This window comes from Helianthus annuus, chromosome 10 (assembly GCF_002127325.2).
Source record: "Helianthus annuus cultivar XRQ/B chromosome 10, HanXRQr2.0-SUNRISE, whole genome shotgun sequence".
Taxonomy (NCBI): domain Eukaryota; kingdom Viridiplantae; phylum Streptophyta; class Magnoliopsida; order Asterales; family Asteraceae; genus Helianthus; species Helianthus annuus.
In genome coordinates, this window is record NC_035442.2 from 32,253,467 (window position 1) to 32,325,555 (window position 72,089).

Sequence of the window (72,089 nt, forward strand, 5' to 3'; positions counted from 1 at the left end):
GGTTCACACCATTGTTCCTCATTGTAAGTATATGATGGATAAGGGTCGTAACTTTGTTCTCCATAATACTCATATGAGGTGGGTTGTTCACGCCATGGTTCCTCATAGTAAGTATATGAAGGTGGAGGTTCATATCTTGGTTCCTCAAAGTATGAGTATGAAGGCTCATACCTTGGTTCATCAAAATATGAGTATGAGGGAGAAGGTTCATACCTTGGGTCTTCATAGGATGTGTATGAAGTGGGCGGCTCGTACCTGGGCTCCTCATAGTAAGTGTATGAAGTGGATGGTTCAAAGAGGTCACAATATTGTACCGAATGAGGGTTACCACAAATGGTGCAACAGTCTTCCCTATAGTCATCCTCCTCATAGTGGTAGTTGTAATCTCCGGAGTATTGATCCGTAAGAATCACTCAGCAGACCACAACAGAGTCCCAATTACCACCGAAATCTATGACACACGAGCTTAGCATGTCTTCAAGGGTACGAATTGTTCGTTCAGTCTGACGTCGGTTTGGGGATGGAAAGCGGTACTTAGATTAAGAGTAGTACCGAGAGCAGATTGAAACGTTTCCCAAAGACGCGAGGTAAACAGACCATCACGGTCAGAGATGATGTCACGAGGCGTCCCGTGTCGACATATAATTCCGTCGGTGTAGATCCGTGCTAATCATTCTACCTTAAAGTCTTCTCGTATCGGCAGAAAATGAGCAGATTTAGTCAGACGATCAACGATAACCCAGATGCTATTGATGCTTGTGTAGCGTTATATGTTTTTATGTATATTTTTAGCCCTTTTTAACACTTTCGTCAAGTTTTAAATTTATAAAACATGATATTCTACTAACACTAAACACACATATAGGCAAGGGCACCCATCATGAGTGTAGTATAGCGTTGCTAAGATACCGAGGTCGTCCAAGGACACAAGAGCTTTTAGTACCGGTTTATCCTCAACATCTAATCAAATCAAAATTTTGGAAAAAGGTTTAAACATGAAAATAAAAACTAAAAATGCTGAAAATAAAAATAAAATAAAAATAGATAGACAAGATGAATCACTTGGATCTGACTCGCCTTTAGTGTAACCTTTGATGTTTTCCACACTTTTGCACTTTTTAAGAGATTATCTTAGTTATAGTAGTAGGCCCCTCTTTTGAACGTGACGTTACCCTCAACTCAGTAGTTTGAGTCAGCAAGGATACAATCCTAAAGGGTTGGATTATTGAAAGATAATTAATTAAGTTATTAATGCGTAAAGTGGTAGGCCCCTCCTTTGAAGGTGACGTTACCCTCGGCTAAGTGGTTTGAGTCAGCAGGGATACAATCCCAAGTAGTTGGGTTAATGTATTAATAGTAGTTTACATATGAGGGGATCAAGCCATTCGCACCCCCGCCATCCAATACCAGTGGGTATTGAAGGAGGTCCTAGTAAGCTTGACCCAGGTCCTTGCAGGATCTATACACTGAACAAGGCAAGATCCTTACTAAACCATTCTCTTAACCCCCGTCCAGGTAGCCAACATATCTCTATATAGACCGTAGAGATATGAATGGTGTATATCTTTTATTGTATATAGACAGTAAAATAATGCCAAGACACCACAGACAAATGATAAGGAAGTTTCACCTTCAACATAAGAAACTAGTTATTAAAGTCCTTAATACAAAACCAAATAAAAAGTGCGAAAAGATTAACAAAACAAAAGTATTACACTAAATGCTTGTCTTCACCAAGTGATGTAAGAGACTTAGGCAAACATGGCCTTTGATTGTCAAGAACTCTTACTATCAATCTTGGATCCCGAGACTACTACACACACTCTATGATGGATGATGGATGATGGTGGTGGATGTGGGTGTTGTGATGGTGGTGGAGTGTGGGTGAAGTGGGAGAGAGGTGGTTTGCCAAGGGATGCCTTTGAAGTGAACCAAGCACCCCTATTTAGAGTCTACACAGAAGCCCGGACACGACCCCGTGTCCATCCACTTTCTCTTTCTTCATTAATTGCAGTTTGTCTGCATTAGTTGACCACGCCTCCGTGTCCGCTGGGCATGGCCCCGTGTGCAGAAGCGTATCTGTACTATTAAGATTTGCTTGGATTCTGTGAATCTTAGCGTTGACCACGCCCGTGTGGAGCTGGGCACACCCCCATGTTGGGGAATAGAAGCTTCTATGCTTTTGTCTTTTTTGCAGACACTTGGGCACGCCCCCGTGTCTGCTGGGCACGGGGCGTGTTCAGCCTTCTGATGTCTTGTTTTTGCTTGGAAGATGCTGTTGAGGGGTCGGGCATGCCACGTTTATTCTTTTTCTTGTATTTATGTTAGATCTAGCTGTATTTTCGTTTCGTTTGTCCATTTGCGCTCATTTAATTCTGAAAATACAAAAGGAAGACAAAAGCACACTTTTTCCAACATTAGTACTAAAAAGGGTTAGTTTTATGCCTCATTTGATGTAATTTATATGTTGCATTTTACACACATCACTATCGTGACCTGGTGGCGTGCGGGGAAGTTTCGTTATAAAGTCCATAGCTATACTCTCCCACTTCCACATAGGGATCTTGGGTTGCACGAGCAAGCCAGAGGGTCTTTGTTGCTCGGCCTTGACTTTCGAACAAGTCAGGAACTTCGAAACATAGATAACGATATCCTTCTTCATTCCAGGCCACCAATACCGTAGACGAAGGTCATGGTACATCTTGTCGGCACCAGGATGAATGGAATATCGAGACTTGTGCGCTTCAGTCAACAATATCTCCCGAAGGTTATTGCGACTTGGAATCCAGATGCGATCGAGATAGTAGAGAATACCGTTCGATTTGCTTTTTCGTCGGCTTTCGGAACCAAGAATTCGTTCTTCCTTTAGTGTGCTCTCGGTGAAACGGGCATGTTGGGCGTCACGAATAAGGGCTTCGAGGTCGTGCTGGGCGCGAGTATTACGAATGCTATGCAAATAGCTTCGTCGGCTTAGAGCATCGGCAACGACATTTGCTTTGCCTGGGTGGTAACGAATCTCACAGTTGTAATCGTTAAGAAGTTCAACCCATCGGCGTTGGCGCATATTCAGTTCCTTTTGGTTTAGGATGTGTTGTAGGATCTTGTGGTCGGTGAAGACCGTACACTTGGTACCATAAAGGTAGTGTCGCCAAATCTTCAATGCAAAAACAACTGCACCAAGCTTGAGATCGTGGGTCGTATAGTTCTTCTCATGGATCTTGAGCTGATGAGATGCGTAAGCGATAACCTTGTCCCGTTGCATGAGTACACAACCGAGACCAAGGTTCGAGGCATCGCAGTAGACTACAAAGTCATCGTTTCCGTCGGGTAAAGCGAGAACAGGAGCATTGCAGAGCATATGCTTGACAGTTAGAAAGGCAGTCTCTTGTTCAGTTCCCCAAACAAAAGGCTTTTCTTTGTGCGTGAGAGAAGTAAGCGGCACAGCGATTTTCGAGAAATCAGCGATAAATGGGCGGTAGTAATCAGCCAATCCGAGGAACGAGCGAACTTCGGATGGAGATTTGGGTGTAACCCAACTCTTAACAGCTTCGATCTTCGTGGAGTCGACGTGAATGCCTTGACTATTGACAATGTGACCGAGGAATTGAACCTCCTCTAGCCAAAATTCACACTTGGAGAACTTGGCATAGAGTCGATTCCCTTGAAGTAGTTCGAGAACCAAACGTAGATGTTGCGTGTGTTCGGCTTTCGACTTGGAATAGATCAGGATATCATCGATAAACACGATGATGAAGTGGTCGAGATATGGTTTACACACGCGATTCATCAGATCTATGAAAACTGCGGGTGCGTTGGTTAGACCAAAGAGCATAACAATGAATTCATAGTGGCCGTATTGAGTTCGAAAAGCGGTTTTGGGTATATCCTCCTCTTGAATGCGTAACTGGTGATAGCCTGAGCGTAAATCAATCTTCGAGAAACACGTTACGCCTTGCAATTGATCAAACAAATCATCGATTCAGGGCAATGGATAGCGATTCTTGATAGTCAGCTTATTCAATTCCCTATAATCGATGCACATCCGAAATGATCCATCCTTCTTTTTGACAAAAAGGACAGGTGCGACCCAAGGAGAGGTTCTAGGGCGAATGAAGCCTTTGTCAAGCAATTCCTAGAGTTGACTCGAGAGTTCGCGCATTTCAGACGGAGCGAGTCAATAGGGAGCTTTAGCAACAGGATTCGCTCCAGGAATGAGATCAATAAGAAAGTCGATATCACGAGATGGCAGTAAACCGGGTAAGTCATCAGGAAATAGACGAGGAAAATCACGAACCATAGGCACCTTATCTATTGCCTTCTCTTTCTTTTCCTTCTCCGCTACTACGATGTGCGCCAAGAAAGTTTTGTATTCCTTACGGAGAAGCTTGCTTTCTTGGATACACGATATGAGGTTGAGACCTTTCGAAGGAGTTTTGCCATACACACAAAGTTGATCACCATTAGCGAGCGAGAAATGAATCATCTTATCAAAGCAAACGACTTCAGCACGATTTTCATGAAGAAAATCCATGCCTACTATGATATCAAAACTACCGAGCTGCTCGGAATATGATCGATAGGGAAGACGTGATTGTTGAGTTCAAGCATACAATCACGGATAATAGAACGAACAGTGACGGTTCTTCCAGTGGCAACTTCAACGTCAAACGTCGTAGGGAGATGGGTGCGTTTACGGTTAAGGAGCTTTTCGAATTCAAACGATACAAAACAGTTATCTGCTCCAGTATCAAACAAACACGAAGCATATATACCATTGACAAGGAACGTACCATTAACCACATTGTTGTTTGCTTGAGCCTGGCGGGTGTTGATGTTGAAAGCACGTCCGCGGGCTGCTGGCTGCTGCTGTTGATGTTGTTGCGGCTGCTGCTGTGGCTCTTGCTTCACCACTCTGTTTAGGCAGACATTTGCAAAGTGGTTGGGATCACCACATGAAAAAAGAGGCTCTTGCGTGAGTAGCGAGAGCAGGAGCTGCTTGTTAGCCCTGGGGAGCAGGAAGGAGAGCTGGTGGTGCAGGAGCTTGACCTTGAGCTGGAGCTTGGCGGGGACTAGTACGGTAGTTGGCAGTAAAGTGGTCGTACAGGTTGCAGTGAACACAGAATCGACACACGATTCCAACCGGGTGATGATAAGTACAAGTAGGGCAGAGCGGGTGTGGACCAGTATATGCACGCTTAGCTGGCGGTGCATTGGTCACTGGTGCCGCTACTTGGCGGTTTTGGGGTTGCGGTTGAGCAATGTTAGCTTGGAGCGAAGAGACGGTAACAGCACAATTCTTGCTACTGTTGTTGTTGTTGTTGTTGTTGTTGTTCTACCTGCGTTTGCAGCGAGAAGACTTGGAAGCTTGCGGTGCGGTTGCGGTTTCAGCGGTGGGAGCAGCGGTAACTTGGTGAAGATTCTTGGTGGCTTTATCGAAGTAACCATCCCGAACTCGCTTGTCATTAATCTCGGCAGCGAGCAGGATGGTTTCTTCAATAGTGGTTGTAGCTTGCACGAAGTCAGCAACACAATCCGGTAAAGCATGGATGTATTTCTTGATGGTTATCTTAGGGGTAGTAACTTGACCGGGACAAATGATACTCAGCTGCTTAAAGCGGGCAGTTAGACCAACGTTGTTGCCACCCTCTTGCTTGATATGCCAGAACTCGTCCTCCAGCTTCTTAAGCTCATGGGGAGGGCATAATTCTTTCATTATAAGATCCTTCAACTCATCCCAAGTAAGCCCATAGGCTGCATCGTTCCCACGTTTATTCCTTTCGGCAGTCAACCACTCCAGAGCCCTGGACTGGAAGACGCCAGTTGCGTTGACTGTACGTAGGTGATCGGGACATCCGCTCTGGCGTAGCGTGACTTCAATTGAGTCGAACCATTGAAACATAGCGCTTGGTCCGTCTCGCCCGTGAAGTCTTTTGGGCCACAGGCCTTAAACTGCTTGAAGCTGAAAGTACCTTTAGGCGAGTCAGTCCTTGATTCCTCAGAGGACTTGCTGGTGTTTTCATTAACCTCGCTGAAAATTTGCAGAATGACCTTAGCCATCTGCTTTGCGACTAGAGCAGCGATACGTTTGTCCTCATGGTTTCTGCGAGCAGCGCTGAAAGTGTGTGATCCAAATGACGACATTGTCTGCTGCAGACATCGTCACAGGACTCAGACACTATATATTCGAATCTCACCTCACAACATACTTAATACTACTAAAGCTCAGTAACACGTCTCATTATACAATCACGTAGGCACATAATCCACATAAGCACGCAAGCATAGAAGCAAGTAGTCCACATAAGCACAGAAGCACATATTCCATGTAAGCACATCTTCCACTATATTTTGCACGTATTCACCTACATATATTGCACGTATTCACCTTTCTTTCACAGCTGCGTAAAGCGATCGAGAGTAGCAAATGCGAGTAGCGAGTAGCGGTTGCAAGAGTTCCGCGATTTGTTAGCGTATTGAGGTAAATGTGTAGTGCGAGATGTGTGTGTTAATCAAAGCGAAAAGTGAATAAACCACCAAAATCGAAACACATAAGCATGTAAAAACCACATAAAACACATAAAAGTTTTTCCACATAAAATCGATAAATCACAAAGTCAGCGGGTTGTGAGCTCAGAATCGAAACACAAAAAAATCGAAAATAGATTGTCTCGGCTGATAGACGTCGACTACCCAAAGTGATTCGACTATTCTCAAAGACTTCGAGTACACACTTTGGGCTTCTGGACTGTGCTCTCGCCTCAATCTGGGCGAACGACACGCATCCTTCTAGTTACAGCGTGACTCGAGTCATTGGAGTCCGTCGAGACTTTGGTGAGTGTTTTGTAAAACCACAATAGAGTTTGAAACCAGTCGTTAAGATGCGGGTTTCACCCCTAACTTAACAACCTCGTTCCTGTGCGCGTAGTAAAACCATGAGATAGAGCTGAGGATGTTCCACTCTCTATTTTTTAGAGAATTTTGTCGAAGTATGGATTTCACTCATGATTCAACGCAAATTCTCATGTTTATAGAAAAATTTCACGTCGGGCGAGCGACTAAGTCGAGAGTTTGCAGTTTTCACACCTAATCTCGACCCAATCACTTGCTTACGTGAGTATTTTTGAAAATCGTGTGCGTTGCCAGCCTTAGGAAAGGCTGGTCTTGCACGAAGCTGTAGTATGCGAAGTCCGCGCAAGAGTGTAGTGTTTGGCGAGTTCAAGTGAGAATATCAAGTAAGCTCGTACAAAACCCCTACCAGGCATGCGCAAGCTGGTCTGTTGGTACTTAGACTATAGACTAGGTTGTTTTTAAGACATCGACCCGGACTAGGTCGAGTCTTGCCTAATTCCCTATAGTTATGGCTCTGATACCAATCTGTCACACCCCAACTGATGGCGGAAACATCGGGGTGAGGCACTGAGCGAAACAGATTGTCCAAGAGAAATCCATAACAACTAAATTACCGGATAATTAACATTATGTCCCATACCATAACTTATAAAATAAAGCAGTTATTACAGACATAGATATCCCAAAGACAAATCATAGTTTTGACAACTCAAAATATTAATTGTTTGTTTCTAGACATTCCTAGACTTGATTCCACACATCCAGCAAATAAAGCAAGCATCCTAAACACCTGTCACATACGTTAAAATACAAGTCAATACACATAGTGTAAAGGTGAGCATACAAGTTTAATAGTATAGTAGATAGCGAAAATCGGTTTATACATAACCAGCATGTAACATGTTGAAAAGAGAAGCTAGCAGGTTATCGACAATGAAATATGCACCAACATGACTGCGAGTTGTAGAATGTGCAACACATATCACCACTGTGACACGTGAAGAAATACCCTTAACAACCCATGTTCACGACAGGTGCTGAGTCCAAACTATAGTACTATCGTTGCTAAGGTGTCAGGCAACAATCACTGTGTAAACATAACATACAAGCATTTATCGAGTAACATGTATAACATGCAGTAACGGTTAGCGTTAAAAGTGTTTGCATTGTGTGATCGATGTGATTTGGGTAACGTATGTAACACCCAAGAGTGCGTAAAGCAAAAAGGGCTCGAGTATACTCACAGATTGTGTTAAATGAATAACATAGCCTTGGATTGGATTGAAGGGAGCGCTGGGAAGTTAGCCTGGTTACAGAACGATAGCATAAGCGATGAACAGTGCGTTGAACAGCGTGTCGGTGTGTTAAGTGACGAAGGGTCGTCCGATCGGATGACAATCCAGACGGATGGTCATCCGGATGGACGACCATTCGGTCGGACGGTCATTCGTCTGGGATGGATGTGTTTGTGAATGATGTGACTTTGAAGTTTTCGTTGTAGCATTTTCAAAATAAAGAAGTGTTTCTACAAATAGGTCATCCGGCAGGATGGTTATCGGACGGATGGCCGTCCGATCGGATGGCGGTTCACTGAAACTGATCTTCTTTACATTTTTTTTGGAAAATTGTTAAGTGTTGAAAAGTCACAAGTCATCCGGTCGGATTGTCATTCGATTGGATGGCAATCCGATCGGACGGCAGTCCGTTTGGTGACCTGTTCGTTGAGTACTTTGTAGAAAATGTTAAGTTTGAAAAAGTTTTGCGATGGAACTGAGACGTTATGACAACGTGTTAAACAATAGAACCCCATCAAGCCCAAGTCATCTGATCAGATGGGAATCACCCCGTTCGATCAGTTAACTATTCTTGACGGTACTTCATGTTCAACCCGTGAATCGGTCGTCTTTTCCGATAGAAATCCATTCTCAGTCCAACACTTCACTATAGAACGAGTAGAAGGCCTGAACGAGCTTGGATCCTACCGGCTTTTGAGTGAAAAGTGAGAATGTTGACGAAAAGTGTAAATCAGTTGGAAAATGTTTAGATTATGGCTGTGACAACCCGAGATTTCAAGGTCTTTCCTATACGCATCACTTGTTTCACAATTCATTTTATGTTGTATTCGTGCTTGATATTGGAATGATTAATGTATTATTAAGTTGGAGTGTTGCATGAAAACTTTAGTATTATGTAATGTTATAATTATGTTTAATCTTGATTGAGTAACACACTTGACGAAGAATAGGTCTTCGTCAAACCTCATCCCGACGAAGGTAGGTGACGACGAAGGTTAGGTGTTCGTCACAACCAAACTTCGTCGCACTCTCAGTTCTTCCCATCATCACTCTTGACGAAGTTTAATTCTTCGTCAAGAGGGTTGTTCACCGAAAGGTCCCTCGGCCCAGATTATACAAGGCCCAGAACATTATGCGTATAACTTCTTGTATCATAACTGGCAAAACGTAAACATCAAACCCTACAACTCTCTCTCTTTCTCTCCCTCCTATGCGATGGCGGTTTTGGGTTCTCACGACCTTCATCTCGAACAATCAAATCGTTTCAATACCTCGGTTAGTGCCCCATCGCTATTAGTTGTTACTATGTAATACTTGATGTTTTGATGGTTATCGCATGAACGATGATTATTAGCCAAGACTTTATATAGTGGTGATAAACAGATGTTGTCTTATGATTCGATCTGAATGTTTGGATCTTGATTAGTTGATAATGCTTGATAATAAGGAATCACTAAATCTATGTAAATTAACAGTTACGATGTGATATGATAGACTAGGGTTATGTGACTTATATGAAAGCTTCGTAAGAGCTTTGTAAACTACTGATGATATTGGTGATTGTGTTCACATAATAAACATAGTAACCAACTGGGTCATGATCGGTGACAGAGTAACTGTCTGAAACATTAGGGTTTAGGAAAACATGATGATCTGTGTAATGCAGCGACGAAGAAATACCCCGACGAAGAATCCAGGTCGACGAAGATCCTGAACCTTCGTCGACTGGCTTGTGACGAACCATAGGATACTTCGCCATGCCCATTATCGACGAAGTATGATTCTTCACCGTACTTAACTCCGACGAAGGATGGACCTTCGCCATGCCATGGACTGAACAGTAACAGTAACAGTTGGATACTTATGATTGATGGATACTTGTGTTTACAAATGCTATTTGTTGAATGATAACAATACGGACTAAGAATAAGAAATTTGACTTGTCTGGTGTGGTTAGAACATTAATCTGTTGTGTGTGATTGGTGATATTCACATGGGATGTGTACTCGTATGAGAATTGGGTACTTGATACATGTTATACAGTGATCCTTGTGATGAATGCAATCTATGTTAAATACGTGACTTAATTGATTGTGAAACTGATTTGATTGGTAACCACGGTAGGGTTTGGGTTGACCAACTTGGACGGGTAACTTAACATATCGAGCAAATCAAAGGTGAGTTCACTTCTCTTGAGCATGCGTCCTGGTGGGTGGGACAATCATTGGGTATTCCTGAGAGGAATAAGTCATTCGGGTAAAAACCGGAATGTTGGATAATACACTCAATTCCTATCACCATTAAGTCCCATCTTGTTTGTTACCTGAGAGGTAACGGGGTATTAGTTGATAGCGCTATTTAGGTTTGGCACCCTCACCCCGTACCTGAGAGGACCGGTGTGAACTAATGACCCAGTCATGACCAGTGGTTAGATAGAGGCATTGGGGAAGGGCAAAAATAATCTGGAGCCATCTTGTATGGTACTCGAGTTATTATCAACATTATTATCAATGAACTGAACTAAACACTTGGTAACTAACGTTTTCGTAAAACTATGAACTCACCAGTGTTGTCTGATACACTTGTTGCATGCTCGCAGGTCGTTAGGTACTATGCACAAGGAACTTGCTATTTGGATTTGCTAGAGTGGTCATGGGTCGCACTGCTTGGATATGCATGACTTGCTTATTGATTTTACATACATTTGGTTTTGAAACACTTAAACAATTAATTATTGTTTGCTTCCGCTGAACATGTTAAACTTGGATTATGTTTGTGGTTGTTTTATTATAATGAACGGAATCTTTGTTAAACATTTTGATATTAGTTCAATGTGATTAGTGGTTGGATCCTGGTATGTCACACGCCTAGCGGGGTTTCCGCATGTGGTATTTTGGGGGTGTGACAGTTTGGTATCAGAGCCACTGGTTATAGTGAACTAGGTTTTAAAACGTTTTTATAAAACCAGACTATAACCGAACAGCTTCAAAATCGACCATGACACTCAGCTCCAGATTGCAAGGTTCATCTCTTGTTTACTTATTGCGTAGCATATCTAGTGTACACTTATGTATGATGTTACATGTGATTTATGTAACACTTAGCACTACAGACTGAATTTATGTGCTACTTGCCTATGTCATGTGGTTGATAGAGTCACACTGCGACCTTCATCTAGACTTTCATGATTTATGTTTTGTGACGTCTTTTGTCTTGCTATTCGAATTTGAGGAACCTTTTAGCACGAGTTGAGAGGAGCTGAGATAAACATGCAAATTGCATTGTTATTATGGGTGCACACATAATAATAATGTGGGGTGCATGTGAGTCCCAGTGAGGCTTAACGAGTGTGAAAGGGGATTCCGCTCTGTTGTCTGATGTAAACTTAATAGTCTGTAGAAGTCATCGTGAGGTTTGACTCCTACTTTATCTCGACTCTTAACAGTTTCCCTTTTCTTATATAGAATCATGAGCGGACGAGGCCATGGGCGTGATCACATTGCGATGACTCAGGTCGAGTTGACAAACTTGATTAACGCACGTGTGGCTGAGGCTTTGGCAGCCTATCAAGCTAGTACGATATGTGCCAAATACTATTTATTCTTGTGTCGCGTACTCAACTCTTAGCCGCGTGCTGTATTCTCTTTCGTCCTTAGGTCAGCAAGCGAATCAAAATCAAAACAATCCACCTGCTTGCACGTTTAAGACGTTCAATGTGATTAGTGGCTGGATCCTGGTACGTTACACACCTAGCGGGGTTTCCGCATGTGGTATTTTGGGGGTGTGACAATGGCGAAATCAGTGTTTAAACATGTTGAAATCTCTTAAATCTGAGTTGTTCTTAGTGGAATGAGGTCACACTTTGAAGTTCATGAGAACCCATGATGACGTCACCCTAGAACAGCCCAAATCCACCGATTTCATGGTGAAAAGTTAAGATTTGATGGTGAAAATGATAACAAAGTGTGTATAGATCAAAGAAGTACAAGGTTTGAGGTGAAAACTTACAAGAATCGCGAGGAATCGAGAGAAAATAGGGCTGGAACGTGCTGGTCGGACGAGAGAGCTGTCACATCATGAACAGTGATGTGACAGGGGGTATTTATAGGTGAAGAGGAGTTAAGGCGGTGTGCAGTGATGGATCGAAGGGCAGTTCGATCGGATGGCCATCCGATCGGATGGTCATCCGGACGGATGACCATTCGATCGAATGGTCATTCGATCGGATGGTGGGTGCAAGTTGGTATTCGACTTTTTGTTTTGTGCGTTGAGCGTTGCGATGCGTTGCGAGTAAGTGATGCGATAGTATCAAACAATAGTTACACAAATAACCTAACTAGCATACATCATAAAAGTAAACCTTAACTTTCGAGTTTGCGATGAGATTACGTTGCGATAGAGTCGCGATTGCGTTTTCGATTAATCACCACAAAACAAATATAAATATGCATAGGTAACACATAATTAACACACACACGTAAAACAATATCCAGAACACATAATTCGAGTTGCGATGCGATATCGATGAGATAGCGGTAAGTCGATTAGCGATAAACTGCGATTATTACATTTACTCCACATAATACAACTAAAGTAACATAAAATAGAGTATCGATTACAAAGTCAAAGAGTACAGTCAATAATTAAGCAAGGAGTGATAGATCGCATTTAGCAATCTTTTCTTCCTTTGACTTTGACTTTGACTTGTACTTTGACTTCAAAGACGCGGGTTGTTACAACATCCTCCCATCATAAAAAGAAAAGGTAAGAAAAGGGTCGTGTATACACACACCCCTATAATCTTGTTTTAGCGACCATTCGATCTGGCAGTCTATGTAGTGTTCAGAACCATCGAATCGAACGGCTTCTGCTATCAAGGAAAACTGGTTTCAGTTTTCTTTTTACTTTTATATAAATCCCATTTCACACATTCGTGTTCGTCAATTGGACATCAATTGATGTTTATGTCCTAGTTTGGTGGTTTGTTTGAGTTTTCAACCCCCCTTTTCCTTCAATTTCCAGAACATTTTCCCCAAACGAACATTCTTGATATCAGAACATCTTTTAAGCAAGAATCTAGACTCAAGGACACCATACGCGACAAGTTGGTGGTTTTGGAGGGAAGAGATTCACAGTTACGAGATTTTAGTTAGGTTACAAATGGGTTGTATCGGTTATTCAGATATCTATTTGGTCATCTTTCCAAACTACAACACATGAATTTGTGGTTCCTAATTTGTAACATATCAGTACAAAGCCCCTGTGTTTACATGCAGTGTACAGTGTAAACTGGGATAATCGATAGATATAGTTCTCGAAGAATCTCGTTCCGTATTCTCTCCTTTTGCTAGTTCTCGAGGATGAAATAAGATCAACCTTAACGTAATGAAATAATGGTAACAACTACCAAGGGGATAATGGATATGGTAACAACTACCAATGGGATATGGATATGTTGCATAATTCATTTGGTTTCTGTTTGGCACCTTCAATCTCCGTTGCTTCATTAAAATTAACAAAGCGGTCTCGGCTGCATGAAGCTTTGCATTCTCTTTGATGTATGTTGCAAGTTAAATCCAAAATCAATGCATGTTGGTTAATTATAAGTATTGCATTTGCGTTAATGAGATGTTAAATGTTTTACTTGCAAATATAAATGTTTTACTTCAAATTTTCAACCTTAGTTTTCAACATAACATGCCTCATTTCATCTTTTTTACTCTTTTCTTCGATTTCAACATATCTTTTAAACAATCAGTAAAGTACTTGGTTTCAAGTGCAATCTTGGATTAATCATTGACATAGTAAAATATGAGCTTTTACAACAACCATATCGATATTCTAGTTCTCCTTTTCCTTCAATTTCCACAACATTCTCCCCAAATCATAACAAAGTTCTTTTCCTTCAATTTTCAGAACCTTCATTGTGAACTTGAGAACAGGAAGCTCAACGATGGTGGTAATAAGCCTGCTTATGACTTTGTTTATCTACCCATTGATTTCAAAAAAGTTATTTACTAACTCAAACAAAGTTCGTAGTTCTAAATTCTCAACGTTACTGCGTTTTCGTCAATTCCACATATACTATTAAAAAAAAGTTGGTTAATCATATGCGGGTCGTGTAACGTTATACGGCCCGCATACAAGACATAAAACAGTGCTCGTATATTGAGTATACGATCGAATAAAAAATTAAAAAGGTTGTATATGACCCGTATAACTTTATACGGGCCGTATACAATCTTGCAATTAGTCAGCAGTCATTACTTCTTAATGAACTCGAATTCATGAAATGATAAGTAATGTAAGGAGAAACGTTGGGATTCAAGGGTTTAGACGCCATGTCGTAGGAAGATGACGGGTAGTCCGTAGGACAACCCTTAAGTGTTATAAATGATATTAAAATCCCACATTTAATCGGGTAATTGTCTAGAATTAGATAACTACGGTTGCTTGTGTTTCAGGTACATTTGGGGCTTAAAAGTGTGGAAATGAAGCTTCGAATAGGCGCAACTGGATTGGAGATTGAAAGATGGAGAGTATATGAAAAAAATCAATTATTGTTATGGAAGAATTAATAGGATAGCATTATAGAGGACGAAATTACGAGAACGTAGGCGAAAACGGTGAAGAAAACGGAGTTGAAACGAAAAAGTTATGCTGAAAACAAAATTGCATGCTGAAGCCTACCGTAATTTACGGTAGCTACCGTAAATTACGGTAGACCCCAGCATTTTTCTTCCACCGTAAGGCAATAGAGACCCACCGTAAGCCATTCCAAGCCACCGTAAGTTACGGTGGTACCGTTTTACGGTGGAGGCCAGCGAGAAATGTGTAACTGCCCTATTTTATGATGTTTTATTGTGTCTTTTCAATCCAATCATTGTGGACGGTTTTGGAGCAGTTTAGGGGCGATTTTTGGCTATCTTCTTGTGTTCTTGAGTGGTCTAAACATGAGGACTTTGTATTGGATTCGAATGAACAAAGGTTTCATTGTGATGATGATTCACCACACTATGAGTGGCTAGGTTTGCTTGGTGATCATCCCGAATGTAAGGTTTACTTGTGACAATTATGTTTTGTTCTTTAATTTCTAGAATGATAGACTTTGCATGTGTTGTTTAGTTTATTATGGTGTTTGAATGATTGTTTGTAAATTGTTAATGTGTGTTTGATCATAGTTCTGAACCATACGTTCTTGGTGCCGTTGGCAATCGAGATATCATGGGAGGGATTAGGGTTGGATATATGTTGATTGGTCATCGGGTAACAACCTCGCGTTCTAGGAATCCGAGTACTTAGTTCCCTTTCATCACAAACAATTGATCTTACATGAACCATGTCTATGTGGTTCTTTCCAGTTGAACATGAACATTGGTTGTCACTTAAAACCTGAAACTTGGGATGATCGCTACCTTCTTATCCTGTTACAAAACATAACTTTGATTTGTATTCTAATTTAGTAACTCTAGATAATTAAAACCATTCAACCCAAACATTGAAATTTATATTTTTTGCAATTTAGATTAATCTAGTTAGTTAGACATACATTGAGATAGCACATATTCCACAAACTCCCTGTGTTCGATACCCACTTACCGCTAGCTAATTAGTTGTAATTGGATTAAATTTGCGTGTACCACGACATCACGTCAAATTTTGGCGCCGTTGCCGGGGAGTAGTGCGCAACGTGTGTTATCTTGTGTATTAGTTTGAAAAAAAAAATTAAAAAACAAAACAAAAAGATTTCTTTTATGTTCATGATTTACACTTGGTAGTTGAGTTGTGTTGTGCAGGATGACAGGGCATTACACAAATTTCAGCTTATTTACGTGTAGATTGTGCGGGGGTCCACGACATCCATGTATTGGTTGCCACGAGGCTCACTACAGGAGGGCACATGGAAAACCGGTGTCTTGTGTTTCACAGCTTCCACCTCCATCATACATTGACGATTATGAATCAGAAATGGAGGATGACTATTATTCATATGGATACGAGCGGGACGAGGAAGTTTATTATGAGGCAAGGATGGATGGTCTATGTTTTTGTTGCGGTCGCGATCACACTTATGATTATGATGTGTGCCCGGTGTATTCGGAAAACCCGAAGTATTGGAATAAAAAGATGATGGAAGTGCGCATCTATAGACCGTATCAGGGATATCGACAATATCATCCCGAAGAATATTCTGAGCCCGAGGGTGTTTATGTTTATGAGACCAAGGAGGAAAAAGAGCTTGCTGTGTTGGAAGTAACTTTGTCCGAACTCGAGCAATATTTAGCAACACCCAACCTGTCCGATGTAGACCGAATCAGTTGCTTGGTTTCTAAGTGTCATACTTTAAAATTGAAGATAGAGATAGAAGAACGCCTCTCACCATTACCTGACGATATTAGAGATTATTCTCACATGAAGGAGGAGGTTGTGGAGGATAATACCACACCAATGAGTCCTTTATCTGATGAAGAGTCACTTGTAGATCAGATGATGTGTGCAGATTATGAGGTAGAGCAGGCTGATGGGATGGATATGTGCACCGAACCTCTTCCCATATCAATGATTCAAATTAACAAGTGTGGGGAAGAGGGTTCGAGGAACAAGATGAGAAGGGTGAAACTACCAGACATTAAGGTATATGTCATGAAGTGGACTAGCAAAGCCCGTAGGAGCAGCTTTAACATGCCAAATATACTGACAAATCTATGGAGATGGCATGTAAATTTCCGAGCATTTGTTGGAAATGCTGCGGGTAAGTGTGCATTAAGACCACCATAACAAATATCAGGTATGGTCTGGCTGAAGACCTTTAAACTTAGCGCTCTCGGGAGGCAGCCCGAGGATGTAGAGTATTGTATTTGTATTTTGTTTTGTTTTGCTTTGTTTGGTTTTGTTTTGGTGTTGTGTTTGTGTTTTGGCAGGTTTCAACCCTCGCGGATGCAATGATTCAAGTGTGGGGATGTTTGGCAACATCCCTGTTGAGATATCGGCGAATCTAAGAGATGTTTTTTAACCGGTCCGATTACCGCAGCTTCATCACTACCAACACTGCTAATTTACTAATCAGGTCGTGTCTTGTTCTCATCTTGTGCACCTTTGTATATATTCATGTTTAAGTTTTTGGTTGGGCGGTTGGGTGGTGTTTTGATATGTTTAGTGATGGGTTGTGAAAGTTGGTGATGTTTTTTTAGTTATATATAAATAAAAAAAACAAAAAGAAAGTTGTGGTTTGAGTAGAGAAGCAACAATTGATGTTGTAGTGGTTTAAGCGATCTTCCCTTCAAAACCATACATTGGGGACAATGTATCCCAAGCGTGGGGATGAGGGGAAATTTTTGAAAAATTGTAAAAGTTTTAAGAATCAAGCGAAAAATGGTCCAAAATTGAACATTTGAGTATTAAACCGCATGACATATCGGCAACCCATATCCCCTTGTTCTTTCTTGGTGAGAGTTGAGCCACTACTTGAATTTATTAGAATACATTTTTCTTGATGAGAGTGGCAATGGGTGGGGTGCATTAGAACTTGTGCTTGAATGCGGTTTGAGGCCTTAGCTTGATATGCATGTGAAAGGGATAAGAGCAATTAGGTAGCCTCGTCTTGGTGTGTGCGAGTGTGGGATTTGGGGGGTTGGACCTCATAAGTTATATATGAGCATGGTAGCGAGAGGGTCGGGGGTTTGGACTTTAGTAGCCCATTTGAGCTTTGAGCCGATCTTTTGTTAACCCGTGCCTACTTTCTCTTAAAAAAAATTAACCTGTATTTGACTCGGTCTATTAGTATAATCATCTTGTTCCAGTATGCTTGTTTGTTATGTTTGTTAAATCGAAAGAAAAAAAAAAGATATGAAAAGAAAAAAAAAGAAAAAGCAATGAAAAATGAAAAAAAATGAATGATATAGTTTTTATATAGTTGTTTATGTTTTGTTTTAGTTAGAAATAAAAGACCGGGTTGAATCGTTAGCTACTTTGCATATATATTTCCATTTCCTACCCATTTGCCTAGCCACGTTACAACCTCTAAGTCCCTTTGATTCACGTGCATGTTTAGCAAATTATTTAGGCGAATGACCGATTTGAATACAAGCATATTATTATTCACCTATCCGTTTGCCTTGAGTGTGATCTAGCTTATCTTTGCTAGTTATTGCTTGTCGCCGAGAGGAGAGTTTTGTGAGGGGTGTGTCATGTGCAATTTTAAGAAAAAGTTAGTAAATGAGGACATTTGGTTGCTTGGTTTGTGTTTGATCGCTTGAGTAAATTGTCGTTTGTTTAAATGAGTTGCTTGGGGGCAAGCAACGGCTAAGTGTGGGGATGTGACGGGTAGTCCGTAGGACAACCCTTAAGTGTTATAAATGATATTAAAATCCCACATTTAGTCGGGTAATTGTCTAGAATTAGATAACTACGGTTGCTTATGTTTCAGGTACATTTGGGGCTTAAAAGTGTGGAAATGAAGCTTCGAATAGGCGCAACTGGATTGGAGATTGAAAGATGGAGAGTATATGAAAAAAATCAATTATTGTTATGGAAGAATTAATAGGATAGCATTATAGAGGACGAAATTACGAGAACGTAGGCGAAAACGGTGAAGAAAACGGAGTTGAAACGAAAAAGTTATGCTGAAAACAAAATTGCATGCTGAAGCCTACCGTAATTTACGGTAGACCCCAGCATTTTTCTTCCACCGTAAGGCAGTAGAGACCCACCGTAAGCCATTCCAAGCCACCGTAAGTTACGGTGGTACCGTAATTTACGGTGGAGGCCAGCGAGAAATGTGTAACTGCCCTATTTTATGATGTTTTATTGTGTCTTTTCAAATCCAATCATTGTGGACGGTTTTGGAGCAGTTTAGGGGCGATTTTTGGCTATCTTCTTGTGTTCTTGAGTGGTCTAAACATGAGGACTTTGTTTTGGATTCGACTGAACAAAGGTTTCATTGTGATGATGATTCACCACACTATGAGTGGCTAGGTTTGCTTGGTGATCATCCCGAATGTAAGGTTTACTTGTGACAATTATGTTTTGTTCTTTAATTTCTGGAATGATAGACTTTGCATGTGTTGTTTAGTTTATTATGGTGTTTGAATGATTGTTTGTAAATTGTTAATGTGTGTTTGATCATAGTTCTGAACCATACGTTCTTGGTGCCGTTGGCAATCGAGATATCATGGAGGGATTAGGGTTGGATATATGTTGATTGGTCATCGGGTAACAACCTCGCGTTCTAGGAATCCGAGTACTTAGTTCCCTTTCATCACAAACAATTGATCTTACATGAACCATGTCTATGTGGTTCTTTCCAGTTGAACATGAACATTGGTTGTCACTTAAAACCTGAAACTTGGGATGATCACTACCTTCTTATCCTGTTACAAAACTTAACTTTGATTTGTATTCTAATTTAGTAACTCTAGATAATTAAAACCATTCAACCCAAACATTGAAATTTATATTTTTTGCAATTTAGATTAATCTAGTTAGTTAGACATACATTGAGATAGCACATATTCCACAAACTCCCTGTGTTCGATACCCACTTACCGCTAGCTAATTAGTTGTAATTGGATTAAATTTGTGTGTACCACGACATCACGTCAGAAGATAGGTACAGAAACCACGAGAGAGTGTAGGATGGAGTGCAGTGACAGTGAAATGGTGAAGGTTATTGTAAGTATTGCATTTGCGTTAATAAGATGTTAAATGTTTTACTTGAAAATATAAATGTTTTACTTCAAAATTTCAACCTCAGTTTCCAACATAACACGCCTCATTTCGTCTTTTTTACTCTTTTCTTTGATTTCAACAAATTTGTTCAACAATAAGTAAGCAAATACACAACGGTTCTCCTTGAATCCCAACGCTTCTCATTACATTACTCATCATTTCTTGAATTTGAGTTCATTAAGAAGTAATGACTGCTGACTAATTAGTGCAAGAATCTCATTCCATATTTTCTCATTTTGCTAGTTCTTGAAGAATCTCGTTCTGTATTTTCTCCATGTAGTAAATAGTTGATATGATTAGACCACGAAAGTACTCCATCCAGTAGTTAACAAACGATCATCGGCAGGGTTCTGGGGACAACCTACATGGACAGTTGTTAGGGTTCAGAAGACGATAACTCGTTATATGTATTTTTATGTATCAACATGTGATTTCTTCTAGAGGGTTCACCTATGGTAGTGTTTTTCCTTTTCTAATATCACCATATTCAACCATTCTGAACCTTAACTACAAACAACCCAACAAACTCTAGATACTGAAAACGCTATCTAAAGAATCACTAAAATTTATTAAACAACAATAGGCCCGCAAAGCCCATCAACGACTGCGTGTTGTGGGCATTGAGACAACAACAGATAATGAACGAATTGTTGAACTTCTTGTTCCAAATGCAGTTGTAGGATCTGTACTTAAAGGTCCCTCTCTCTCTTACATAGCTGATATGATTAGACCACGAAAGAACTCCATCCGGTAGTTAAACAAATGAATAACAATATCATTTTTTGTGTAAAACCGAACAACCGTTTAATAAATTTTATTGGTTTGTTTGTAGCTAGGGTTCAGAATGATTGAATATGGTGATATAGAACACTGTACACTGCATGTAAAGATCTTGCAATGAAAGCCAGTGCAAAAAATGCGGAAATGTTGCATAATTCCTTTAGTTTCTGTTTGGCACCTTTAATCTCCATTGCTTCATTAAAATTAACAAAGACTTTTTATATGTTGCAAGTTAAATTCACAATCAATGTATAGAGTTGCAACAACAAACCATTCTCTTACGGAATCTTATTGAACGTGAACAAACCATCTGATGTTCGTATGTTAACTACCGGATGGAGTACTTTCGTAGTCTAATCATATCAACTATTCACTATAAGTTTTTAGATGGTGTTTGTAAGGTTTAATTGCCTTGTGTAACAATGATTGACATCTATCATTTACATCTATATACGGAATGAGATTCTTCAAGAACTAGAAAAGGAGAAAATACGGAACGAGATACTTCCAGAACTAAGCAAAAGGAGAAAATACGGAACGAAATTCTTCCACTAAACCCTTGAATCCCAACGCTTCTCCTTACATTACTCATCATTTCGTGAATTCGAGTTCATTAAGAAGCAATAACTGCTGACTAATTGCAAGACTGTTTGTCGGGATTCCAATGCTCACACAGGGTGATAAACAACGCTGATCTTGAATTGGAGAACTGAGGTTGAAAAGATTTGTTAAAATCGAAGAAAAGAGTAAAAAAGATGAAATGAGGCGTGTTATATTGGAACTGAGGTTGGTGATTTGTGAAAGGCTGGATATGTGTGAGAGTATAAAATTAAAAAAGTCACGTGTATATTAACTTTGTAACAAGTTTGCTGCTAACTAGACCCGCATTCGAAGATCCTTGCATCACAAAGCCATTGTGTTTACATGCAGTGTATAGTGTTCTAATATCACCATATTCAAGCATTCTGAACCCTAGCTACAAACAAACCAACAAACTCCGCATACTGAAAACGTTATATAAAGAATTACTAAAATTTATTAAACGTTTGTTCGGTTTTACACAAAAAAAAATAGTTATATACGAGCCGTATAGCTTTGTACGGCCCGTGTAGCTTTATACGGCCCGTATACAGATCTTAAAACCCAAAAAACTGATCAAACCTCAAAAAATAAACACATTTGGCCATATAACATTATATTGGTCGTATACATGTAAAACAAAAAAAAAGATCTGTGCATTTATTTCTGTGCAAAATCATTCTATACAGGCCGTATAACCTTATATGGCCCGAATACAATCTTTTCATTAAATTATATTAAATTATACGTGAAATACTTTTATATTATTAAAGTCTTTATTGGTGGTTGTGAGTGGAAGCAAATGAAAACTTTATTGTTGATATCTATATTTGAGAGTGCATTCTTTACCATTTATAATTTTTTAATATATTTTGAAATATTATTCATATCTATATTTGAGAATTCTTTACCCTTTATAATTTTTTAATATATTTTGAAATATTATTCATATCTATATTTGAGAGTACAATCTTCACCCTTTATAATTTTTTAATATATTTTGAAAGTGGTTATGAGTGTGTGAGACAGAAAAGGTAAAGATAAATGTATAAAAAATATTATCTAATTGAAAGAAGAGAGAAAATACAGTTATTTTTAATGTAATTATAGAGCAGATTTAATAAAAGTGATATAAATGCTCTAAGAGTATTCTCATTAAACCGGTTAAATGTCAATTTCATATGAACTTTTTTTTACTTAGTAAACTCCGTAAATTATATATATATACTTAGTATTCTCATTAAACCCTTCAAATGTCAATTTCATATGAATTTTTTTTACTAACTTAGTAAACTCTGTAGATTATATATATATATATATATGTATATATATATATATATATGTGTGTGTGTGTGTGTGCGTCTGTGTGTATATATATATATGGGAATGTTATCTTGAGAACGCTAAATATCACGAGAATCATGAAAACGAAAGATAATACCAATCAAAACCATTTTTCTAATACAAATCTCAATATAATTAAAATATAATATTAAAAAAAGAATTTACATCAAAAAAATCATTTCTCCTCTCAAAATCACTCTTATTAAAAATTTTACACATGTGTAAATTTATTATATACAAAACGAGCCGAGCCGAGCCCGAGCTCGACTCGTTTAGTATTTATTAGTTAATTTATATTAATTATAATTATTATTATATATATAATTTAGTTATTTTTTTATATTTAGATAAATGGTAATTATTATTATATAAATATATGTTTAATATATTAATAAAAAATGTATAAACAGAAAGCTCGTTTACTAAATGAGCTTGTTTTTAAGCTCGGACTCGAGCTCGTTTAAGCTCGGCTCGTTCGAGCTTTTTTTCGAGCCTAGCTCAAGTAGCTCGGCTCGTTTGCACCCCTATATACAACAAATATGTATAAATGAGAAACTTACACGATGTAAATTGTCAATAGAGTTAATTGCCCAGATGGTCCATGTGGTTTGCCATTTTTTCATCTTTAGTCCCCACCTTTCAAAATAGCATGTTTGCTCCTTGTGGTTTGATTGTTTGTTACTCGGATAGTCCCCTACGTGAATGACAGTTAGTTTGTTCAGTTAAATTAGTGTGAAATTACTAAATTACCCTGAGTTATTCTTACATTTATCCCCCATCCCCCTCTCTCTCCAAAATATTATCTGCACACATAGTGACTATGTCTATCTCTTTCACAGTTTCACACACACATCTCTCTCTAACCTCTTGATTGTTACAACCATCTTGGTTGTGGCAGAGAGAGATATGTCTGATATAGAGAGAGACTAAAGAGAGAGAGATGGACCAATGGCGGTGGTGCGGTGGTCGCCGGAAAATCGTGGTGGCGGCAGTTTGTGTGAAGATACGGTGGGGTTGTTATTTTATTTTGTTTTTTAATAGGTGGGCCCAACTGAGTTTAATTACAATTTTTTCTTTATTGTTTTTTTGTGATTATAAGGGTATTTTTGTAATTTTATACCCACTTAACTGAGTTATTTAACGCCTATCCATTACAGGGACTATCCGAGTAACAATTTGTTAAACCACAGAAACTATCATGCTATTTTGAAAATGTGAGAACTAAAAGTGAAAAAATAATAAACCAAGGGATTATCTGGGCAATTAACTCTTTTTAATATTCTTGAAAAATTTACCAAATTAGCCAAGAATAAACTTTGGCCACCAAATTAGCCATTTGATGCCTCCTTGGAGCAGGGCAGCACGGATTCAAATGTGCGGGATGTCTCTTTCAAGACCCCTCATGCCTTTTTAAATATGGAAGTGACACGTGTCTCAATGATTAGGTAGACTCCTCCAATACCCCTCAGCAGACTCATCCAATGCCTCAGCAGACTCTTCCAATGCCCCTCAGCAAACTCTTCCAATGCCTCAGGTATGAGTTAAAATTTTATGTGGGACCTACCACCCACTTCATCTTCACCACCGCCACCACCACCGCTACCGCCACCGCCACCACCACTTCATCTTCAAGATCCTTCATGAGCTCCAACAGGGAAGATGCCTCTTTCAAAGGAAGACATGATGATCGATCTGTGTTCACCAAGTCAACAGGGGATAGAAAGAAATGAATCTGAAGGAAGATTAGTAGTATATTTTATGGTGGTGGCGGCGGCGGCGGCGGTGGGGTGGCGGCGGCGGCGGCGGCGGTGGTGGTGGTGGTGGTGGCGGTGGTGAAGATGAAGTGGGTGGTAGGTCCCACATAAAATTTTAACTCATGCCTGAGGCATTGGAAGAGTCTGTTGAGGGGCATTGGAAGAGTCTGCTGAGGCATTGGATGAGTCTGTTGAGGGGCATTGGAAGAGTCTGCTGAGGCATTGGATGAGTCTGTTGAGAGGCATTGGAGGAGTCTACCTAATCATTGAGACACATGTCACTTCCACATTGAAAGAGGCATCTCGCACATTTAAATCCGTGATGCCCTACTCCAAGGAGGCATCAAATGGCTAATTTGATAGTCAAAGTTTATTCTTGGCTAATTTGGTAATTTTCCGTTAAAGATATCAACAAACTTATACGACATCAAGTGAAAAGAGACAAAAACATCAACACCAGTCAGTCCACCACTGGAGAGACAAAGATGGCGGAGGAGAAAACAGACGGAAGCTCAGCCGCCGCCGCCACCGGCGGAGGAGCACCGACGGTGAAATCGATCTTCATCTACCCAATCAAATCATGCAAGGGCATTTCTGTCTCAAAAGCACCCCTTTCTCCTACAGGTATTATTCTGCTTCAAATTTTCAATTTATAACACTCAGTTACAAATTGTAAACTTTGTTGAACAGGGTTTGTGTGGGACCGTCATTGGATGGTGATTAGCTCGAAAGGCAGAGGGTCCACTCAACGGGTCGAACCAAAGCTCGCTCTGGTTCAAGTGGAGTTACCACTTGAGGCGTTTTCTTTCGATTGGCAGCCCAACAACTCTTCTTACTTGGGTACGTTATACTCAAGTTAATTGAATCAAGTTTTGACCCACAATATAATTTGATTTATTAACTGAAACTAGCTGCAGAGGTGGCAATTCGACATGCTTACGAGATAATAGTTTATTTGGATTATCTTGACATGGGTCACTTTGCTAAAACAGTTACTAAAATTGAATTGAATTGAATTGACTAGTTTGTTACTTTGTTTTGCTGCTAAATGTATAAAAACATCCAACATGCAACGGTTTTTGGACAGAAAGATGTTGATTAAATCTATAAACATGGGTCAAAATATATAACCTAATCATGTTTATTCAATCATAACGTAAATATAAATACCAAGTTAGAGACACTTACTTGTGGGAGTGGTCATCTTTGAAGACGAAGATAAGGCCATGATTCCCGTTATGGTACCTTGGGTTGATGGATCACCTTTAGAGAGAATTTTTGGTGTTGGTGTTCTTAAGGAGTTTTTCATATAACTATTTATAAACCATGACTACTATCACTAATGATCTATAATTATGATCATAAATCATTGTTGGTTACAAACTCTTGGTATTCTCTCTATTAAAGGTACCTAAAGGGAAATCATAATTGCCCCTTAATACTAATTAATAATTACAATTACTACCATCAAGTAATTGTCGGGGACTAGTTATGTCATATTGGTAATGTTACCAAATGATCCTTAAGGCCACATCAACGGGTTATTTCTAACATTCTCCCACTTGGCCGAGTGATCATTTGTGATAAGTATAAGTAAGTTTGGCCAAGTTAAAACATTAATCAATGTTTCAAATTGAAATTGCAACAGAAAAATACAGTCATTGAGTTACTGTCAACTCAAGACCCCCATTAATCATGTTACAACCCCAAATCAAAACATACGTAAATTTAAGACCAAAATGACTGAGGTAAGCCCTTTGAAATTAACTTGTATAATTCTTGTCTATACGTCATCAGGTGCACATACGTATTTATAGACAAACAAATTGTTTAATTGAGGAAAAAATAATAATTAATCATTCATATGTACGCTATGCTATTATGTAAGGCCTTTAGTAAAACCCGTCTTTATTATGAGCTCTTAAAAAGACTTTGGGTGTAAACCTTAGTTATCGGATCCGCAAGCATATCATGAATGTAATGTATTCGATACAAATAATTAGTTTCCTCTTCTTGTTCATAAACGAACAATAATTTTGTATCGAAGTTTAATGCAGCACCTCTCGAACTGTTACTGTTCGAGGAAATAAGGTAGCTGACTTTTCACAGTAAGTCTTCAATATAGCATTTATATGGAGTTAATAAGTTTATGAGTCTACTGATAAAATTTCAACAACATTTAGTGACAATTGCGTTGTTAATTAACAACATATTATGTCATTATAATTTAGGTTGTTGTTAATAGTTTCTTATGACTCCTCCATAAGATAAATTTGTCTACAAACATAAGGATTACCCTAAATTGACTTTTAGGTTCTTTTGAATATTACAAAATCAAGGTAAGAATAATCAACCTCTTCTTTATAGTCTTTCTCATTTCTTAAAGATATCGTAAGACGCTTCACAATAATCTAGAGTGGTCTAATTTTCATCAATGTGAGCAATATCTAAACGAGTATAGACTTGAACCTTCGTAAGACTTCTAATTAACGAAGCATAAGGAAATAATATCATTTATCATTTTATCTTCTAAATGAGAGCTATATTATTTGTTACACATGTAAGAGCCCGCTTTAGAGTAAAGCTTATGGGACGAAACTAATGTCCTGTTGAGTCTATCTCGGTATATTTTGATATCTCTCGCGTAAGTGATATCTCCGAGATTCATTATATCAAAATATGTGTGAGAAATTATTTGACTTGTGTAACATATACTTATCCAAAAAGTGCTATATATATAAGGACAAGTTTACATTAGTTGCTCCCACTCATCTTGAGGTAGGTACATAAATCCACTTAATTCTTGATGAAAAAATGCATTAAAATTTCATCACATTTTGATGTTTGCCTTAACCCCATACATGGAATTAATCGACTTACAAACTGAGTGTTCTTGACCTTCAGTTTAGAACTTTCAGGTTGTTTTTATAAACATGTAAGTCTTTGTTTACGGAAAGTTGTTTTAATGTTTATATAATGTAGCTCTAAATGATTATAAGCCACTAGAACAACAATGATCCTCAAAGAAACATTTTGTAAGAAAGGTAAGATGATTCTTTGATAAATAATTCTCTTCTAAGCATAACCTTTAACAATCAATCATACTTTTAGCGTCTTAACGTTTGCATTCAGATTTTGTTTAGTGATGAACACCCTTAGGTAATTCAACCAAATCCCAAACGTTAAAATCAAATTTGCTAATAACAATTCTAATTCCATTTAGAAAATTGATTGATGCTAATGGCTTAATTAGAGGAAGTAGGACCAGTAAACTTTCCAATATCCATTTCAACTTAAGTCAAGGAGGATACATAATCATCAAAGTTAAACCTAGATGACCTCCGTAGTTGCTATCACTTTCAAGATTCTAAGTGTGTAAGAGTTGGTGCAGTATGGTGTGCAAGAGGTGTAATCGGAGTAAAATTTAATAGGTCTCTTCCCCCCGCCTCTTGCACTTCTGGCAACTTTTACTGCTCCCACTGACTTAGAAATCTTTAACAATTTTGCATGCTTATGGTCGACATTAAAAACCAATAACTTCTAATAAAGAAACAATTATGGTCAACATTAAAAGACCAATAAATTCTAATAAAGAAATAAATTAATGAATTTACTTCTTGTAGTTTCTCTGTTTGAGGATTACAAGTTTGGTAAGAAATCTGAGTGTGCCCACGTCTAAGCAAAAATGAAACTTTTGTTAAAGTAGCAGTATATTCTTAAAGAGAAAAGTTGTGAAGGAGCAGTGTCTTGTACAGGAGGTACAAATTGAGGTAACGACAAGTTTTCACTCCCCTGCCTCTTGCAACTCTCGCAAATTAAGATTAAGACATTTAATGCTCCCACTAACCTTTTAGATAGGAATGCTACAAGATAAGTTTCAGTGATGTACGTGTTGTGGGAACATGTCATATATGTTAGACTTGATATCCTTAATGTCCAGATGTTATAAAATTTTGAGGGACATATTTAGAAGGAATCATAGTATATATGAATTAATTTCTTTAATAAATTGATCCATATGAGACATATTAGATACAAGTAAATATTATTTGAAATGATAAATGACTTATGTCAGAATATTCCATTTTGGGATAAGTTCCAATGAAATATAATTTCTGATGGAACTTGATTTATTCTCTTAGCCATTTAAATATTAAGGCTTTCAACACATGCTCGTAAGTCACTAAAATTGAGATTTGATAATATTTCATCCTTCATTAACCTGGTCCAAATTTCGCATGCAATTTGGTCTTAATGGATGAAGTTTGTAGATCTCATTTTTTTCTTTTGTTAAATTTTCATTTTCATGATAACAAAAGGTTGTGAAAAAATGTAGCATCATCTAGTTCTATCTTATAAGGTTTCTATCCAGATTGAGATGACAAATAATATAAGAGTTTAAGGTAAGAGTGACTTTGTGTTAACCATGCAAACCTCACAACTGTCATAATGTAGCTTTTATATTGATACTAAATTCTGAATCTTAAAAGTATCATCCTTTCAGGTTTAGTGGCGATGAGATGAACAACATCTAATTTTCTAGTTTCATGCATTCCTTTTCCTGTACATTTGCTGCTAATCAACACACTTGTTTTCCTTTGGTACTCTTGAGTGTAATAGTTGATTCTTAAGGCAACTTACGATATTAGTGGAAAAGTTATATGTAATGCACCAGAAAAGTGTATTGATTTTCATGTGTAAACCTTTAAATTATGGGTCATGGTATTGTACATCATGATGTATTCACATATGCCACTAACTTTATAGTAAGAATCTAGAGTAATGCATGCGTCTTAGGAGTTATTTTGATTCTTCCAAAGAAAATAAATTAGTCTTAGGAAATTTAGAATCTAGAATAGCTCACATGATAGCAATAATTAAGTGGGTTCTTGATTATCATAAGAGATATAATGTTTGACTTATCCCACTAGTCTAGTTTTCTTCTGTATAACTTTTATCAGAAAAGAGCAGTAGAATTATCATATCTTAAGAAATAATCAACAATCCAACAAGAGAAAATTTTTTAGAAACTCTTTAGTAAGCAAAACATTTTAGGTTTTGAAATTAGAGTGGATAAAACAGATGAGATACAAACTTAGGAAGAAACTTGGAGTGATTTGCATTATGGGGTAATCAAGTAAGGCAGACACAAATTATTATATTGAAGATATAGTCTACTATAACACCAAAATAACAGACTAATATAAGGTTATACCTGAATTTTGGCTTCGCTTTGGCTTTGACCAAAATTCAGACATTATGAACGTACATAAATAACAGATTGTCTTGATGTTCTAAATAAATTTGGCTTCGCTTTGGCTTTGACCAAAATTACATATATTATGAACATAAATAAATAAAACCAACTTAATGTTCTGCTTGAATTTTGGCTTCGCTTTGGCTTTGACCAAAATTCACGCATTATGAACCATATAAAATAATAAACCTCGGCTTAATGTTCTACCAAATTTTGGCTTCGCTTTGGCTTTGACCAAAATTCAGCATTATGAACGATATAAATAATAGACCGTCTTTAGTGTTCTACATGAACTCTGGCTTCGCTTTGGCTTTGACCATAATTCACATATTATGAACACACATAAATATAGACTGTCTCAATGTTCTACATGAACTCTAGCTTCGCTTTGGCTTTGACCAAAATTCATGTATTATGAACACACATAAATAATAAAGTAAAGCACACAAATATAACATAACACCTTTGGGCCAGAAATGAAATATTTATGTAAATTAGGCTGATAATTTATTATGTGCATCATCAAACAATTCGTTGTTGGTTTCATTATCCAACAATACACATAATCACATAAAGTGGCATAAATTAAAGTTGGGTCATTCGCAAGTTATAGTCATATGAAACCAAATAAAATATGGCTTCCAAAAGTTAACATAAGGCATGTGAATTCGTATAAACGTTATGCAAAAATTTATACATAAATAATTAATACAAAATATCTCATGCGAAAGCTTAACATATAATTGAGTTACTCTATATATTTCATATAACCTATACAAAAAAATAAATTAATTCCGTATAGTATGTGACATAAATTGACATAACATATATGCGATTAGTGATATCTTTTTTAATCACTAAATTATTTCCCCATTAACTACAAATAATAATGATAAGAATACAAAACAAAATATGCCAACGTATGCAATAAAGGCCTAAAAAAAAGCTTAATAAATTATCTTCATGGCAATTTATATTATGAAATAAAAATAATGGCCACTTCTAATTAATATAAAGCATTACTTTATTACTGATTTATTTCATGGTGAATGATTATATGGTTTCGGTTTGCAAATAATAACCACTTATTCCAAATAAATTTGTTAAACAATAAAACCCATTGAAAATTTGTAATTTTATTGTTTTTAGGAATTGCCGCATAAGAAAAGCTGGATTAAACTCAACACCATGTAATGTCCGCCGCTTCAACTTCGATAGTTGGTATCTTTTAATTTATCTAACATGCTTTCTTCAACAAAATCACAAAATTTTGTTTTGTTTCTTTGAAGATTATAAAATCGCAAATTAGATAAAAACCATTATATAAATCAAGGGAATATCGATTCAATAATTGAAATGATATAATCAACATCGCTCTGATACCACATGTTGATTAAATCTATAAACATGGGTCAAAATATATAACCTAATCATGTTTATTCAATCATAACGTAAATATAAATACCAAGTTAGAGACACTTACTTGTGGGAGTGGTCATCTTTGAAGACGAAGATAAGGCCATGATTCCCGTTATGGTACCTTGGGTTGATGGATCACCTTTACACTGTGTTCCCGAGTTAAAAATCCCTCCCCTTCCCTCCCCTCCCCTCCCCTCCCCTCCATGTCTTTCCAAATTGGAAAGACTATTTTCAGGCAAAAAAAACCCCATTTTCCCTCCCCTCCCCCTATTAAGTGGATCTCTGGAACACCATTTTCCCTCCCCTCCCCTCCCCTCCCCCTGTTAAGTAGATCTCTGGAACACAGCGTTAGAGAGAATTTTTGGTGTTGGTGTTCTTAAGGAGTTTTTCATATAACTATTTATAAACCATGACTACTATCACTAATGATCTATAATTATGATCATAAATCATTGTTGGTTACAAACTCTTGGTATTCTCTCTATTAAAGGTACCTAAAGGGAAATCATAATTGCCCCTTAATACTAATTAATAATTACAATTACTACCATCAAGTAATTGTCGGGGACTAGTTATGTCATATTGGTAATGTTACCAAATGATCCTTAAGGCCACATCAACGGGTTATTTCTAACAAAAGATTGTTGTTGGATTGGATTCACTTGATTTTTTGTTCTTGCAGTGGTACGTGCTCCCGGGATGGCTGAGCTCAAGGTGTCATTGACTAAACCAGGCTTACGGTCTGATGGAGTCTCGATCTGGGATTGGTCAGGCTCGGCATTGGACGAGGGAGACAAGGCTGCTAAATGGTTTACTGATTTCCTTGGGAAACCTAGCCGCTTGGTGCGCTTTAATGAAGGTACAATCCAACACATATTACAGTAACCTTGCTTTTTCAAATTTGATATTTTATACTACATACATTGATACATACAATACAAGAGAAGACAAGTTAATTTGTTCTGTTTTCTATGTACAGAGTCAGAGACTAGACCCACTGACCCTAAATATGCTACTGGGTTCAATGTGAAATTTCCAGATGCTTTCCCCTACCTTTTAATCTCCGAGGTTAGTACTAGGGATGTTAGCGGTCTGGTCCGGGTGGTTTCCAAGAAAATTCTGAGCGGAATCACTACGGAAAATGATAAACCAAACTAAACCGGCCAGGTTGGATTGGATTGGTCAGCTGCACTGGGTGGTTTTACAGGTTTCATGGTTAAGGGTTTGGATTTGGCAGATTGGCAGTTTGACCCGATTTTTTTTTTCTCAAAATCATTAGTTTGTCTTGAAAATTATTAAATAAATGATGAACAGGGTTGATGATTATAATACATATACATAAGTACATATTCCAAAAAAGACAAGAAATACATAAATAATAAAGGTCAGACGTCTTGTTCGGTTTACACTGCTGGTCCCAAGTTTCAAATATGACCCAACCGCGAAAACTGAACAGTGAACCAAACCGTTTGGGTCTTAAACCAGCCGACTTGCTTCGGTTTGCCTGTTTTTGAACACCTCTAGTTAGCCCTTATATAAAGAGTTAATCTCTCATGGACTCATTTAGACTCTTTGAAATGTGTTATTGTTTTGTAAGCTTGATCTATGAACATCTTTTAAGTCCTGCAGCCTTCATTGGATGCGGTGAACGAGCAACTAAAGGAGCCAGTCAGCATATACCGATTTAGACCCAAGTACGTGTTTTCCACATTAGCTTAGCGGTCGTGGTTTTGACTACTTTACCAAAAAATATATCAATTATACTCTACATAACCATGTTGATTCAAGCTTTTCGGACTTGTGCAGCATCTATGTTAGTGGTTGTGAACCATTTGCTGAGGACCTCTGGAAACAAATCAAAATTAACGGGTTGACTTTTCAGGGTGTCATGCTTTGCCCCCGTTGTAAGGTATTGCAATCATGCTCTACTTCTGTAACCTAAATTGTCTGTGTTATTACAAAGATCCGCGTCACTGGGATTTTTGACTAAACATACACTAAAAAAACATTCAAGCTGGGCGCCCGCCGCCCCACGGACCATAGTGGGTCCGCCCATGGTGTCGTCTACGGTCTGTTTTTTTTTTTTTTTTTTTTTTTTTTTGAAACTTGAATTTAACAATTGCATGCCTATCAACCTTCAAGGGATGGAATGCATCTCATTCCCCTCTAACTGCTCGAAGGTCACATGTCTAGCGTAAGTTGCACGTTACCTACTCACACCACTAGTTAGCAAGGTATTGGTGAGGCCCGTGAATTTTCCCAAATGAGTTCTCTGTATGATAAAAAAAAAATAAAAAGTACATTCATGTCGCATTTGTAATATTGTTATTATTTTTTCTTCTCAGGTACCTACCATCAATCAAGAGGATGGAACACAAGGAAATGAACCAACCAAAACCATGATGAAGTTCCGATCATCTAAAGTCTTGGAAGTGGACACCACGACCACCCAATTCAAGGGACGGGTGAGTGGCCTAACACTTTTGAGGCTTCCTTAATGCGCGCACGCGTGTGAGTCAAAAGTATATAAATGGGTTGAATGAATTTTGTAGGTTTACCTAGGGCAGATGCTGGTGTGTGAAGATAAGACTAACTTGGGGAAGATTGTGAGTGTTGGAGACATTATTGATGTGGAAAAGGTATTCCCTTCGTATGCAGATGTTGCAGTTTAAACTCTCCTGGCTTTCAAAACTAATTAATATGTGAAGTCTACTAGTTGTTCTTTGTTCAAAGAATAACCTGATAAACTCTCCATTTTTTATCTTTTTTTATATATAGTAAACGGGGGCTTTAAAGGGCTTTATTCTACACCGTGCAAGTTAACTATAACGCCCCTCGCTTACATGTTGCCTGCGTGGCATGACAAAGCCCCAATGGGCTTTATACCACACCACCCAGCTTTATAAGTTAGAACGTGTGAGGAGAACATGTATATATACCATATAGGCGGTTCAAAAAATATATATACTATATAGATCAGGGTCGTCCCAAGCAGCCCATAGGGTGTACCAGGGCCCGGGTGGGCGACTCTACATGGTGTCATGGTCCAAAATATTAAGGGGCCCAAGTTTGTTCCTTGTTTTACATATATAGTTGTTAGAGTGAATTGCAAGTTTTGTCCTTTATCTTTAGGTCATTTTGCAAGTTTTGTCCTTTATGTTTAAATTTGACGAGTTTTGTCCTTTATGTTTGAAAATCAAGCACGTTTTACCCTTTGGGGCAAAACGTGCTTGATTTTTAAGGACAAAACGTGCTTGATTTTTTAAACATAAAGAACAAAACGTGCTTGATTTTTAAACATAAAGGACAAAACGTGCTTGATTTTTAAGGCCCAAAGGGTAAAACGTGCTTGATTTTTAAACATAAAGGACAAAACTCATCAAATTTAAACATAAAGGACAAAACTTGCAAAATGTCCTAAAGATAAAGGACAAAACTTGCAATTCACTCTAGTTGTTATTCTAAATTTAAACACAAAAGTAGTTATGGAAGCCATAGCCCATAGGTGAGGTCGCCACCGTATGATAAAATGGACAAAAGCCTAACTCATGTACCCAAAGTTACATGTTTCTATTTTTAGATTGTCATATATGACATCCAAAATCTTTGAGACGGCCTGATATGAACTATATATACATTCAAATTCTGAGTTTTTATAGTTTCATTCTTCAATCTTTTATCACATTGTTTATTGTATAATCACAAAAAATATGTCTTTCAAATTAATGGACCAAAAGCTTTTGTTTTATTAGTGGTTGGGTAGAGATGAAGCCGAACCTAACTAGATATTTACTATAAAACATCTAGATGTTATCTTTACTTTCCAATGTTTCAAAAACCGTATCGCTTATTTAACCGGTAGCTCTAACAGTTCATTCATTTGACTAATCAGTCCGGTCTCAAAAACCGAAAGACAGTCAAAAGAGGAAGGTACCTGATCGGTGGCTTTTCAACAATATTGTCTAGGTCTCAAGGTCAATCGATTCATCAACATTAACTCATAAGCGAACCAACAAACACTCTACGGATCCGATTTTCAAAATATTACTATTTTATACAACAAAACTGTATCCGAGTTGTATATCAACATGACCTCACTCGATTCACATAAGCCCTGGCCCTGGCGATGTTTCGGTTAGCAGTGTTCATTTTCCGATTTTTCGTACGAAATTTTTATAAGTATAGAGACGGGCCATCTCCAATTGTTTTGCCTAAAAATTCCCGGCCCCTACCAATTTTCTTGTCAAAAAAATTTATACATATTTTCGTATTGAGTTATAAAAAGACGTGAAGAACGGGCTATTAGTAAATTTTATACTTGTTTTTAAATTTTTAAATTTGAAACTTAAGGGTTGTTTTTTCCGTCATTAATGAAACTTGTTTAAACAAAAAAAGAGAAAAACGTGAATCCCCCATATGTGTTTGACGCATCAAAAAAAAAAAAAAAGGTTATGTTGTGTTCTTGAAGATAGCCGGTAGCCACATCACATTCGACGCAAACAAGGGCGCATTCGAGCTGGAAAGAGGCATGTAATCACAAATTCGAACTAGGCATATGAGTTTGATTCGGAAGACATAATCGATAAATTATAAAATTTTAAAGGTCGTCGGGTTGAGTGGTAATTCTTCTTCCAGGGACTTACCATATCTCTCGCATCATCATAAATATTTTAGGTCTTTGGTTGTTAAACAATATTTAGTTTTTTTTTATGTGTAAGAGCGGTCCCTCGAATAAATGAATATTAATTAGATATTTGGATTTATTATTGTTTGACCCGACCTGAACTGAATCGCCGACCCAAACATATAACCTGAAACATAGCGATAAGAAAAAAAATTGAGTCCATAAATTTCGAACCTCATAAAACTTTTGATCAAACTCTATCACTAATTTAAGGTATGTGGAACCATAAACCATAAAGTTCATCACCTTCACAAACCTAAATATGATTTATTTGAAAATTAAAACAAACTAGGATAATACCCCGCGGGAGTTGCGCCGCGGACAACACTTGCGGACATCACGTTAAAGCGTGCGCGGACGTCACAATAAATCGAGCCGAGTCGTTGCGTCTCTCAACTTTTATTTAGCGTGGATTATAACAAATCCATTGTGTACACATATTAGTAAGAATAACTATCTGTGGCATAATATTCTACATATCATCTAGAAGCCGAAAAATGTGGTGCCAGTGACAGCAAACATGCCAAACGACAACTATTTTTTCAAACCTGGTGCCAATGTGGTTCCGATTATAACAAATTCATTGTGTACACACATTATTTTGTCAAACCTTTAAAATAACCTTCAAACTAATTGTCAAATGACCATAAATCTCACCAATTTAACCAAAACCCTTTGAATCTTTCAACTTCAATAATCGTACACAAACTCATTAAATCAAATTTAAAATTAAACAAAAAAAAATTAGCATACTTTTTGTACAATTATCATTAGAACCCCTCGCTCGAGCCACGATTGTCATACTGCAACCTAACCGTCTCCATTTTGTGAGTATTCGGCCCTTCACTACTTAACCTAGATGGGTGCAATATGTATTTACTCCTAGGCCGGCTGTACTCACTTTTGGCCTAGTCTTGTGTGACCAAAGCCATTTTTCTGAATTTGATCATGTCTTCGTTGTACTGGGCCGTGTCACAGTGTGAGCTCCCATTGTAGAACGACCAGTGTCCTGTTTTGATCCCATTATCAAGATCAGACAATGATGCAGAGGCGATCAGAGTGGCGGACACACACAGCTCACATCTGCACATGACAATGTCCTGCTCCTCTCATCTTGTATTTCTTACGTGACACCGGGTGTAGTGGCCAAGGTGGACTACTCGACTGTCGCCAGCCCCTTGGCTCTCCCCAGATGCACGGAAACCCGACCTCCACCCGCCCGAAGGTACGATAGTGAAATAATTGGCAAAATCCCGCCTCCTATCCAAGTCGAACCGGCGTCATCCGTATTTGCTCTTCACTTGGATGCCGTAGAAAAAATGAGGAGAGTGGGAATCGAACATGAGTCACAAAGAACACCAATTCTTTCTCCAACCACTCCACTCATTGGCAATATTTATTAGGTAATTACAATTAATTAGACATATTTTATTTAATTATAATTACATAAATATTTTCTAAAACATAAAGTTATATGTTGAATTTTTTAATTCTTTGTTTTACATTTTATGTATTATTAATTACATATTTGGATCTAACAAATATTAGAGAAATAACAGATTATATATATTTTAGTTTATTAATAATGCACTTCATTTTCTAATTTTGTAAACATTTAAAACCACATAATTCAATTTTTTTTTGAAAATCACTCAAAGCTAAGAGTACAACCAACTAAGCTAAAACTTGTTTATTTATGATGTTTAAATGTTTAAATAGCATTTAAATTATGAACCGAAATATTTAGCAACATTTAATTATGAAACTGAAACATTTAATTAGTTTCAAGTTTGTTTAGACGTGACTGTCTGGAGTTTTGTGGCACATTCAATGCCGAGGGGCCTTGACTTTGACTATTCTTGTGGGCTTCCTTTGTTATAACTACTTGATGGTCTATCTTTACGTAATTACGTGGATAATATGGTCTATCCTTTCTATTTCCCGGATAATATCTCACGGTTTAACAAATTTTATCTCTGGCTATGGATATGACCGGGTCAAAGACATGGAATAAGAATATGGGAGCAATCTACATATTGGGGCTTGGGAAATTTAGAAGACTAGGAATGAAAGACTTTCAATAATTGGTATATTCATTACAACCGAACGGCGTAAACTATGGTTGATAGATTCTTCGTTAAAAAATCCATCATGTTCTTATAACCAAGCAAACATTTAGGGGGTGCATTTGATTTAGAAAAAACTTTTAGCCAAATATAGGATGGTAATGAAATGGATATTGGCACTTTCAGTCTTATACAAGTCGGGCATCCGATACATTGTTAAAAATTACCCTGTGAGATTTGTTATATTTCTTATTATTTTAAACTAGCTTATAGCCCCGTGTTTTACACGGGTTGAATGACGAAAAAATGTAAATTATAAACTTATATACAATCCTTATTAATGAAATGACTTATTTAGATAAAATAATAAAACAAAAGAACAATTATATTTTCGCTATTCAAAATAATTTTCTAATTTTTCACTTCTCTTTTGAGATACTACAATCCATTTTATTATATGTCTTAAAAAGGAGTAACACTAAAAAATAAAAAATAACGATCATAAAATTGTAAGTATTTTTAAAAATAATTATAAGTTATGAGGTTATGGTAAATGAATTGTAATTAAATTCTACTATATGTATTAATGATATAATAAATACTTGGATATAAATACTATTTTTGGATATATGGATCATGAGACAATATACGAATATCATCATTTTATAGAAAATATTACATATTAAAAAATCATACTAAAAATAAAGTATACGTTTAAAAATATAGGACTAAAGTTTTTTAAACTATAAATTTGAGTGTCTACAACAACTTTTTTAGTTAGTAGTCGACATTTAAATATTCAAATTAAAATTTTATTAATATTATATAATGTCTTTATTTAGTATGATGATAAGTTGCGTAATATGATTGAAATTAAGTTTAATATACTTAGAATTCAATGTTATTAGGAAGTTTGACCATTTTTTAAGATGAAAACATATTGATATTAACATAAATTTAAAATTTGGAGAAAATATTGAACACGTGTATTACATGATTTAAGTAAATATAATGTTATATACTTAATAGCAAAAAAAAAAAAAAAAAGAGTGAATTTCAAGGATTGTCCTTTATCTTTATACCCATTTTCAGGTGTTGTCCTTTATGTTCAAAGTTGACGAGTTTTGTCCTTTATGTTTTCATATCTTACACGTTTTGTCCTTTAGGCCTAAACCAATTAGTTTTTTCAGTTATATTTGGTCATGTGCTTTGTACATGAGGACATTTTTGTCAATTCAAAGGTTGCAGAAGCTTTGACCTGTAAATCTGCCACTGAACTTACCTTTGAATTAACAAAAATGCCCTCATGTGCAAAGCATATGACCAAATTTAACTGAAAAAACTAACTGGGTTAGGCTTAAAGGGCAAAACGTGTAAGATATGAAAACATAAAGGACAAAACTCGTCAACTTTGAACATAAAGGACAGCGCCTGAAAATGAGTATAAAGATAAAGGACAATCCTTGAAATTCAGTAAAAAAATGTCTTTTAAAAACCATTTAGTATTCGCTTTAAAGATAATTTGGTACTTGATTTAGATAACTCGCTTGTAATTTTAGTCTTCTAATTTATATACTATAAGTACTTTTACATGTGATTTGATACTTTATTAGTAATTATTGTTTATATCCAAATAATATATTTTATCTTTAACAAATATATATGGTTAGGGTAAAATGAAAACTTCTACAAGTTGTGAGAACTTAGAGAACTCGGTCTTACAAAAGGTTTTTTGAATTTTTTACAGAGGGTGTGAATGAGCTGTTAGAGACTCAGGGCGTTAAACTTTTTGATTTGGATTCAAATGGTTAAAACCACTAAAACATAGAGTAATTTACTATTAATTATATTTGAAATTATACGTTTGGTCTCTAACTATATTAAATAATATTATACTTTATAGATAATTATTAATTAATTTTGAATTTGTACATTTATCTCTAACTATATTACTTAATATTATATTATATTATGTGTATAAAAAGTAATATGTAATACTATTATTGAAAGGGAGGAGACACCAGATAGTAATACGTACCAATGGGGTGGTGATCCATTGGCAAAGGCAAAGCATTTAAAACACCTAGGTTGAAAAGGGAAAGATCGTGGGTTCAAGTCACATAGACGACAGGGGATTAAAGAAATTAGCCGTTCAAAAAAAAAAAAAAAAAACTAGATAGTAATACGTGTACAAAAAGATTTTCATTTATTAGTATAGGAAGATTCTATATAATATATCACCCAATAAAAATAGAAATATAAATCTAAAATAATAGTGAATTACTAAATTACTCAATAACAAAGAAAAGAGTTTTTATAGGAATTGTTCAAGTAAGCAAGTATGTATGTTTTGGGTAACCAAGTCATATTTCACCTAAAACCATACACGTCTCACGCCCATGAAGATTTTGAAACCAATCTCTTACGCAGTACCATAACCAAATAACTGTCACATTACTCATTTCAAATGTTTCAGATTTTGGGTTTATATGTTAGGTTCATGTTTGTTTGCCATCATCCTAAGTAGAGAACTCTAGAAATCAAATAAGTAACTCGTACTTGATGTTTTTAACACAAAGCATGAGAGAGAGGAGGGGGAGGGGGGGGGGGGGGGGGGGAGTTAGAAGTTAGACGGTTGTACAATTACATAAGTGTATTACATATCATAGTTAAATAGTTAAAGCAAATATACATTATGTAATTCTCTGGTCTTTTAGTTTGTATTTAAATAAGATATAATCTGAATAATTTGGGCATACAAATAAAGGCGACGGGTCATGTGAAATTGGGTTAGAGGTCTGGCCCAGCTCTGTAAAGTAGAATGTGTGGTCTCACAGCTTTGGCTCACGTTCATAGCATGCCTTCATAGTTCATCCTCATCAACACTTTTATACCTTTCACGTACACGTCATAAGAGGCTTCAACTTTTGATATAGATGCCATTAACTCGTTGATTAACCTCTTTATTATTTTATAATACTAAGCAAGAAATATTAGCATAGGAACACAAAGATTAATTATTAAATATTAGCATAGTAACTACAATAGGGATGGTATTGTATTTGTTACGTGCATTAGTCGTAGAAGATGTTACCAGAGGAACAATGGTGGACTCGGCATTTATTTTTAGGTGAGCAATTGGAGAGTTTAACCAAACTTTTAAGTGTGCCGATCAGGATTTTTGGCTAAGAAGTACACTAATTTTCTTTTGGGAGGACGCCCCCTACCCCCAAACCTAATGAGTATGTTCACCCCTGCAGAGCAGACATCATAGTCGAAGGAAGGTAGCTAGATAAGATGAACAACTAATTAAAGATCAACAACTTGTTCACTTAGAACTTAGAAGTAGAAGGCTGAGCGTAGATTACCATATTACCTTTACGGGCTAGGGATATAGAGTTAGGGTGTTAGTCGCATTGGACAGGTTGAATCAAACCCGAACATGACCCATGTATATATTTGTGTTAGTGGCGTCAACTTTAAGCCATACCAGCTTAAATCGTGTAACCCGAACAAGGTTTGCTTAATTCATTTATCTAAATTTGTTAAATGAGTTGTGGGAATGGAATAATGTGATGAACAAGCCGTATACATGTTGCCAAAAATAAACATAACTTCAAAAATTAAAATTAACGTAGGAATTAATAACTAAATTATATTTTATTGATAATTGATCAATTACGAAATTTAATTTCATGAAATTTATGTTTATTTTATATTTTTCATTTTTATTATTACCGAAAATAAACATAGTTAAAACATCAGTTTAACATAAAAATTTTTACCTTTTTTATTTAAATAACACATTAAAAAAAAGAAGGTTTGAACTTTATATTTTAATACTACTTTTGAATTTTGAATATACATGCCTTGAGCCGGTCAAAAAACATGGTCAAAAAAACATACATTGTCTTATATTTTTTTTGAACGGCGGCTTTCTTGTATTAGACTATCACACTCCTCAAAATTAGAGAGCCTCGTTTTTCTCACTCTGGTCAAACTATGTTTTCTTCACCGGGCCTATGTTGGCTTCAGAGTTTGACTTGGGCGTTCCCCCGGGAAACCATACCGCCGGCTGACACTTAACAGTCGTTGTGCCACCACAAGAGCAGAACTCTTTGGCGTAATACACGGTGGAACGAAAATCCGGATGGGCTCATGATAGACTCTGACACCTCTGAAAGGAGGCTAGGCTATATCTATCATTATCTTATCCACCAAAGTGACACAAATAATGATTGAACTTGAGTCTCCATTGAAAAATCTGAGTCTCTAACCTAAGTCACACTACCACTATGCCACAAGTGGTGAATTATACATACCTTATATATGTTGCTATGTTTGACATTAAAAAAAAATCAATTTCTTAATCATTTGTTCACAATTAATGTTTAGGACGAAATTTTCCTAAGATTTGTAATTTAACAAATAACTTGATTTTTAAACAATAAAACTTTCAACCACAACGTGACAGATATCTAGATATTAGGACACCCTTATTTTCCTAAAAATTAAAAGAAATTGCTTAAAACATATAACGGTGCTTAAAACATGTCATTTGGACAATGATCCACGTGATTCAAATATTCAAGTGTAACATGTAGTATCTTGTACATTCGACTAGTCCGGTCAATTTAAAATTATAACCCACTTTTTTACTCCTTTATCTCGTATTTGAATAAGTATCGATTAATTATATTTAAGAAAAAATTGACAACACTTCTCCTTAACTCTCCTTAGTATATATATAAAACCCAAACCCGACAACATTTCTCCTTAACTCTCCCAGTATATATATAAAACCGTCCTTAACTCTCGGAGTATATATTATATATTTAAAACCCAAAACTCGTTAAAGTAAGAAGATGATTATGGACTTTTTTCTAGACAATAGACCGTAGGGTATGGTGGGGCTTGGGTTGGACTTGGGTTAGGGTTGGGGCATTTGTTGACACGTGGAATAGGAGCCCCCCACTGCCTGGTTACGTGTCCGCGGGGCATGGCGGGGCGTGGGTTGGGCTTGGGTTGGGGTAACCGCGTGGCAGAATATTCAAAAAAAAAATTACAAAAAAAATTATAAAAATCACACAACATTTATAAAAAAAAAAACCTACAACTTCATTAAAATTTTAAAAATTACATAATCCTAAAATTACATAATCCTAAAAATTACAAAATAACAAACCTAGAGCGTTAAATAAATTTCAAAAAGGTCGATCTTGTCGAACGCCTTTCGCTCCTTGCCTCGAAACTCTATGTTCGCCACCGCCACTCGGTCCTCGTGACTTAACTCGCCACCCGGAATGGCTTCGTAGTAAGCCTTGAAACGCTCGAGCTTGGGCCGTAGCTCGCGCCATTTATGTTGGCACGCGTTCATGTTATGGCGGTCGTTAATGACGTTATGTCGGTAGGTTGCGAAAGCTTCCGGCCAATATTTTGTTTGGCCCGATGGCCGCCCTTCGATAGCGCCAACGACGCTTGTGACGAGAGCAAGTTCTTCGTTTGTCCAGGATGCCATAGCGGGTTCGTGGGATGTTGGGGTTGGGGTGACCGGTTGGGGTAGCGGGTTCGTGGGATGTTTGGGATGGACCACACGGTGGGGTTTGGGGTTATTTATAGGGGATGTTGGGGTTGGGGTGACCGCTTGGCCAAGCCAAACGGTTTGAATTTAAAATTCAAACTTTTCATATGTCCCGCTATGACATGGCGGGGTCAGCCAATGGAAGCAAGCCAGCTAGGATGTCAAGACCGCCCCACGCCCGGCTTGAAACCAAAGCCCCAAGGGCCACGCCCCAACCCAAGCCCACCCGGGATGGTGGCTTAGGCGTTTCCCCCCAACCCACGCCGAAACCCCCGCCCCATACCCCATGGTCTTAAATATGTTAACATGCAATCAAATCCTAAACAATATAAAGTATTCATAAAACAATAGAAACAACTTTTAGTATGGAATTCGAAAAAAAAAAAAACATACTTTTCTAAGATTGTCTCAGTTTTTAGTACATAACCGGGCTCAGCCCAATCAATATCAATAGAGTAAATTACAAGTTTTGTCCTTTATCTTTACATCAAATTTCAGGCGCTGTCCTTTAGGCAAAAAGTTGACAGGCGGTGTCCTTTACGTTTCAAAATCTTGCAAGTTTTGTCCTTTAGGCCAAACCAGGTTAGAAATCTCAGTTAAAATATGTCATGTGCAAGGCACATGAGGGTAAAATAGTCATTTTCCTCTAACCCCTTTTAATTCCCCCTTTATATCCCACACCAACCTTTCACCTTTCATTTGCGGTAATATTTTCTCCGGTGTACCGGAAATGACTTTACCGTACATTTACCGTTTTTATTTCACTAACCCGTTTACCGAAACAGTGATGTTTGGGTTTACTGAAATAATGAGTCAGCAAAAACCACTCACACGGTTTAACATAGATTCATCAGGCCAAATCAAGCAGTAAACGTGGTCCCCACAGACAGAAAACTGTAACATGTTTTGGAATCAGCCGGATAATCCTTGTAAGGTTTATGGGTTGTGTGGGAATTTCGGGTTTTGTAATGCGAGACCCGTGTTGAGTCCGTGCAAATTTTTCTATGGATTTCGACCGTTGGATGGAACCGGGTGGGATGCTGGAGATTATTCGGGTGGGTGTGTGAGAGATAGCGATGAGAATTGCGAAAACGATAGGTTTAATGATATTGGGGAGGTTACGTTTGATCAAGAGAAGGTTGAATCGTCTTCGGGTAGTAGAAGTGATTGTGAACGGAAGTGTTTGAGTAATTGTTCGTGCATTGCTTTGTCGTATAATCCGAAGACGAATTCGTGTAAGAATTATTTCGGGGAGGTTTTGAATCTTGGGAATTCGAGCTCGGATTTGGAGATAATTCAGGATTCGTTGAGTATACGTGTATTGAAAGGGGTGAGAGGAAAATGACCATTTTAGCTTCATGTGCCTTGCACATGACATATTTTAACTGAGATTTCTAACTTGGTTTAGCCTAAAGGACAAAACTTGCAAGATTTTGAAACGTAAAGGACATCGCCTGTCAACTTTTTGCCTAAAGGACAGCGCCTGAAATTTGATGTAAAGATAAAGGATAAAACTTGTAATTTACTCATATCAATAAAAGAACTTAATTGTTGCAATGTTATGTACAAAAAATGTGTCAATTTGGAATAATCCAAAATTGACATATTTTAAATTAATTGATCAAATTGATTTTTTGTTTCAAATTTATAAAATCAGATAAACCAGAAAGAATGACAATAAAAGTAAAAAATGAAACTAATAAACCTTCAAATTAACTTTTGAACTCATTTTTTATATTGTTTGATAAAAAGATATCCTCTTCTTAGTATATACTGCCTCTTAAAACTAAATCTATTATTTAATCACAAACAGGGTTTCATATATGTTCCTCTTAGTATATTCTGTCTCTTAAAACTAATAAAACCTATTTATTAATCACAAACCGGGTTTCATATCATATGAAACCCGGTTTGTGATTAATAAATAGATTTAGTTTTAAGAGGCAGAATACACTAAGGTAGTGTTTAGTACGAATGAATAGAAGGCGGAATGGAATTAAAAGAAACATGTTTGTTTGTCAAGTGGTAATAGAATGGAGCATTCCACAAGGAATGTAAACCTTCTAAATATAATAATTTTCATTCCTTGGTAAGGTGGTGTTTTTTTTCATTCCTTCAAGGAATGAAAAGATATATTATTATTATTATTATTATTATAATTATTATTATTATTATTATTATTATTATTATTATTATTATTATTATATTTTTTTACCATTATTATTATTATTCTTATTGGTTTTAATAACTCACTCACGGACGACACCACTACCGCCATAGCTGCCGCCGTGACTACCGTCGCCGCCGTCACCCACGTCCGCCGCCACCACCACCACCACCACCACCCACCTCCACCCCAGTTGTTTACCGCCACCACCCACCTCAACCCCAGCCGTCACCCACCTCCGCCGCTACCAACCGTCACCCACAATCCACACCTCCGCCCCCGCCGTCACTCGCCACCACCCACCACCGCCACCCACTGCCACCACCTCCGACCATCGTTACCATTGCCACCTATCACCACCTATCACCACCGACTACCGTCACTCATCACCGATTTTATTACTTCGTTTATTCTTTCCTATCAAACAACACAAAGTAATGATTCATTTCATTCTCACATGGTAACCAAACAAGACATGGAATGGTAATGACCCATTCCATTACCCCGTACATTCCATTCACCCGTCTATTCCATTACGCCATACCAAACAGACCCTAAGATATCTTTTTTTAGCCGAGTATGCATCAAAAGATAAAACTTTTGGTACGTACATGGGCAACTATTAAGGGGCCGGGGGGTGACCCTAGAGGTGTACAAATCGGTTAATCGGTTTTTAAAAAACCGGTTAAAAAAAAACCCGGTTTTTTTCACCCAAAATAAAAACCGTTTTTTTTAATAACCGGTTCGGTTAATAACCGGTTTTTGAGGTCCAAAACAATAACCGACATAACCGGTTGGGACCGGTTTTTAACCGGTTTTTCCCAAAAAACCGGTTTTTTTCCGGTTTTAACCGGTTTTTTAATAACCGGTTCGGTTAATAACCGATTTTTGAAATCAAGAATAGTAACCGGTATAAAAACCGGCGGTTAAAAAAAACCGGTTAAAAAAAACCAGTTATAAAAAAAACCGGTTAAAAAAAAAACCAGTTTCGGTTTTTTTTCCGGTTTCGATTCTAAAACCAGTTTTTTTGTACACCTCTAGGTGACCCCCCGAACTTTTCGCTCAGTAATGTAATATATGTGGTTTTCGTATAGAAATTTTTGGGTATATACGTTTTCGACCCCCTGGTTCTATAGAAATTTTTGGGTATATACGTTTTCGACCTCCCTGTCAGAAATCTCAAGCTTCGCCACTGGGGACGTATATATTGTGCGCAATTATAATACGTTTGTTGCAATTAGCATGGCATCCAAAATGCATAACAATTTTAAACCGCTACCTCATCCACCACAGTGCTACGTGAGATTTTAAATTAGCATATAAAAGTTCCATTTTTTCCTTTTAACCCCAAAACATTCCAAACCTCCACCTTATACTCCATCTTGCTCCGTTGAGGTCCTCGGATTCGGACACCCGGCCCTCGAATGGGAACATTTGTCAGTGTAATTTGTCCTTGATTTTGGACACCTCCACCTTAGCACCATTGGAGATAGAGGTGTACAAATCGTTTTTTTTAATGGTTCGGTTTTTAATCAAACCAGTTTTTTTTTTTTGGGAGGGGGGTGGGGGAGGGGAGCAGTTTGGTTTTTTTAACCATTTTATATGATGGGAACACGAACTAATACTAACCGGGCGGTCTAAAACTGGTTTGGGCCAAAAGAACCGGTTTAAACCGGTTCGGTTTTTAAACCACTTTCAAATATCAAGAATACAAACTAGTCTACCAACCACGAGTTCGGTTCGGGTTAAGACCGGCTTAAGAAAAAGGTTAACAAAACCGATTTTGATTTTTTTTCGGGTTACAATCCTAAAACCGGTCTTTTTGTACACCTCTAATTGGAGGTGCTCTAAGTAAATTAAAAGCATCTAACCTTTTATATTTTATGCATCATGTGCGATAATTATAAGTTTGAAGATTATTGTATCGGTTGAGTTATCTTTGTCATGGATGGTGTGGGATTCAAAGGGTTATAATGTGACGAACTGTAAACCAATAATAGGAACATGGGGTGCCTCCCCTCGTCCCACCCTCACGTGCTTTATATTTGATAAGGGAGTAAATTACTTTTTTGCCCTTATGGTTTATTCAGTTCAACCCTTTTGGTCTAAAAATAATCTTTTAATATATCACTTTAAGTTTGCATTTTATAATGGTTTTGGCCTTTAACACTAACTTTGTTAATTTTTTTAGTTAAGTGTAATGGTAATTAGGTCATTATATACCTCAAGGGCTGTTTTTTATAATTACAAAATTCTTTTAATATTTAAGAGATTATTAATGCAATTACTCAAGTTTTTTTTATTTCTTTCTTTTCATGATTATTATTTAACAAAATATGTTTTATATATACAAATAAATATGTATTTTCCTTAAGTGTTTGTTTTTTATAAACGTCGTTTTTAAAATCATTTGTTTTTTTAACCTTTTTTAACCGTTCATCGTTTTTAAAATTATTCCTTTTTAACCAGTTGTTTATTAAAATCGTTCTTTTTAAAGTTGTTTGTCTTTTAAAGTTTTTTAAACAATTCATATTATTCCATTCTTTTCAAAATCATTTTTAAACTTTTTTAAACAATTCCTTTTTTAAGTCGTTGATTTTTAAAAGCGTTTCTTTTTAAACCGTTCCTTTTAGAACTTTTTTTGAAATCCTTCATTTTTGAAACTTTGTATTCAGTTTACTTATAGCCGTTAAAGAAAAGGTACTTCGGAAAATGAACGATTAATAGAAGGAATTTAAAAACTATCAATTTTAAATGAAGATTTAAAAAAATGACGTTTATAAGAAAAATCTTAAAAAAATATGTTAACAAATGTAAGGTTTTAAAAAATGCATGAATTAGAATGTTTAATCATTTTTTCAAAGCTTACATTTCTTTTGTTTTTTATACACGTCGTTTCATAAAATCTTAAAAGTGAACGACTTAAAAAGTGAGTTATTTAAAAATGTTTAAAAAACAAACAATTTTAAAAAGAATGTTATAAATTGAAGTTTTTAGATTTTAAAAAGAATGTTATAAAATGTAGTATTCAAAAAAACTTTAAAAGCCAAACGACTTTAAAAAGAACGATTTCCAATAATAAACGATTTAAAAAGGAACAATTTTAAAAATAATAGACGGTATAAACAAAATGTTAAAAAATAAATTATTTTTAAAATGGCTTTTATAAAAACAAACGGTTAATGAGAATACATATTTATTTGTAAATTTAAAACATAGTTTGTTAAATAATAATCTTGAAAATAACGAAATAATAAAAAAACTTAAAATAATTGCATTAATAATCTCTTAAATATTAAAAGAACTTTGTAATTATCAAAAACAGCTCTAAGTTATATAATGACCTAATTACCGTTACACTTAACTGCAAAAAAGTAACAAAGTTAGTGTTAAGAGTCAAAACCCGTTATAAAATGCAACCTTAGGGTCTGATATATTAAAATATTTATTTTTAAGCTGAAAGTATTAAACTGGCTAAACCACATGGGCCAAAACAGTAATTCACTCTTGATAAGGAAATAAAAACAAAATGATGGTGATGGTCACTCATGTATAGATCCATCTAATAACTAAAATACGCGCATGTTCGATCATATATTTATGATTTTCTTGAAACATTATTAAAAAGCCATATGATTAGTGATATGGTTAGAAGTTATCAAAGCCATAACAAAAAAAGCCCAAATTTGTATTTGTATGGGATAACAAAAAAAAGTGTAACTTAAAAAAAGAACAAAACAGGGTCGAATCCAGCAAGAAACTATTATTGTGGAATAAGTATGTAAGCATAAGTTTAAAAGGATTGGTATCATAAAAAAAATCAACCACTTATATAGAGGTTATGTATATAACATTTTGGTATAGTAAAGCTTGTGTACTTGTTTAAAATTTACGTACTTGTAACTTTCTTTTTTTCATATATGTATAAAAAATATTTATTAGTAACACAGTTAGTATTTATATTGTAATTACGTGAAAACTTCTACTATTCTCACACCCCTAAATGTTATTTTCACATCTTTTTTCACTTTATCTCTCTATCTATATATATCTTTGTACGTATAGAAAGAGATAAAGGTGATGTGTATATGAATATTAACTCTAATCGTAAATAACATCTTGTTTTTGTTGATGTGAATACTCTTTTGGTAAAGGAAAACACCACTTTATTAGTTTTTGCCATTTTAACAACATATGCTTACCGTGTTATATTTTGGTAAAGTAAAGCACCACTTTATTAGTTTTTGCCATTTTAACAACATATGCTTACCGTGTTATATAATAAAAAGAAGGGTTAGGATATAATACCCATGGCATTATAGCCTAGTGGTATCTTGGTAGTGGAATAAGGCTTATGACCATAAGGTCATGGGTTCGATTCCCACAAAGGGGGTTTTCCTAGATTTATTGGGTTTCCTCCTGAATTGGTGTATAGGCATTATTGCCTAGTGGAGATGGATATGATCGGGTGGTTCTGCTGGTGGCACAATGATACTCCAGTGGTCCGTCAGTGATCCAAATTTGCCGTTCAAAAAAAAAAAGGGTTAGGATATAATAGTAAGTTTATTTGGGTAGGAAGTCTAGTAAGAAATCTTGACCATCTATTTATTTAATTAAGGGCTAAAATTAAATGAGTGAAATTGAAGGAAAAAAAGGAGGCGCTTGGGTTTTGTAGGGGCATTCTAGTCAATCCAAGGCAATAGTTTCTTTTTCCTCCAATTCCCCCCATTTTCTAAACGTTAATAACTCTTTCATACGACATTATTTTTTTATAAATGCACCAAAAAACGAGTGTTTTTTTTCTTTAAACGAGTATACTATTGCTATATTTTCGAAATTTTTTTTTGAAAACCCAGTTGCGTAAAACGCAATGGAAAAAAAACCTAAAAATGACATTTTTCTAAAACGCAATGCACCAAAAACACAAAAAATGTCTTATTTGTAAAACGCAATGGCCAGAAAACACAAAGAAATGTCTTATTTATAAAATGCAATAGCCTAAAAACACAAAAGAAATGGTACTTTCTAAAACGCAATGGATTGAAAACACATAAAAATGTGTTTTACCGAAAACGCAATGCACAAAAAACACAAAGAAATGTCTTATTTCTAAAACGCAATGGCTAGAAAACACTTAAAAATGTCTGTTTTCTAAAACGCAATGCCCAGAAAACACAAAGAAATATCTTATTTCTAAAACGCAATAGCCTAAAAACAAAAAAGAAAATGTACTTTCTAAAACACAATGGACTGAAAAGACATAAAAATGTGTTTTACCTAAAACGCAATAGCCAGAGAACACTTAAAAATACTTTTTTTTCTAAAACGCAATGGACTGAAAACACATAAAAATGTGTTTACCTAAAACTCAGTAGACTAAAAACACATCAAAAATGTGTTTTTTTTAAACGCATTGGCCAGAAAACACATAAAACTGTCTTATTTCTAAAACGCAATGGCCTAAAAACAGAAAAAAAAATGTTCTCTCTAAAACGCAATGGGCTGAAAACACATAAAAATGTGTTTTACCTAAAACGCAATGACTAAAAACACTTCAAAAACTGTCTGAACCAGGAAGTAGAGATCAAAAACTGTCTACGAAAATGAGCCAATTTCAAGAATATTAAATTTTCTGATGCATTTTTATTAAATCAGCTAGACCCCAGCTTGGGGCTCTGCCTCTCTACGAAAATTTTTATTCATTGTGTCTTTTATCTATTATCATCAATTGTGTTTTTGGTCGACTTTCCATTATGTTTTTTAGTTTAGTACTCATTGTGTTTTACGTTATGTCAATTGTGAAATACGCAACTAGGTTTTTGATTTTTTTTAAAGTATAATAATAGGGTAGTTATATTAAAGATAAAAAAAACTCAATTCTATGGTATATTTTTTTAAACAAATGACGTATAAAAAGTTACAGATGTTAAAAAAATGGGGTGTGAATAGCATGTGCGTATTCGTTTCTCTTATAGACAAAATTACCTTTCTCACTTGATTCCTCCTTGGCACTTATAAGTTTGAGTAAATTTCCATTTTAGTCCCTGAGATTTGACCAAAATTGCCACTTTAGTCCAAATAGTTTTTTTTCTTGCCATTTTAGTCCAAACAATTTTGTTTTCTTCCATTTTAGTCCGTGACTTTTGACTTTTTTTGCCATTTTCATACAACCCACTAACTCCATTCAAAAAATTTAGTTAACTTAGGTCAATTTTGGTCAAACCACATTTTTTTTTTCAGGTGCGATGGTATGAGGATGGTGTTGTACCGGTTTACAGTGAAGATGATGGCAGTGGTTGTTGGTTTTACGCTGATGGCAGTGGTGTTGGTTGATGACGTGGGTGGCGGAAAAGTGGCCGTGGTGGTGGAAATGGTGGGTAGTGATGGTGGTGGGGTGGGTGGTGACAGTGCAGGCAGGTGGTGGCGATGATAGAAGGTTGTGATAGGGTGGGTGATGGGAGGTGGTAGTGGTGGTCTGTCACACCTTGACTTTTGCGGAAGCGTGATTATGGTGTGGCTTTCTTAATATCATTGCATTCAATCATAACAACAACTATATGATAAAACCATAGATTCGTCATCCATTAAATAGGTATAAAACATGATAACATTGTTTTGAAACGTAGACTTCAAATTCAAGTTTTACAAACCGCACAAATTGTTTATGAGTTCATTAAGGACTCGTCAAAAGATATTGAAAAACGCCAAGGTTCGGAAGACGTGTCTCGTCCAGGAATAAGACACACTGACAAAACTCAAAGACCATGGATGACATCTTTATTCCTAACGCAGCATAAAAACTTCCAACGCCCGCCAGATCCACTTACAAATTTCCTGAAATACATGTAGTTTGAAAACATCAACAAAAGTTGAGCGAGTTCATGTGTCTGTTTTGTGTGTATGAGTAAACCTTTGAAATCATTGTAAGTATGTATGTAAGTTCATAAGTCCCGGTATGAAAGCAACAAGGAAAAACAGATCACCAATGGTTTGCAAGGCCATTGATATGTGTGAAGTGATGCAGGAAAACTCAAACCTAGCGGAATTTTGCCACGGCATTAGTATGTGGACATAGTCACCACATGGGCCACCCTGGTCCTCATGGGTGTGGGCTCGCTACACCCAAATAGATCTATCACTCATGTCCCTCGGTCCTACGACGAGGATTAATGGCCTTAAGTGTTGTACCCACCTTTCACATGATCAAGCAGTAACCCTCCTTAGCTAATTATACCATGTATAAAACGTTTGTAAACAATTGTAACATGTATTTCACCCCCGAAGTTATAAAACTGAAAACAATTAAAAGAAAAGGGGGACATGAACTCACGGTTTTGCGTTCTTCGAATCCGCCTGTAACTCAAAGTTTCCCTCTGGCGTACACGACTACCTACAATGTACTATGGTCTTATTAGACAAGCGGGTCGTGCCTTGACTTAGTGTTAACGTTTCTGAGTTACGTCTCTTTTATGTCTTCAATATTATTCCAAGTTATAATCACTCGTTAAAATAATAATTATTTTAACTTTAAATTATATTTTAATTTTGGAATAATCGTTAAACAATATTTTGTAACAATACTTCTCAAGTATTCATATTCGTATTTCCTTCCCAAGGATGGGGGTATCTCATACATGTTTATCCGTATTCTTGTATTTGTATATCTTGCCATGTATTGGCGTCGTATTCCGGTGTGTACGTATTTTCTTAATAAATATCCAATATATATTTCCAAAACAATATATTTTCAAGTCTTACTTAGAAAATACATATAAACTTATTTTATCCCAAATGTATTTCAAATCTATCCAAGAAAACGCATATTTTCCCAAAAATCATATATCTTCTAAAAACTCTAGGAAAATATATTTTTACTTCTCAAATAAAAATCATATTTTCATTTCTTTTGTATCCAAAATATTATTTACCAAAAATATATTTATAAAGGTATTGTCCGGAATGTTTTGTAAGTTACATTCTTGTTCGGTTTTCCAATATTGTGTGTGTAACTTATATTTTTATTCCTTGAGATTTTTGGTATTATTTTGGATGGTAATTCCTTGGTATTTTTGTTATGTCATATTATTTTAACCCTAAAATAATATAACTACTACACAAAGCATACAAATATTCACACACATCATCTCTTTAATGTAAATATATATTCTAAATACATATTTATCCATTTTTATTTATAAAAACAACCTCCAATACTTTGTATTTTTGTAACAAAGATTATGGCAAAGATTATATTGAAAACCATAGTTAAAACACACTTGTAAATATTGTTTAGAAAATATTTCTCTAAGTGTTTATATTTTTAGAAAATTTTGCCATAGTTTCCCCTAAAAATGGAGGTGTCCATGCTATCAAAGCATATCATTTTCTTTTTAAAAATATCACAAACCATCAACAATCAACCTACACTTACCAAGTGCCAAAACAATGCTATCTATATAATAATCATGAACTTGAACTTTCATAAAAACTTGTAGTAACTTGGTAGTGTGTTTAGTAGACTTAGTTACCCTTGAAAGTGTGTTTACTTCTTTAAAAATCTCATTCTTGGAAGATTTAGGTGTTTACAACTTACTAGATGATTTTTCTAAAAATCATTCTCTTGGATTTTTCTTGTAAACAATGTGTTCTTATACTTGTTTCACCACTAGAAACATGGTTAGTTTCTTTAAAAACAATGTTTATGTAAATCTTGTTATTTAACTTGGTTTCTTTGGAAAACTATTTTTGTAATCATCCAAATTTATGTCTAGTAAACATATTATATACTTCATTATTCACAAAATCATTTTCCTTTTTCAAGTTCATGAAAACATAAAGCATGATGATCTTGGTCTTTCACAAGATCACCACCTTAACTTACTAGATCATGTGTTTAATCACAATCTAGTAGGTTTCTTATGATGTCTAACATCACTAACACAAATCATCAATCATCAAGAAGCAATCAACACAAATCAACATGTATTCATATGTTAATAAGCTTATGTTAGAGATTCATGATTATGTTCTTTAATGTTCAACATGATTAAAAATGTTCATCATCTATTAACCATCAAAATATGAAGTAACAAGAGATCACAAGGGCCTTACTACTAGCTCTATGGCTAGGGATGAACACAAGATGTTGAAGATGGCAAATGTGGAGGATAATAGCAATTGGAAGAGGTCCTTCAAGATCCACAAGCTCCAAGCTTCCTTAAACACCTTCTTACACCTTAGGATGATCTTGGAATGGATGGAGGTGAGTTGAAGATGGTGGTGGTGGTGTGAGGTGCTATGTTCGGCCGAGAGGAGGGAGCAAGGGAGGAGGTGAGTGGTGTGAGTTGAAGTGTGGGATGATAATGAACTCTAGACTTCTTATAACCATGTTATAGTTTTACCCATTGTATATTATGTTTGTTAAGTACATAACAAATCCTACAACAAATCCTAGGAGATCAAGGGAAGATCAAGAAAGATCTTGGTGGGGTCACCTTATGACCGTCCACTTACATGGGGGGGGGGTATTAGTTGGTTTGTGATGGATAGTTAGGAGCTCTAGTTAGAAGTTAAGTGTATTGATTAGTGTTTAAGTGTGTTGGGTGTTATATAGTGTGTTAGGGCGTTCGGGGATCATAACTAGCTCAGAAACATTAAAACAATGCTTCTAGTATAATTTTGGTGTTTCGGGTAGTGTCCGGTTGTTCGGTTAGATACCGGTTCGTTAAAGTGTCAAACTATTCCATTTAGTGATCTTTAAGTACCCTTTTTGTGACACTTTTAATTCCCGACACTTAGGAAAGCATTCAGGACCATTTAGTCATATTTTTACATGTTACTAACTTGTTAAAATGCTGAATTTTGCTGAAATATGTTGAATTATGCACTTTAAGTGGGTTTTAGGCACTTTCCGGCACTTAAACTATCACCTAGTGAAGAAGTTCGATGGTCCTTACTTCCCTACACACCATACTAGTGTAGTACTTAGTCTCTGGCCTATAATGGGTCTCAAAACACTGTTTGTCTATGTACTGAACATCGTCAGCATTTTTCTGAGTTATCCGCTAATTGTGCTAACCGCGTCTTGTGCATCGTTTATGTCACTAAAGTTTGTATGTAAAAATGATGTGACATTATGCAATATGTGATGCACATGTAAGTATGATGCAGTAATCAGAAAACAATTAATTGTAATTCAGCACAGTCATTAAGCACTAAACAAGATTAATTAATTGTACAGATACCTGGATTTTTGACAGTTGTCACATTCTCCCCCTGTTAAGAAAATTTCGTCCTCGAAATTTGTACTACCTTAACTCCTTAGGGTTTCATTATGCGTGTATGTATATGAATATTACTGGGTAGACAACTACCAAACCGAATCTAATCTTATTCACATCAGGTGAACTTCCAGGGATATGTTTCAACAATAAGAACCCTATGGTTACAAGACATGCGTTCTAGCATTTGATGTCAAAGACACGAGACGTATAGATGTATAGTCTAGCGTAACCCAGTTAACATTGGTGTAACAAAGGAGTTTTGACCCATGCATTCTCAAACAATCAGTCTCAATATGCAAATGAGTTTTCACGAACTATAGCATCCGCTATATGAACTCAAAATCAACAACTTGAATATGAAATTTGTCACACCCCAACCGATGGCGGAAACATCGGGATGAGACGAACAAATTGCTCAAAACAACATAACACTATTTGTGACAATATTGATTAAATCAAATTTCATAAATGACTAAAATGTCATACATTGTTCAACATGATCAAAACATAAATCAAATTTCAAACATAGTTTATTTTCTAGGTGAGTTTCTAGTCCACCCTAACTTGCTTCTTCATCATCTTGTCTATCAACCTGCAACATGTATTAAAATAAAATCAACAAAAGTTGTTGGCGAGTATACAAGTTTGATACATAGCATAGTAGAATAAAACAAGTTTTGAAGTTGCTCAATATCCAACATGAAGACGATGACACTAGCTACCACTTTTCAACATTGTTAAAGTTGCTTTCAAATATCGTTCAAGTTGCATATAATGAAGTTGCACTCAAAGAGTGTTGAAGTTGCATTCAAATAAAGTTGCATCCAAATGAAGTTGCACTCAAAGAGTGTTGAAGTTGCATTCAAATAAAGTTACACCCAAATGAAGTTGCACTCAAAGAGTGTTAAAGTTGCATTCAAATAAAGTTGCATCCAAATGAAGTTGCACTCAAAGAGTGTTGAAGTGCATTCAAATAAAGTTGCATCCAAATGAAGTTGCACTCAAAGAGTGTTGAAGTTGCATTCAAATAAGTTGCATAAAAGGAAGTTGCACTCAAAGAGTGTTGAAGTTGCATTGAATGTGGGGTTACAAGCATCAAATCGTTTCATGTTTAATCGTGGATAGAGTGTGATAAAAACAAGACTCAAGTGTTGTCTAATTTGAATATGTAATACATGTTGCACCCAAATGTGTTTAAAACGAAAATGGGATCGAGTATACTCACATTGGTTGCGTTTGAGATTCCTTGATATAATGCACGAGTAAGGATTGGAGAAATCCAATAGAACGGACGGAATAATTATCCGAACGATGAAGGTGCGAGGTGATTTCAGCGGCTTCGGGTTTTTCGGCGAACTTCGAAGCAAAGCGAAACGACTTCCGTCAATCCCCGAGTATCTCCGGCGACTTCTGAGTTATTCCGGTGAGCGTGCATGTTACGCGAAAGAGTGTGGTAAAGGTGCGTGATAAGCGAAACGGTGTTGTGAGAGGTGTGGGTATGTCGAGAGGATGTGAGGGCGTCGATATTTATAAGGTCTCGCACGACTCGTAAACTTGGCAACGATTTGTCAAAGAAGGAAACGCGCAAACAAGGCTCAATCCCGATTAGTTAGGACAGGGAGGAAAAAGGAAAGAGAGCTGTGTTCGTTTACGTGATTTTGGCGGCAAATGTTTTTTTAAAAAATAAAAGGTTCATTCATTAAGTTAATCAAAATGCGGTTACATGTGTGTGGGTGGACATAATTCCTTTCAAGTGGTACTAAGAAAAATAACTTTTTATTTAAAGTTCGAATCAATTAAAATATTACTTTTTCATTCAAAAGTCAAAATATTATATAATGTTGTCGTGCTTATTGCTATATGAATCTAATTTTGTGATTAGTATAGGATATATTTTAAATTGTAAATGATTATTTACATTAAATAAATTAACTAAATAGACAATTAACCAATTGATAATTATTAAAAAGGAAAAAAAATCCTTTTGACGGTTATTTAATTCGCGAAAAATTCTAAGGTTTCAAAGGTTATGATTCGGATTTTCAAAACGGGTCGGATTTCAGAAACTCATTTTTGATGGATGTTACAGTCTCCCCTACTTTAGGAGATTTCGTCCTCGAAATCTAAAAGAAAAAGCTTTTGAAAAGATGACATCTAAAGATTCAAAAGAAGAATAGATGAGACTTTGGTCATAACGTTTTGTTTAAGGAAATTGTTTTCGTGAATGCACTATTGCTCAAAACAACATAACACTATTTGTGACAATATTGATTAAATCAAATTTCATAAATGACTAAAATGTCATACATTGTTCAACATGATCAAAACATAAATCAAATTTCAAACATAGTTTATTTTCTAGGTGAGTTTCTAGTCCACCCTAACTTGCTTCTTCATCATCTTGTCTATCAACCTGCAACATGTATTAAAATAAAATCAACAAAAGTTGTTGGCGAGTATACAAGTTTGATACATAGCATAGTAGAATAAAACAAGTTTTGAAGTTGCTCAATATCCAACATGAAGACGATGACACTAGCTACCACTTTTCAACATTGTTAAAGTTGCTTTCAAATATCGTTCAAGTTGCATATAATGAAGTTGCACTCAAAGAGTGTTGAAGTTGCATTCAAATAAAGTTGCATCCAAATGAAGTTGCACTTAAAGAGTGTTGAAGTTGCATTCAAATAAAGTTGCACCCAAATGAAGTTGCACTCAAAGAGTGTTGAAGTTGCATTCAAATAAAGTTGCATCCAAATGAAGTTGCACTCAAAGAGTGTTGAAGTTGCATTCAAATAAAGTTGCATCCAAATGAAGTTGCACTCAAAGAGTGTTGAAGTTGCATTCAAATAAGTTGCATAAAAGGAAGTTGCACTCAAAGAGTGTTGAAGTTACATTGAATGTGGGGTTACAAGCATCAAATCGTTTCATGTTTAATCGTGGATAGAGTGTGATAAAAACAAGACTCAAGTGTTGTGTAATTTGAATATGTAATACATGTTGCACCCAAATGTGTTTAAAACGAAAATGGGATCGAGTATACTCACATTGGTTGCGTTTGAGATTCCTTGATATAATGCACGAGTAAGGATTGGAGAAATCCAATAGAACGGACGGAATAACTATCCGAACGATGAAGGTGCGAGGTGATTTCAGCGGCTTCGGGTTTTTCGGCGAACTTCGAAGCAAAGCGAAACGACTTCCGTCAATCCCCGAGTATCTCCGGCGACTTCTGAGTTATTCCGGTGAGCGTGCATGTTACGCGAAAGAGTGTGGTAAAGGTGCGTGATAAGCGAAACGGTGTTGTGAGAGGTGTGGGTATGTCGAGAGGATGTGAGGGCGTCGGTATTTATAAGGTCTCGCACGACTCGTAAACTTGGCAACGATTTGTCAAAGAAGGAAACGCGCAAACAAGGCTCAATCCCGATTAGTTAGGACAGGGAGGAAAAAGGAAAGAGAGCTGTGTTCGTTTACGTGATTTTGGCGGCAAATGTTTTTTTAAAAAATAAAAGGTTCATTCATTAAGTTAATCAAAATGCGGTTACATGTGTGTGGGTGGACATAATTCCTTTCAAGTGGTACTAAGAAAAATAACTTTTTATTTAAAGTTCGAATCAATTAAAATATTACTTTTTCATTCAAAAGTCAAAATATTATATAATGTTGTCGTGCTAATTGCTATATGAATCTAATTTTGTGATTAGTATAGGATATATTTTAAATTGTAAATGATTATTTACATTAAATAAATTAACTAAATAGACAATTAACCAATTGATAATTATTAAAAAGGAAAAAAAAAATCCTTTTGACGGTTATTTAATTCGCGAAAAATTCTAAGGTTTCAAAGGTTATGATTCGGATTTTCAAAACGGGTCGGATTTCAGAAACTCATTTTTGATGGATGTTACAGTCTCCCCAACTTTAGGAGATTTCGTCCTCGAAATCTAAAAGAAAAAGCTTTTGAAAAGATGACATCTAAAGATTCAAAAGAAGAATAGATGAGACTTTGGTCATAACGTTTTGTTTAAGGAAATTGTTTTCGTGAATGCACTATTGCTCAAAACAACATAACACTATTTGTGACAATATTGATTAAATCAAATTTCATAAATGACTAAAATGTCATACATTGTTCAACATGATCAAAACATAAATCAAATTTCAAACATAGTTTATTTTCTAGGTGAGTTTCTAGTCCACCCTAACTTGCTTCTTCATCATCTTGTCTATCAACCTGCAACATGTATTAAAATAAAATCAACAAAAGTTGTTGGCGAGTATACAAGTTTGATACATAGCATAGTAGAATAAAACAAGTTTTGAAGTTGCTCAATATCCAACATGAAGACGATGACACTAGCTACCACTTTTCAACATTGTTAAAGTTGCTTTCAAATATCGTTCAAGTTGCATATAATGAAGTTGCACTCAAAGAGTGTTGAAGTTGCATTCAAATAAAGTTGCATCCAAATGAAGTTGCACTCAAAGAGTGTTGAAGTTGCATTCAAATAAAGTTGCACCCAAATGAAGTTGCACTCAAAGAGTGTTGAAGTTGCATTCAAATAAAGTTGCATCCAAATGAAGTTGCACTCAAAGAGTGTTGAAGTTGCATTCAAATAAAGTTGCATCCAAATGAAGTTGCACTCAAAGAGTGTTGAAGTTGCATTCAAATAAGTTGCATAAAAGGAAGTTGCACTCAAAGAGTGTTGAAGTTGCATTGAATGTGGGGTTACAAGCATCAAATCATTTCATGTTTAATCGTGGATAGAGTGTGATAGAAACAAGACTCAAGTGTTGGGTAATTTGAATATGTAATACATGTTGCACCCAAATGTGTTTAAAACGAAAATGGGATCGAGTATACTCACATTGGTTGCGTTTGAGATTCCTTGATATAATGCACGAGTAAGGATTGGAGAAATCCAATAGAACGGACGAAATAATTATCCGAACGATGAAGGTGCGAGGTGATTTCAGCGGCTTCGGGTTTTTCGGCGAACTTCGAAGCAAAGCGAAATGACTTCCGTCAATCCCCGAGTATCTCCGGCGACTTCTGAGTTATTCCGGTGAGCGTGCATGTTACGCGAAAGAGTATGGTAAAGGTGCGTGATAAGCGAAACGGTGTTGTGAGAGGTGTGGGTATGTCGAGAGGATGTGAGGGCGTCGGTATTTATAAGGTCTCGCACGACTCGTAAACTTGTCAACGATTTGTCAAAGAAGGAAACGCGCAAACAAGGCTCAATCCCGATTAGTTAGGACAGGGAGGAAAAAGGAAAGAGAGCTGTGTTCGTTTACGTGATTTTGGCGGCAAATGTTTTTTTAAAAAATAAAAGGTTCATTCATTAAGTTAATCAAAATGCGGTTACATGTGTGTGGGTGGACATAATTCCTTTCAAGTGGTACTAAGAAAAATAACTTTTTATTTAAAGTTCGAATCAATTAAAATATTACTTTTTCATTCAAAAGTCAAAATATTATATAATGTTGTCGTGCTTATTGCTATATGAATCTAATTTTGTGATTAGTATAGGATATATTTTAAATTGTAAATGATTATTTACATTAAATAAATTAACTAAATAGACAATTAACCAATTGATAATTATTAAAAAGGAAAAAAAAATCCTTTTGACGGTTATTTAATTCGCGAAAAATTCTAAGGTTTCAAAGGTTATGATCCGGATTTTCAAAACGGGTCGGATTTCAGAAACTCATTTTTGATGGATGTTACAGTCTCTCCTACTTTAGGAGATTTCGTCCTCGAAATCTAAAAGAAAAAGCTTTTGAAAAGATGACATCTAAAGATTCAAAAGAAGAATAGATGAGACTTTGGTCATAACGTTTTGTTTAAGGAAATTGTTTTCGTGAATGCATCACATAGCACATAGTTTCACATAGCTTATAAAAGGCTCAATTTGTTTCACATAGCATGTAAAATATTCAATTAGCTTCACATAGCATGATCATGATTTCACATAGATAATGAAAGCATCGTAAATTTAGTTTGTTCACGAGAGAATATTATTATTTGTTTTAGATTGCGAAGATAGTGTGATTCGTGTCTCTAAGCTTGAAATGAAGGTTATGCTCAAATATAAACTTTAATTGATAACGAAAAAGAGTTGGCCTTTGAGGTAAGGAAATCACCCCTAGCTCATTGGTGAAGTTGAAAATTGGGTGAAGCCAATCGTCAAGGTAAGGAAATCACTCCTATCTTGAGGATATTAGCATAAAATTTAGAATAATCCACATCACATACTTAGTTAACAAGATTAATGTATCACTGGCATGTGAATAAACAGGTCAACCCAACGTGTACCGCAAAGTTGACTACCCAACATCGTCGCAACGAAGAGGGTGTAATGTTGTTAATTTAACATGACCACTAGAATACGGGCGGGCGCTACTCCTATAGCACTACGCATAGTGCTATACATGTTAAGGTGTGGGTTAAAAGACCAGTTCATCACATAAGAATAACCCAATAATCACGAATCCAATATAACATATTAGTATGCATGTATTAAATTGAAATGATATATCGTACAAATGTAAAACATACGAAAATTGAGATAGCATAAAAGAGATTCAACGTAAAACATGGATTGTCACGGAACGTAACATAAGACTATTCCAAAGTAAATCGAAGTCCTTTTCGAATTAAGGAAACGTGCTTTGGCCTAATAGACAAATACTCTCATCGAGAAGCGATTAACGATATTTGTCCTTCCAGTTACTACACGTCCTTAATCGATTGGGAAAATCGAAACTTTGGCGAGAATGAAAATCGAGGAATGGGACTAGTTAACAAGATGCGAGTTTCACCTCTAACTTGATAACATCGTACCCTAGCGTGGTTGGTACTTATCAAAAGATAAGGGTCCACTAGAGTATGAAATGGAAAACTCCCTTCAAGGTTTGGATATCACTCCTAACTTGAGGGTAGATTTCGTGCAAAAATCAAAGTATAGCTGAGTGAAAATCATCACCAAGTGTGGGAATCACCCCTATCTTGATGAATCATTTCGATTGTGTTGTAAGAGTGTCTTCAAAGCCTCCAAGTGTGTATTGTGTTAGCCTTAGGAAAGGCATGTATATTAAGAGTCCAAGAGAATAGAGGGAAGCAAAGAAGATAGAAATGAAGTTGTTTTAAGCAACACATAGTGAATAAGCTCTTAAACTATAGACTAGGTAAGGCATTCCTAATTCCCTATAGTTATGGCTCTGATACCAATCTGGTATCAGAGTACTCCTACTATAGACTAGGCAAAAGTAAGGCAATCCTACCTAATTCCCTATAGTTATGGCTCTGATACCAATCTGTCACACCCCAACCGATGGCGGAAACATCGGGATGAGACGAACAAATTGCTCAAAACAACATAACACTATTTGTGACAATATTGATTAAATCAAATTTCATAAATGACTAAAATGTCATACATTGTTCAACATGATCAAAGCATAAATCAAATTTCAAACATAGTTTATTTTCTAGGTGAGTTTCTAGTCCACCCTAACTTGCTTCTTCATCATCTTGTCTATCAACCTGCAACATGTATTAAAATAAAATCAACAGAAGTTGTTGGCGAGTATACAAGTTTGATACATAGCATAGTAGAATAAAACAAGTTTTGAAGTTGCTCAATATCCAACATGAAGACGATGACACTAGCTACCACTTTTCAACATTGTTAAAGTTGCTTTCAAATATCGTTCAAGTTGCATATAATGAAGTTGCACTCAAAGAGTGTTGAAGTTGCATTCAAATAAAGTTGCATCCAAATGAAGTTGCACTCAAAGAGTGTTGAAGTTGCATTCAAATAAAGTTGCACCCAAATGAAGTTGCACTCAAAGAGTGTTGAAGTTGCATTCAAATAAAGTTGCATCCAAATGAAGTTGCACTCAAAGAGTGTTGAAGTTGCATTCAAATAAAGTTGCATCCAAATGAAGTTGCACTCAAAGAGTGTTGAAGTTGCATTCAAATAAGTTGCATAAAAGGAAGTTGCACTCAAAGAGTGTTGAAGTTGCATTGAATGTGGGGTTACAAGCATCAAATCGTTTCATGTTTAATCGTGGATAGAGTGTGATAGAAACAAGACTCAAGTGTTGTGTAATTTGAATATGTAATACATGTTGCACCCAAATGTGTTTATAACGAAAATGGGATCGAGTATACTCACATTGGTTGCGTTTGAGATTCCTTGATATAATGCACGAGTAAGGATTGGAGAAATCCAATAGAACGGACGGAATAATTATCCGAACGATGAAGGTGCGAGGTGATTTCAGCGGCTTCGGGTTTTTCGGCGAACTTCGAAGCAAAGCGAAACGACTTCCGTCAATCCCCGAGTATCTCCGGCGACTTCTGAGTTATTCCGGTGAGCGTGCATGTTACGCGAAAGAGTGTGGTAAAGGTGCGTGATAAGCGAAACGGTGTTGTGAGAGGTGTGGGTATGTCGAGAGGATGTGAGGGCGTCGGTATTTATAAGGTCTCGCACGACTCGTAAACTTGTCAACGATTTGTCAAAGAAGGAAACGCGCAAACAAGGCTCAATCCCGATTAGTTAGGACAGGGAGGAAAAAGGAAAGAGAGCTGTGTTCGTTTACGTGATTTTGGCGGCAAATGTTTTTTTAAAAAATAAAAGGTTCATTCATTAAGTTAATCAAAATGCGGTTACATGTGTGTGGGTGGACATAATTCCTTTCAAGTGGTACTAAGAAAAATAACTTTTTATTTAAAGTTCGAATCAATTAAAATATTACTTTTTCATTCAAAAGTCAAAATATTATATAATGTTGTCGTGCTTATTGCTATATGAATCTAATTTTGTGATTAGTATAGGATATATTTTAAATTGTAAATGATTATTTACATTAAATAAATTAACTAAATAGACAATTAACCAATTGATAATTATTAAAAAGGAAAAAAAAATCCTTTTGACGGTTATTTAATTCGCGAAAAATTCTAAGGTTTCAAAGGTTATGATTCGGATTTTCAAAACGGGTCGGATTTCAGAAACTCATTTTTTATGGATGTTACAAAATTGATCCGTCAACTTTCGAATAAATAAATGGTAAGGATTAGTGTGTTGATATTCTTGAATTGGGAAAATACACCAAATGAAATACAAGCGAATCTGGTGTATCATTGCCTTGACTCGTAGTTGCATCTGAAATGTTTAAATGACAAGTCAAACAAAAGTATATGTAGTTTTGTGTGAAACGATTTTCCATGATTAGCACAAGCTACAATTTTGTAATGACACCACAAGGTGTCGTAATTGACATCTTTCAATAATAGCGGTGACCGAACAAATTCACCGTGTTTGAAAACAAATGAAAGTGTACTAAAATATCCTAAAGATTTGATTTGAACAGCATCATGGGGTTGTCAATCGAATATGGAACATCAAGGAACTACTGTTTCTGGATGAATATGGAAAGCAATAAACACTGCAAAGTGTTTAATTTATAACGAAAGAGTCGTTAGGAGGTACACCGTGATATGAAAAAAATCTAGTACCATTGTCTTAACACACAATTGTGTTGAGACCGCTTTAATTGTGATAAACAAAACGGATTTAGAATAAATAAATAGACAATTAAATTCGTGTATGAGGTGCGTAACGAAATTAGCGCAAGCTTCAATTTTGTGAAAGTATCACCGCAAGGTATTGAACCCAACAACGATCTAGTGGAGTCGTAGACCAACCAAGTCTACTACGACTCGAAACAAAAGAACCTTTGCAAAAATGTTTGAATATGATGCTCTCAATACATCATATGGCGTCTTAAATTGAATATGCAAAATGGATAAGTTCAAGCAATTGAACTTGGTTTCAGCGTAACCCGACAATAAACGTATGTATCAACAATGGAATCTCAGCATGATTACAAAGACAAACCATGAATGCAACTTGAAATAAAAGGAGTTTTAAGAAAGTGTGTTGACTTGATAACAAAGGAGCCAACAATTACAAGAATGTAGGTTATTCGAATCATTAACCAATAGTTAGCTTTAGCAAAATAACATTTGAACTTTAATGAAGCGTTTATTCGAAACGAAACCACATGCGTAGCAATTGGTGCATGTGTGACATATAAGTTTCCGAGTACTGAAACAATGAGTATGAAGAAATGACCAAGTGTCGAAGCAATGTGTGTTCGCTCTCAGCGAAGAAAATTAACGTGATACAACTACCATTAAGGGGAGTAGAGATGCAAACTTCCATTTACTAGAAGCAAAAGTGGAGATTTTAACAAAAGAAATTTTGAGTACTTTCTGTTTGGTTAACTGAATTAGCATATTTGTCAGGATAACGGGGTTTGCTTGAGTTAACAGGTGTGAATCCTAAGTGACAACCTTTACGAGTTTTGACCTGGGTTCCCAAAGGATTAAGCACATGTTTTCTAGGTTCTCAAAGTCTCGTATTCTGTGTAAAACTGTTTTGCACATTGCGCAGGAAACACAATTTTTGTGTAGGTTTAAAACAAGTCATTGTCCCACAATTCCCCGGTATACCTTCTTCCTGCATTCACCTATCATGACGCTCAACCATCGATCAGTCTTAAAATAGTAATTGGGTCCTCATAGTTAGTTAAATAAGTAATTCGTTAATCCTCGGCAAGAGTTGCCAACTCTTGTTGGTTAGCTCGTTCGGCTCCTGGTAATTGATGTTCGTATGAAAGCTATCGTCTTTCTTTTGACGAGCAAAATTGGGGTTACCCAAAGCGGGAAATTTGGTCTGTTATCTTCCTTCTCTATCAACTACTGAAGCTACACTGACAATCCTTGCATTTCTGAAGGTGTAAGTCGCTAAGGTGCATTGACTGCAGGCGCGGCGCCTGGAATCAAATCGATGCGAAATTCGACTTGTCGTTGAGGAGATATTCTGGCAAGTCTTCGAGGAAGACTTCAAGGTATTCCCTTATCGCAGAGATATCTTCGAGTTTTGGTTCTACGGCTCCCTTGTCCATGACATGAGCCAAGAAAAACTACACATCCTTTACGCAACAACTTTCGTGCCTTCAAGCAATTAGTAATTTTGTTGGTGCAGTAATGTCTATCGCCTCCGTCAATACGAGTCGTAGCTGAAACAGTTTATATCTAGTGCTTATATTGTAATATGTAGTAAAAGGCAAGGTGGAAATTCTGTAAATAATGAGTTCTCTCATTATATCCCTTGGCCTATAAATAGAGGAGTTAGGGTTAGAGATCAAGACTTTTGCTCATTTGAGAACTTGGAGCTAGGTGCTTAGAGAAAGAAAGTCTAGAGAGAGAAAGTTCTCAAACGTGATTCCCGGAGCTTGTATTTGACAAACTGATCAATAAGAATCACGTTAATTTGTATGATCTTGTGTTCGGTCCACGCACGTGTACGGTTTCCGCACGTCACACGTGTCGTTACGCAATCGTTCGGAGTGAAAACCGGTCCAACAAGTGGTATCAGAGCAGGAGCTCGGTTGCGAAGATTAAACGCACAGATTCGTACTGGATTTCATCAGAATCAGATTCGAATTTCATTCAGATTTGTCAAATTTCTTCACTTTTACATCTTTTCACGTTTTTATCTGATTTTTGTCAAATTGAACAGGTTTTTACGGTCCAAATTAGCTGATTTTTGGATATGCTGTGCGAAAACACCTGATCTACAAGCCTACAAATTTTCAGATCTTAATTCTTAACGGTTTGGGAGAAATTAAAGATTTTTGTTCCGAAAAAGTTAAAAGATGTTGAATGTTGCTGTTCATATTCACTTGAATGTCAGCCGATCGGCTAGCTAACCGATCGGTTAGCTAACCGATTCAAAGAATTCCTCATTGTAATTCATTTAATTCGTTGACTTTGACTTGCCAGCCGATCGACCGGCACTCTGGCCGAATGGATAGCAAACCGTATCACTGCATCACACTTTACATTTCTCTAAAATTGTTGACTTGTTGACTGGCTAACCGAACGGACACCTGTCCGAACTATTGCAAGTTCATTAAAAGCTTTTGACTTTGTTGACCTAACCGATCGGACAGCTGGCCGAACGGCTAGCATCCCAACCGATCGATCGACAATCCGAGTCTTGTGTTATCACCTGTACGTGTCACTTAGTCAACTTAGTCAGTCTTTGACAGTCAAAGTTCATTAATTGCATCAAGTGAAGCATGAGATAAATGTTGAATGTCAGCCATTTTAATTACTAAACATAAAGGTCCAATCAATTGCATTTAATCTGACAAGTATCACGTGATTCAAAATAAGTTGTTAAGTGTATCCATCAATTTCACATAAGTTTGTCAGCCACTTCAAAAGTGAGGTCCAATTAGAATTTGTTTCATATAAATTTTGTCGGCCATTTAATTGAATATATCAAAAGGTTCACGTGATTAAAAGATATTGTGACCGTCAGTTGACTTTTTGTGGCATATGTTGAATGGCTGATCGATCGGACCTCCGTCCGATCCGTTGCATCTTGTTTGTCGTATAGTGTCATATATTGAAAAGGCTGACCGATCGACCAGCATCCCACTCGATCGAACAGAGGGTCGAATGAATTGCCACTTTATTCACAGCAACTCCACCCGATCGGACAACAACTCCAACCGATCGGACAACACTGATTATTTTCACTGTTGACTTTTTTGGATACCCGTTCGATTAGTTGTTTGATATTTTTAAACTGATTTTGTTTGATTGTTTGCAGGTGATTCGAGGTGATTTACAAGGTGCAAATACCAAGAAGTTAAAATTTTGTGAACTTTGAGCTAAAAACAATTTTTGAACCAAGTCATTTAACAAAGAAATTGTGGTTAAAATGTTTGACGAAAAGGAAAACGATAAACTTGGAAGAATAAATGATTGGTTTGATATGTATTGGGATTACAGGAAAGAAGATGAGAAAAAGAATGCTTGGGTTAAAAGATTTGAATATTTTTTGTGTAAGAAATCTGAACCGTTTAATAAGTTGGAAAAGCGGTATGATGAATTACTTGACAATTTGAAAAGGTATGGGATAAAGATATAAGATGCTGAAAAGATATCAAAATTTGCAGATGCGTTACCTGCAGAGTGGGATGAATTTTTGATTAAACTGAAAAAGGATTCTAAATTTTCAAATTTTGATTCAAGTAATTTCATCAAAGAGCTTAAAACACACAATTATGAAAATGATAAGAAAAAGAAAGATTTGATAAAAGAAATAGAAAAGAACTTAGATAATATAAGTTTGGATGTGATTCTTGAAATAATTAGAAGAATCAGAATATGCTTTAACGCAAAATCTGTTATGAAATATGATTTCAAGAGAGGTTGTTTTTTAGATGAAAATTTGAATCCTCTTGATATTGTTAAAATTTTTCTTGGAGGAACATACAAGACGGAGACAAAGAGAATGTCAAAGAATGAAGAATCAGAGAAAAATGAAAATTCAAAATGTGAAGTTGTGTGCTCAAAATGTGATAAATTTTTAGACATTGTCAAACTCTTGAAGGATGTGGAGAGTTTGACATTGGAAAACAAAAAATTAAAAGAAATTGAAAAAGATTTTGAAAACAAAATAAAAATTTCAGAAAATAAAGATGTTTGGATAAAATTGGAAAACAAAAATTTAAAAGAAAAAGAAACAGAATTTCAAAATCAAATAAAAGTTATAGAAAATGAAAAATCTGCTTTAGATAAAAATAAAATTGAAAATGAAAAGACAATAAATTCTCATCTTGAGAAAATTACTCAACTTGAAAATGAAGTTGAGTGTGCTAGAAATAAAATCAATGATTTAGAAAATATATTGAAAGGTTTTGTGACTTCGTCATCAATTCTAGATCATTTATGTCCAAAACCGATCAATGAAATTCCAATAAGTGACAACGTCACGAATTATGACAAAGTCATAATTGAAGATTGTGATGATAAACCTGATGATGAAGAAGAGAAAAAGAAAATATTTTTGAAATAAAAAGAAAAATTTCGAGATACTGTTTTACATTCTACTGAAATAAGTGAATGCTCAAAGCAAAAACCTGTTAAGAAGAATGTAGAACAAAAACAAAATATTAAAAGTTCGAAAAATTTTCAAATCAACAATAAAAGATCATCAGTTCAATCATCCAATCATTATGAAAAACCACAAAAAATTGAAAATCAAAACTCACAAAAAGTTGGTAATAAGTGGTGCAGGTTTGACTACAGTGCGCAAAAGTCAAATCAAGCTTACAGGAAAAGACATGACTAGCACAAGGCTAAACAATGTTATGATCTGAGTGTGTGGTTTGAAAGTGGAGAAAGGTATGATAACAGAGTGTGTTACACATGTGGTTTTCAAGGACACATTGCTGTTAACTGCCAAAGTCAGAGATTTGAGACAAGAAGATGCTATGATTGTCAAATCAAAGGTCACATTGCCAGAGATTGCCCAATGAGATCAAGGGGAAGATCGAGGGCTGAATCTCAGAGAACGGTGAAGAAAACAGTCAAAGTCGAATAAAAGCCCAAAGAACAAAAAGTGAAATTATCACAAGGGCAGAAAGACAGATTGAGAAAGAAAAGAAAGAAAGCGAGGGAGTATCTCGAAAAGATTTTGTCCTCGGGTACAACTAGTAAATCAGATAAAAGTTCTGATGAATCGTTTTACTCAACAAAACATGATAAGTCAAGTAAAACGAACTCATCAGATACAAATTTGAGGACAAAAGAGAAGATAAAGAAAGAAAAATTAACTAATCAAATTGGTAACAAATCAAAGAAAGTTAATTTTTCAGATGAAGTCTCTATCAAAGTTTTTAAGTATAAAAAGGACTGTGAAAGGTTTTTCACGTCACAAGTTGATGAATTTGGAAAGCCTAAATCCTGTGAGGATTGGGTTCCAATAAAAGATGGCGATGAATTTATTTCTGCAAAAACAAAAGAGCCATATTCTCGCAATGAATTTGTTTCTTCGGAAACAAAAGAGCCATGTGTTGACGATGAATTTGACTCGTCAAGGTCAAAGGAGCCATGTTTGGGCAATGAATCTGATTCATCAAAGTCAGATGAGCCATCTGTTGAGGTAAAAAGTGAGAATTATGTTCTAACAATGGATGATACAAATTGTTCACCATTGTTAAACGAAAACTCAAAAGCACCCAAGGACCGTCAGGCTTGGGTGGATCTCTTCAAATAAAAACCTGACTTGCCGGAGCTCCTAAGTTGGTAATCGTGGAGCATGAATCGACATCTTTCTTAAGAAATTCACGTTTGTGATATTTCGATCTTTCAATAGCTTTGTGATATTTCGATCTTTCAAGAGGTTAATCAAGGACATTAAGTTGTACTTGATTTAACTTTCTTACCAAGTGGTATTGTTGAAAGAACCTAAAAATCTTAAATTTTTCAAGTGGTAATAAAAGAACAATGTGATGAAAGAACCCCGAGATTGTGAAAAGACAAACAATCTTATTTTCCGGAAAAATCATTTTGATTAAAACAAACTTAAGTGTTTTGAAATCTAAATGAGAAAATAGTTTGTTGTCAGGGGGAGTTCTGTTTGTTTATGCCAAGTGGATGGAGATTTGAAGCATTTCACAACAGTTGTCATGTTATTTGTACAGTTTGTTTTCAAATTTTTCCTTGAAAATAAAAAATTGATACATATTTTTGATTTTAGGGGGAGTAATAAAATTTAGAAATTCTGAAAATTTGAAAAATACAAAAACATGATAAAATCTAAAAAGCCAAAAACATTGAAAAAAATATCAAAAATGAGTTTTGTTGTGAAAAAGAGGAAATGATAGTACATCAGTGGACTGTCACAACATGCTAAAGAAATGTAAAGTCAAAATGATTTTAAACAAGTCTCACTAATGATGTGCCAGTAGGCTTCACACAGTTAGTAAGGGGGTGTTTGGCCTAACTTTTATTTTTTTGGCTTATGCTTATATTTTAAAGTAGCTTATGCTTATTTTCTTTCATTTGATAAGCTATTTTTAAGTGCTTGGATTAGCTTATATTCTACAAGTTGATAATTAATAATTATTCTTTAGTTGTTTGTTAAGTTATTTTGTATTATAGAAAGGGGTATAATATCATTGTGTGTATTGAGTGAAAAACCATCTTCTTCAAATAAGCTCATTCAAATAAGCTAAAAAACCATGTTTCCATAAGCTTCTTGGAATTAGCTTATATAAGCTAATAAGCATAAACTTAAAAAGCTAAACCAAACACCCATTAGTGCTTATTTTGTGAAAATAAGCTAAAAAAGCTATAAGTTTAGATAAAAAAGCTAGGCCAAACACCCCTTAAATTGTATTCGAGATATAAACCTAAATAT

The 72,089-nt window shown here is 36.1% G+C and overlaps 1 protein-coding gene across 1 annotated transcript; it reads left to right on the forward strand.

Annotated features, from left to right (window-relative positions):
• Positions 1 to 24,761: 24,761 nt before the first annotated feature.
• LOC110884406 (mitochondrial amidoxime reducing component 2) lies at positions 24,762 to 33,768 on the forward strand. The gene is made up of 8 exons (XM_022132115.2): positions 24,762 to 24,952; positions 25,019 to 25,168; positions 31,687 to 31,863; positions 31,984 to 32,072; positions 32,634 to 32,698; positions 32,811 to 32,913; positions 33,350 to 33,469; positions 33,557 to 33,768. Exons 1-8 carry the CDS (start codon positions 24,814 to 24,816, stop codon positions 33,674 to 33,676), a joined length of 963 nt encoding a protein of 320 aa, XP_021987807.1. The 5' UTR covers positions 24,762 to 24,813; the 3' UTR covers positions 33,677 to 33,768.
• Positions 33,769 to 72,089: the final 38,321 nt, after the last annotated feature.

Excerpts from the sequence above, each read along its gene's own strand:
- LOC110884406 (XM_022132115.2), top strand. The coding sequence starts at position 24,814 with ATGGCGGAGGAGAAAACAGACGGAAGCTCAGCCGCCGCCGCCACCGGC. Across the intron at positions 31,864-31,983 it reads CTTGGTGCGCTTTAATGAAG|AGTCAGAGACTAGACCCACT; the intron begins GTACAATCCAAC and ends TTCTATGTACAG. Across the intron at positions 32,073-32,633 it reads CCTACCTTTTAATCTCCGAG|CCTTCATTGGATGCGGTGAA; the intron begins GTTAGTACTAGG and ends TAAGTCCTGCAG.